The sequence below is a fragment of the Mytilus edulis genome, chromosome 12 (assembly GCF_963676685.1).
Source record: "Mytilus edulis chromosome 12, xbMytEdul2.2, whole genome shotgun sequence".
Lineage (NCBI taxonomy): Eukaryota > Metazoa > Mollusca > Bivalvia > Mytilida > Mytilidae > Mytilus > Mytilus edulis.
In genome coordinates this window covers 44,272,046-44,344,134 of record NC_092355.1, presented here as the reverse complement: position 1 = coordinate 44,344,134, position 72,089 = coordinate 44,272,046, and the positions used below count along the sequence as shown (strand labels likewise).

Genomic DNA, 72,089 nt, shown 5'->3' with positions numbered 1-72,089 from the left:
ATAAATTCTAGCTTAAAATCTATGATCTCGAAATTTGTCAATTTATCTCCTTTATGAAAATTTTTTATTTTTAAAAACGACAAGGATATTCCTCTTAAAAATATAAATGCTTTAAATAATTAATTTTGGTATCATATGAGGCATTCTTAACTTATGATTACGACATGCAAATGTTGATGGACGGAAAGACGTACAGGACACGATTGACTTAGTAAAACAAAGCATTGAACCAACACACTTGTTCGACATAACAAATAACAAAAGCCGAAGTGAATCCGGAAAAAGACATGGAAATCCATCATTTTGCTGTGCCAATTATGCAAAAATTTCAATATAATTTCAAAATGATTTGAATACTTTAAATAGTTGATGCAATGAAAAATAAGTGACATTGGATTGTTCACGATCTCAAAAATATGGAACCGAACTTATTCGATCATAAATAATATTTCAATGTTGACCCATTTTCTGGTTAAATTACTTCAAAAAAAAATTGAAGGGCCACTTAAAACATTAATATAGATCGACATTATTCAGAGAATAGTAATTAAATTAGTCATATAAGGAAAAAATTATGTTTGTTAACATTTTCTGGGTCAGTAAAATGTTGAAGAGCAATCTGGTTGTTTTTACTTTTTTGTTGACATTAGGTAAAAGTTCGCTATTAATTTTCATTAAACGCGATGTTGATAAACAAATGATGATTTTGCCGATACTGATAAGCTATAATTTTAATTACATATGCATTTTGCGTATTGACTTTCCAAATACTAAATAATTTGTTAAATATAAAAACACATTTCAATACATTAAATTAATTATGATTTCAGATTCATAAGGTAATTGTTAAAAAATAAATAAAAGAAGGATAGTTGAAATATAGGATTGCATGCAAACAACAATTATAAGTTACCTTAATATTTCAAACTCTCTGTTCAAATTAACTCCTTAATCGTTTCACAGGCTGATTATAAATGCACCGAAAACAATTGCACTATTAACTTATATACATATTACTGTGAGCCAATGGGATAACGTTGTCCTCAACATGACCATGAAATTTCCCAATAGTAAATGGAAAATTAAATTATATCGTGCTGTGATAAGATGCTGCGATACAATTGTGCTGTAAAATGTGTTGATATCAAGTTAGTTTGCAAATAAAGTTTTGTAGGTAAATTTCGTACTGTAATGTTGGATAACATTTATATCACAATAAATCAATGATATAATCTTTATTGTAATATAATCATAATAAGTAGTTACAAAAACAAAAACAAAATTTAGAAAAGAAATAACAATCTAAGATAAATGAAATTTTTAAACTTTAAGTTTGCCGTGGAATATTTTTTAAATGAAAGGCGGATGTTGTTCTCGGAATGTAATTCAAAATTTTGTATGGATGGGACTAGTAACAAGTTGTAAAAAGTGAACAAACATGATTATCTTTTGATTATATTGATTCAATTTTTTTCCTCTTGGTGCATATACAATCACAACATATTTACGACAGTGCAAATTACTAATTATATTGCAATGCAAACATCATAAATGTGGATGGTTTTCCGTAGTCAGGAGAGTAACTTCTAGTTTTATTTCTAGTTATAAAATGTGAAGTACGCACGTCTAATTGCATAAAAATTTGAAAACAGAAGTTTAATAAGTTTTTAGAAGGCGTTATCAGTGATTGGATGGAACAGGGATAGAGCTATGTTATTCAGCTAGATTTCCATCGCGGATAGATAAAGGCAACAGTAGTATACCGCTGTTCAAAACTCATAAATCCATGGACAAAAAACAAAATCGGGATAACAAACTAAAACCGAGGGAAACGCATTAAATATAAGAGGAGAACAACGACATAACACTAAAATGTAACACACATAGACAAAATCCAACGAGAATAACAAATATAACATATATATATAACATCAAAACCAAATACATGAATTTGGGATAGACAAGTACCGTGACACGTCTTATCGCAATGTGAATTTACTCTAAAAAAAATAAGAGAAAACAAACGACACAACGTTATAATGTAATACACACAGAAACGAACTATAATATAACAATGACCATATTCCTGACTTGGTACAGGGCATTTTTAAAGGAAAAAATGGTGGGTAGAACTATTAATCATTTTCATGTGGTCGTTGTCATTAACCTTTTCAAACTTTTTATTTGAACTAACAGGACCTTTTTGAACTAGCTTGGTTACATCCTTATAGTGTCTTGTTTAATACGGTGTCGTATAGGTTGACAATATCGATATATTGATTGGTTGTGTTTTTCGTAATGTTCATGTTCATACATTTCACCTTATATTCGGGTTGTGGACTAATTAAAAATGAAACCTATTCGAAATGTTCAGAAAAGTTTATTGACTGAAATAATGGCGGGAAAATTGTAGATCCGATGATTAATAAAAGGGGGCATGCTGGGTAGAGCAGCAGCAGGACGCGTTTTGCGACTTTTAATAGATAGGACGCATGACGCGTTCTTTACACAAGGCATTAGATCATAAAATTATTTCGATAAAAAAAAAACATAAATTGATTCTGATTAGTTTAAAATCAAATGCTGAGATGTGTTCGTAATACGGATCTCTTCCACCACTTCCTAAATCTTGCCATTGAAAATGATTCGACATAAGCAAAAATGCAAAATGAGATTTTTATTCTATTTACTCATGTTAGAAAACAAAAAGAACATGGAAAAATATCTCCAACTATAATGCCAATAAGTCGCTTTGAAAACTAATCCACATGACTGTTGCTAAGATTTTGTCCGCCAAAAACTTGTCAGATAGTTCAAATAACGTTAAATGGTACCATTTGTAATGCATATTTCGACAATAACCGATTATTCATACTAAATGAATTAACACAAGAAAACCTATCACAAACAATTAAGAGCGGATGGAATTTAAAACACAAAGTGAAGAACACATACTGATTACAACATCTGATTATCATTATTCGATTTACTCTTGACTTCTTGTGAGGCTGGATTGATCTAACCAAACATGATAAAAGTTTTTTAAGACATCTTATTTACATATTTAAAATTATGACTGTAACAGTCTCTGATTGATATACAAATGTACAATTTTCCTTTCATATTTGGTATGTCTTTCCAGCTGTTTTGATGCACTTGTGAATCTATGTAGACGTAACTCTGGAATCTGTGATGTGTTTTAAGCTTAATTCTATTTCTTCAAGTTTTAGTAATTGATAATGAATTCAACTTTAATTAATGTTTCAAATTAAAAAACAAAACTATTTTTTTAAATATTTAGCCGAAGAATAACACTATTTTTGGAGTAGTAGGCACATAATCGATTGATTTTCAGTTAATGTTAGCTTAGGGAACGGTTTTATTTCAGCATTTCCTATTTCCGTCCATGACATATAACGTCATGAAATCAAAATAGAGAAAAAAATAAAACAGAGAGGCGAAAGATACAAAGGGTCAATTAATTTCAAAAGTCACTTTAAAAATTGCATTACAATTGGTAGAGTATTTCAATAATTTTTTAATAAAAAAAAAATGTCTGAATAAGCCATAACGTCAGAATGTAGAACAAGATACTGTAAGAGTGTTATTCCATTGTGTTATAAATATCCTGAAGATCAATAGATTTTACCATGTTATCCAATGGCCAATTACACAATATGATCATGAACCACATGTTAATCATATTAGGGACTATCAAGTCTGTAATAATGTATTATTGCATTTCCTAGAAAATCTACTGATCAATGAATATTTTTCCAGGAAACGGCATGTTTCAGAGGAAATAACTTAACACTCAAATGATTCACAAGGTTAAACAAAATCACTTCATTCTCCACTTCAACAGCTATTGAAGTATCTGGCGAACTAAATTGTAATCCTGGTACCTTCAATAGCTATTAAATACATTTAATAATAGGCATAAACATTTTATAGACCTTTTTGAATATGGAATTTACATTGAATCATACCAGATTCGATTTCCAACACTTGTAAAATACGTCAAATATTTGATATTTGATTTATTTATTTTAAGTTCGATTAATAAACCCAAAATTAATGATCAATAAGAACCAACCAACGGAAACAATATTCAACGTGAATAGTCGACACACTGCGAATGCTGATTCTATATAAATAAACTCCTCATGGATACCAGGATTGAAATTTTATATTTACGCCAGACGCGCGTTTCGTCTACAAATAAACTCATCGTAGATACAAGGACTAAAATTGTACACTTACGTCAGACGCGCGTTTCGTCTACAAAAGATTCATCAGTGAAGCTCGAATGTCAAAAGGCCAAATAAAGTACGAAGTTGAAGAGCAATGAGGAACAAATTCCTAAATGTTTTGCCAAATTTCCTAAATCATTTATTTACGTTTTTCGGAGATGTATATGATTAAAAACTATGGTTTAAGCAGTGAGTGGGACATCCTCTTACACGAGGTATCTGATTTTATATATACAACTTAACTGAGCATGACTGGTTACATTTACATTCAACATAGCTTAACGAACGCCCCCATTTTTAGCAGGTTATTCTGCCGGTTTAGAAAAAAAGACCTAAAGTTATTTTCTTCTTTTTAATGAAATACATAAAATGAGTATACGTTACTGAAAAAGCAATAACCAAATTACCTACATACTTATAATATTAACACGAATGACATTTCTAGTAAAAACAAGAGTGCACACGCTGAAATGTCTCGCCTTCTTTACTAATTATTGATATTATGTTGATAGTCCTAAATATAAAGCTTTATTAGAACTCACATAAACTTTACATTAACCACGATAACTAAAAATTGACCAATAAACCATGAAAATGGGGTCAATGTCAGATGAACAATACCAGGCAGACATGTACAGCTAACAATTCTTCCATACAACAAATATAGTTGACCTATTGCTTAATAGTTTAAAAAAAACAGACCAAAATACAAAACCTTAATACTGAACAATGTACCTTAAAAATGAGGTCAAGGTCGAATAAAACCTGCGCAACTGACATAACGATCATAAAATATTTCCATACACCAAATTTAGTTGGCCTATGGAATATAGTAATAGATAAAACGATCAAAACTCAAAAACTTAACTTTGACTACTGAACCATGAAAATAAGGTCAAGGTCAAATGACATCTGCCGGTTACATGTACACCTTACAATCATTCCATACACCGAATATACTAGACCTATTGCTTATAGTATCCGAAATATGGACTTGACCACCATAACTTAGTCTTGCTCACTGATCCATGAAATGAGGTCGAGGTCCAGTGAAAACTGTCTGATAGGCATGAAGACCTTGCAAGGTACGCACATACCAAATATAGTTATCCTATTACTTATTATAAGAGAGAATTTAACATTACAAAAAATCTGAACTTTTTTTCAAGTGGTCCCTGAACAATGAAAATGAGGTCAAGGACATTGGACATGTGACTGACGGAAACTTCGTAACATGAGGCATCTATATACAAAGTATGAAGCATCCAGGTCTACCACCTTCTGAAATATAAAGCTTTTAAGAAGTGAGCTAACGCCGCCGCCGTCGGATCTCTATCACTATGTCAAGATTTCTGCAACAAAAGTTGGAGGATCGACAAAAACATATGGACACATTTGGGGGATTGAACACGTTTGGGTGTTTGTTAAGAAATATGACACGTTTGGGCATTTATACGAATGATACGCTTTGGCGCTGTTTTACAACTAGACATGTTTTGCATTTCAGTGACGTCGATGTGGACACGTTTTGGGGAATCGTACACGTTATGGGGGAAGTAGTTATCAAAAGTACCAGGATTATAATTTTATAGGGCACGTTTCTGAGTGTAACATATATGTTTGTGTTTCTTGGTTTTCCTTTTTTATAGCGAGATTTTCTTATTGTTTTATTAATCAACTATGCAACTCGAATATATTATTCTTAAGAATTCTGCTTTCAGATAATTGAACCAATGTTCCAGATATAAGGGGACGACTTTGTTGTTCCAAATTTTAATGTCTGGAAATGCACTGTCAAATTTTACCTCTATAGGTTGCATTTCTGTAAATATTGACAATGCAATTTCCCATAGGAACTACATATACGGCTAAAACTGTACCACTTTTACTATGAAGTTTTGAAAAAAATCTTACCCTAGAATTGAAAGTTCATATGCACCACAATTTTTTTCAAAGGTCAAAATATAGGGCTGTGCGCCATATTTTCAACGTGTATATGCCCTGAACTTATCAGAGTTTAAACTTACACTAATTTTCTTAACTACCCCTACCTCGAATGAAAGGTTACCACAGATTTCAATGTAAACAATATGCACGTGTTTATTTACTGGTAACATTCCCAAGTTCTGTCTCTGCGATAAGGAACACAGAGAGCATAACTGGGAACCAGTATGTAAACAAAATGAATTTTCTATGAATATTCAATTACTCCCCAAAAGAGGCGTGTTTTGAGAAACAGCTGTATTTACAAAGTGCAACCTATACAGACATTTATTCAAATAGAAAACTCTCTAAAATCAGTTTTTCTCACATTAATACTCATTTATCAGAATTAAAGTCTTAAAGAAATCACTGTGTACTCTCTAAGTTTTTCTTTACTATACATTTTATACCCTCTCCCCTGTTTCAATTTTTTAAAGAATTTGAAAACAAGACTTTAATTATTGCAAACTTACACTATTTGCATATTTTCTGATAAAAAATGCCTAGAACCTGTTAAAAACTGTTTTGATAACATATTGAAAGCATATCAGAATATCATAAATGTAATGTTTAGCAGTCAATCATTACAACATTCAAGATTATATAAAGTATCCAATCCAGCCTCTATCTCCAGTCCACATCTTACTGTATGCCTATTTGTCAATTAAAGAACACATTTTCTGCCTCAAATGATCAATTTAGAATTCTTGTCACAACAGTATCATCTTTAACCATATATCTGACACAATTTAGCTACTATATATACTAGAAGTGTTTAAACAAAGCCATATTTGCAATAGTTGTATGTATGCAGATACCAGTCTGAGATATAAATTCACTTAAAATGTTGTAGAGATGACTGCTAACATTTGATTTTTGCATAACTTTCAAGCATAGTTATTGTTTTCTATATCATTAACTTTAAAATCATAAAATCAAAGCATTTACAAGTTAAATTATTTGTTTTATGACCCAGGGGGTAGGCAATTTTCTATGTTTCTTGCCCCTGGGGCCTCAAATTTCCTAAATAATTCTGCTGTTTCTAGCAATTTGGAATATTTAGTACATATTCAGGATAGAACACACTATTGTAAGTTTTCTTGAGATATTTTTGTTTTTCTAGCTTGTATTTATTATGCCGTGGTGACAAATAAGCAGATTTAGGTGTTGCTGCTTACTTTTGGGTTATCGAAAGGACACAAATACCCCATAAATAATATTCAGGAAGGATCTATGAGTTTCAATGACTGCGAAGAGTAAATATAAGCACTTCTTAACAATTTAACTTTCAAATATGCAAATATTATGATTTAATTTTGTATCCAGGACTTTAAGTAAACTATGCATACTGTAAACTGTGAATTTATGCTGAGTCATCATATTTAAGGCCCAGAATTCTATCAATCTTCATTAAATATTTATAAAACTTCTTATTTGAGTTAATTTCTTTAAAATCTGTGAAATAAAGCAAATTTGGTTAAATTCTGAACGTTCCCTTTTTTCACCCTATATAAACACTGAAAACTTAATCGTTTATGGTTGTCTCGCTGTAGCAAAGACGCTATTAACTTTAAACTCACATGCCAAATGTACAATTTTTACAGAATATATTGAAAAATACAAAATTCTTCATATGATATTACCATTTAAAAAGTTCGTTTCTATATGTGTTGGCATTTGTGTTTGTTGCACTTCAATGTTTCTGTTGTTCATTTTTTTCCTCTTATAGCTCATCTGTTTCCTCGGTTATAGTTTGTTTTTTCTCAATCGACTTATGACTTTCGAACACCGGTATATTACTTTCATATCCTAAAATAAGGAACGACGAGAACAACGAACTATAAGACCTTTGGTTAACTTGGTTTAAAAGGTTGCTATTCGAATAAATTGCTTAAGTATTAATCAATTAATTTGTATTTTAGACGAGAGAAGTTCCGGAAATGTTACAAAAAAAATCGACTGATATAAAGCAACGATTATAATTTTTGGAATTCTGTTACTTACTCAAATTTGTAAAAGTTTATAGTTTTTTACACGCTTTGAATAAAATGGGACCGGATTATTTATTTTAACGTGTGATGAGGCACAATTATTCATTTCAACCAAATTGGGATTAGAATATTAATTTTCAAAATCTTTCCACACAACCAAAAGATCGCCTTTTAACAAGTAACTGATAATCTATATTTATATAACTTCATGTAAATAAAAAAAGTGAAGATAAGAATTTTTCTCTAATTCTTCAGCAATTTAACCCTTTTTAAACCCATTGTATAAAAAAAATAACCAACGTGTGCTTGCCGTTGATCTCAGAGATGATTGGCTGAGTGTTAGTGTCATAACCTTTATCAGCTCACTGGATGAATCAGAATACGCGAACAAGTGTTAATAAAATTGACAAATTTGTGGAATATAAAAGGCACTCGAATGAGGTTTGCTTATAACAAAAAATTATAATTTATTCTTTAATCAGAAGAGAAACAGATTATTAAAGAGTACTCGTTAATTATTAGATTTATCCAATCTCGATAGTTAAATTAATTTTGAAGTCATCGCCGAGGCTCGGACTGGACTTTGAAATTGATAATTTAACTATCTCGATTTGATAAATTTGATAATCCACTGTTATCAATGTTAGAATATATATATAACTTGAAATCAATTTTGATTAAGTATTTAAATCATTTCTTTTTATAATAAAGTAAACAAAAAACATTTTCTGATAAGAAATTCCGTCAGATTAAAAACTAGATACTATAATTATTTTATTCCAATGTGTTATAAACATCCTTTAGATCAATAGCATTAACCATTCTATCTCACGGTCAATTACACAAAATGATCATGAAATATATATAAATAATATCATGGATTAACATATAAAAACAATATAGAATGACATTCCCTTGAAATTGTGCTGATCAACTCAGATTTGTTTTCCTGGAAACTGAATGTTACACAAGGGAAAGTACAAACACTTCGTTTTCCAAACAAGAGGTTTAGAATATCACAGACGAAGTATAGTGATGTTGACATATTACAGACCTTTTGGAATATGAAGTTTACATTGCATTCATACCATGTTCGAAATCAGATAAATGTAAATTCCAGCAATAGGATGAATCAAAATTCCTAAATCATTAACTGAAAATAATCGGGCGACAAAATAAGGTGCACGTTAAAAAAATATAAAATATAAAAATAGTATGTATAAAAAGTAAAATAACAAAAAATACCGACTTCCGAGGAAAATTCAAAATGGAAAATCCATAATCAAATGGCAAAATCAAAAGCGGCAGTCGGTAATTCATTGTTTGATTGACACAAAATAGGAGGACCGATACACATAACAAGTTAAGTTATTGTTGAAGTCATACAGTTTGAATTCTGCAATAATATCATTATTAGGTTTATGAAAGGTAATTTTTAAAAACGCATCCAACCAATTATGTAAACTTTTCATCATGCTTTGACGCCTTTTTAACTGTATCCTCATAAGTATTTTCTGCATAACTTTCACCAGGAACATTTAAAGCATAAAAGTTGATTGTAATACAAATATTTTTTCTGTACTATATGCAGAATGATTAATCAAGAAGTTGCTGATAAATTCAACAGTTATCATAGTTTCAAAATTACAAATTACAAAAATATTGATAGCAGACGATGATATTTTAAGTAGGTGCATATTCTATTGACTTTGAGTTAATGTTTAGAAAATGGTTTCCTTTCAAGCCTTTTCAATTTTCGTCAGAGCTAGCAATCTATTTAACGTTTTATAATTTTAAAAATGAATATATACACTATAGATTACATTACATTTTGATAGGGTGTTTTGAAAAATTTAGAAATAAAATTTCAGCTGAATAAGCAAGAACTGCAGAATGAAGAACTGGATACTGCAATCGTGTTATTCCATTTCTTTGATCATTACATTGCATATGTGTTTCATTAGTATCCGTAAATTTGATTGACTGACAACAGTCGGCATGTAATCAATTGTCATATTTTATTTCTGTAAAAAAAAATTAAAAAATCAATAGCTATGACTGCACGTACGTGAAATTATTATTAAAAGAACGCATAGATGACTATGCGGTATGGGTTTTACTTATTGTCGAAGGAAGTACGATGACCCACGGTTGTTAATTGTAGTGACATTTTTTTGTTATCTCTTGTATTACGTACAAGGGGGACATATACTTGCCTCCCCATGCCGCTAAAGTTATATTTCCTTAAGAGCAATAAAAACACATCCATTTCCATAGCAAGTTTATTTCAAAAGAGACAGATAACATCACATGACAAATATGCATCATCATCATACAAAGGGACACAACTCTCACGACTTAACTACAAAACACATACGACCATACAATACAGATACATAACATGCCGCCCCAATAAAGAAAATTTCCCAAATTTTATCAAAATGGTGTATGTGTTTTATCCATATACAATTTCAAGAAGAAAAATTGCACTATAATAAATTCAAACTATATAATCACTTCCGTAGAATCAAATCAGTATCCAAATAACCTTTGTAAATACATTTATATTAACTGAAATATTCGTGGCTGACCAGTTCTCAATCCAGCATCCATACACACCAGTATCAACAATGCAGAAAAAAATCCGAACGTCTGGCATCTCGATCTCCCCAATAGGACATTATGCACGCATTACGTTCATTCAACATTAAAATAAATATGCATTTGATACATTTTCTCAATCTACTAAATGGAAAATACTAGAATACTGTTATAAATGTAGCTGTATACAAAACATTGATAGATAATCATCAGAGACCTTAAGAATAGTAAATATTACATCAATGAAACACTTCATAAGTTACATATGTCCGTAAAAACAATACGACTATTTCTCTCTCTCCAACATTTCCAATCTCTCATACTTCACACTTACAAAATAAACTAAAGATGTGACAAATGAAAAGCTCCAGAAATGTCAATATCAACCTATGTTTTATTTATGACTATTACCTCTCCGCTACTGACAATCCGCTATCAAATCAGTCCAACTGTTAACAGAAATTTATGTATTAATAATAAAAAAAATCCTACAGACAAAATTGAATTCATAATTTTAAAATGTTCGAAATAAGTCGGTGTGTTCCTTGTTACTGGTTATCGTACGACGAGATAAATCTCAAACGTATCATCTTGCGTCTTTGTAGTAGAATATAAATAGTTAAAAACTGTTACACATTACTCCTGCTAAATCATAAAATACACATATATAGGTCAAGCCGATTAGTTCTAAAGATAATGCCAATTACTAAGCAATTATTTTCGAAGTACTGTAAGATGAAAGGCTGGGACGTCACATGACACATGCTACAGTTTTCTGCACATATAAACATACACAGCTGTCTTTCTTCATGTCCATCTCGAACGCGGTTAAAAGTTTGTCTTAATGTGTATAGAAATTGCAATCGCGTTTAACAGTTTAAATGAAAATTAAAGTTCAGATGTCAATAAACAATTGCGAAATACTTTCAATATTAATATGCATGTACAATGTAATTTAAAAACAGTTCCTTGAATTTAACCGTTTTCTTTTGTCTTTTATCACCTTAATCTATTACTTATTTGACTGGCATTATATTTTGAATATCAAAACGCTGCATATATGCATTCGGAAGACAGATAAATGTACTCAGTACAATTAACAAATAATAACACTTTGAAACCCATACAAATTGAACAAATGCTTTGATATTATGGTCGACAATCTAATTTTTTGATTAACAAAACAACAAGAAATTTAATAGGGCTCGACAAACTTGTCATTTCCTAACTGAGAAGAACTAATAAATGAACAGGGCAATTAATTCGGATTACTGCAAACTAATTGTTATAAAAATACAACCAGAAAAAAAATTTGACGTAGTAAATACCAGTTTTATTCTGGTTTTATTTGTTTACGTGGTTGCGTTGCTCCCAAGCATAATAGTTTGTTCATCTAAGATCTAATACTAGAACTAGTATGCCAAACCATTCTAATATTATAATTTCCCTCGTACTCTGCAAGAGGCACATGCTGCGTGACTTTTTAGAATAAATGAAAAATAATTGAAAATTGAAAACAACACGTTTAATAATTTCTTGCGTCCGAAGCGCTTTTTTTTTGTATTTACCTTCATCAGGAACGCTGAACATTTGAATTCCGAAGATGTATAAGTACCGACAATCGTTTAAGAGCTTTTTGTTAAAAATTCCTAAAGTAAATAGCCAAATTCATCTAGAGCCAACTTTGCCTGAGGGAGTTGAAACCTTAATTTCATAATAATTTCAAAATTTATAAACGTACGGTATATAAAAATGTAATTTCCGTTATCTTACAGGTTATACTTTGTAAATACTATATCACACATCACGGCTTTTTTGGGAAGATATATAATATTCCTAGATATTTTTGTTTTTTTTTCACGTGCAGGTTCCTAGATATGATCTCTATTTTCATCTCAAAGAGACATAACTTGGGAATGTTTCCAGTATGAATACACATGATTTGCGGTGAAATTGGATTTGAGTAAAACCCTACGTGAAGGGATGGTAGTACAGCATTTTAGTATAGGTTTAAACTCTTGGAAGTTCGGGGTATATAAATGTTGGAAATATGACTACAAATTTCGCGTTAATCTCGTTAATTAGATTTTACAATAAATCAAGCAGCTATTTCAATTCTTGGTATATGTTAGAAAATGCGATGAAACATTACAACCACTTCTCAGAAACTGGTAAACTATATTTTGTACTATTAATAAAATGAATGTATATGTGTTACGGGAAACCATACAAAAATGTTGGTCAGCTGTAAAATCAAATTGAATTTTATCAGTTCATTGATTATGAAAAGGAAATTAATAGTTTGTAAGATGTAAACATATATGTCGCCTTAATCAATCACAAAAACTAAGTTATAGTTTCTCTTTCAATTACAAATAATTATTACTAAAAATAACTGTATCAGAGTACAAGATGGTGTTGTGTAAATGCTTGACTTAAGTTAGCTGACAATTTTGTAGTATGATGCGTAATCATTGCATTAAACATACACTTTCTACACTTGAAATAAATGGGGAAAAAATAAACAAATAAACTAATGTTTCGGTGTTGGCATGGACTTAATAATCGAATGACTTTCAGAAATGCCCAGCATATTTGTTTTAAGGTTTTTCCTAATATATGTTATAAATGTGTTGGGTTACGCTGTCACTAACATCGAATATCTGCAAGTTTTATTTACAATAAAAAGTAAATTCACAAAAATACTGAACTTAGAGGAAAATCTAATCGGAAAGTCCATAACCACATGGCAAATTCAAATGACAAACGCATCCAAAACGAATGGACAACAACTGTTATATTCCTGACTTGGTACAGGCATTTTCAAATGTAGAAAATGGTGGAATAAACTCAAGTGTAGAATATGCAATGAACATAATCTTCTGTATATGATACAACGTGTATTATTAGTTACATAGTATGCTAGTGACCTAATACGGTATATATGGGGTCGCTCTCACCCCATATGGAATTTACTGACCCCATATATACCGTATTACGTCACTAGCACACTATGTAACAAATTTAAGACTAATTAAGTGACCTATCAAAATGAGCAAGTCTTCAATACAGTAAGCATAAACATGATTAAGAAACTACTTTCTTTGATCCTACAAAAACAGATGTCAACAATGACAACTTGTTAGATTTAAATGTGTTTTATGATTTTATTTCACTTTATCATCACTTTCTTCGTCTGTTGAAACCTTTAAGAATTTTTCACAGTACTGTTTTGTTTTTCTAAAGGGACGTTATACCACTACTAACCGTGTATGAAATAAGCCCCGCCTCCTTATTACCTTATATGGAATATAAAGGGACGTAACTCGACTACTAACCGGCTATGACATAAGCCCCGCCTCCCAACTAACCTAATATTAAATATACACGGTTTCCACGAGGACGCTTTTAACCAATCATATTCCTAGAAATGTATAGGAGGTAAGATAAGAGTTTATACAGGGTTAAACAAAATGTCACCGTGTTGCTGCTAACACTACATACACTAACTTATAGTATCTACCCTAAACATATTTAAAAAGCTGTTTATTCTGTTAAAATGAGTCATACACATTTTCAAAAAAAAAATATTTACCTATCTTTTATATTCTAGGCTTGCTTAATATATTGGATTTTTTCTGCTTGTTATGGTTTGAAAGAGACAAAAATGTGTACTACAATCAAAATTTTATTTGCGAATTAGTTGTTTATTCATTTTTTATTTTTTTTTACAGTAGCTTTATGCACTTTATATACCATATAGACTTTTCCTTAAATGTGCCCATACATGCAAGCAAACAACGTACTATGTTAAAGTGAACCGTTGTCATAATTTTGCTTGTAGGCATCAACTGGCAATTTGGATCAGAGGTATAAGTTAGTGTATGCGTTTACTTAAAATAAATACAACCAATAATTATGTACAAAATCATTTGTATGATTTGTTTGTGACTGGATACCTACGCCATATCTGCTATAGTAACTTGTGAATGCCAAACGTTACTACAGAAGATATCATAAATGATATGCGGCGTAAGATTTTCATTTTTCTATTACAATATTAATAAAAGTTCTAACAACTCTCATTATCTCTCTCTCTAACAGTGCATCATTTGTACAAATTGTCCTTTGTTGAATGTAAAAATCGAAGAAAAAAGTAATTATTCTAAATTATGTTTTTGTATGCTTGATAAAAGCTTGTACTTTCATGACAAACTATGCTAAAGCCAACGAACTTTTGGAAGAATGATTCAACCCGTGGTATTTGATTGATTATCTATTATTGTTTCTTTTGGAAAACATATCATATAACTCCTTTTGATGATATTTTTTGCGAGGTTTTTTATTACCAAAGAATGAAAAGGCTTTATAGAATTTAGTCAGACGTCCTAACGACTATTGATTGACGGCTGTTATATGCATTCATTTCATTTTCCTTCACATAATGTTTCATTTTTGTTTTCTAAAAACTTAATGTCTTCTTTGGCATAAACATAAAGACACTTAGTTGCACTCTAGCCTTTTACTACACGGTTTTAGTTTCAATACTATGTAATATTCTACTTCTTCTTTTGAGATCCTTTTTTTTTAATTATTATTCGATATTGTTTTTCAACTTTTTGGGATTCGAGCGTCACTGATGAGTCTTTTGTAGACAAACACACGTCTGGCGTAAATACAAAATTTAATCCTGGTATCTTTGATGGGTTTATCCATTACTAACATTTGCGTATTGCGAAGAACATATAACAATCATTCGATACTCATAAAATAAATCAAATAGTCTGAGTATTTTCAAATAGTTTCTAAGCATTGTATTTGCTTTTGAACCTTCAACAGTAAGGAGATGTCGTATGTGAGGCTGCTGTATGGTGTGTCACTGTTTACTTTCCCTGATAAGCTTATACTGACAGATTAACCTTTAAATATTGTCAAACACACGAATTGCTGCTCCCAAGGTTAATTTGAACTAGTCATTAGAAAACACGTCGATGTTAAATATTTAACCTGCAAATATGACGTAATATTTCGAATATTGTTTGTTAATTGCTATTTTATCATTGAGCTTGATGGCAACCAATACAAATACTCATTTATAAATCCGTCTGACGCCACGAGTATGAAAATTTGTAAACAGGTGAAATTGTTCTGTAAATGTTGATGACATCTGTGTCCAGGACATGCTTTGTTTTGCATTTTATTGGAACTATGTGAGTCAATGTTAAGGGAATGTTTAAATTCTGTAGGCTCACCCACAGACTGAAAAAATCCACAATTCGACCGAGTCTAAACAGCAAATAACTCATTCAAATTAACCTTTACTACAATAATGCATGATTTTAATCCAAAAAAAAATTCAAATGAAGATTAAACATGTTAATATTCCCTTTTTCTTAATATGCATATACCACAAATAAAAGTGTTTCACGAAAAAGTCCATAAAGGAATGACTATTTGTATACAAGTCATAGATTAGATACGAGATAAGCCATAATTTTGAGAAAAAAGTCTGCAGGAAAATGCACGACCACCACCTTTTATATAAAACTCACTGAAATTAATTGTTCAATAAATCAAGTACCAAGCTATTTCTCAATAAAAGTTAGAAAAACGTAAATATATCTAAATGAAACAAAATTTGCATCCGTTTAACCGAATCATGCAAATGTTTATAATAATTAGTTAATTAATTTATATTTATTGACTCTTTATTGCTTCAAAACATACAAAAATGATGGTCAGATTCAGAACCAAATTCAAAGTTTCATAACACAGATCTCGAGTATATTGTTTATGAACAGATATTAATAGAAATATGCTGTTAACATAAATATCACCCTGTTCTGGCAATAGTTTTCCTTCGTTAATTAACAAAAATGTAAGATAAAGTAAGTATAAGATTATGTTGTCTCCTTGCTTGACTTAACTGACATTTTGTAAGTATACGCTTAATCGTGACATAAGCTAGAGGTAATATAACAGTAGAATCTCATATAAATTCCATTATGAAAATACAAATCAAGGGGGGGGGGGAATCAAACTATTAATTGCATGTGATTAACGAGATCAGGCATTGAAGTCATAAAACTTTCGAGTCAGTTTTTTTTGTACTCGGTCATACTCCAAAATCAATCAATCAAAATGCTGGATTTCATGTTTCGAGCATTATTTTGATACTCCGAGCAATGAGTAAAGTTTAATAACTTCAACCCCAGCAGGTGTTTGGACTATCTGTAATTTTGGTCAAATTCAAATTAAAAAGTCAGAGACAAAGATGAAGCTGTCACTTTTCATAAGGTTAAAATAGGGAGCTGTGTGTTATTCAATAATTCCATCATGTTGGTCAAACCATCAACATTAAACGATCTCTCAATAGTTAAACCAGTCGACTCAAACATGTTTTCCTAGCAGTTTCACAGATATAGTCAGCAGAATCTTCTGGTGGCCATTTTTTTTTCATTCGTTGAAAAAACAAAATCAACAGAAAAATGTAATGGTCATGAGATGTTATTTCCTGTAATGTTAAAATGATAAACCTGTGCCACCAAGACTATCATTTTTGTCACCCGATTTATATTAAAAACGGATTGTGTGTAAGTAATGTTTTCATCATGAAAAGTTAAAATTCATTTATATCTTATTTTCACGGACGAGTTCAAAAAATTGTCCAATTAGGATAAAGATTCCGTCCTATAGGAACCATACGAGAACTGTTTCTCATATGATCTGTACAATGTATAGTCGCCATTCGGATGTTCCAATACCATCTCGAAATAATCAATAATTAGAATATTTGTTATAACAGAAATGATAAGATGAAAAAAATGTTTATGTATTTTTGTTCTTTCAACAAGACAGTGTTACTATTAATAGACTCACCATTGTCTCATATACTGTTGATATTTACTTGTAATATTATAACTTATGGTTGGGTCACAATACATACTACTATCGGTCCGATAAAACCATGTGTTGACCGAAATGGACAGGCGACAATTGATTTATTGTAAGATTAAATTATTGTAAAGCTGTGACTAACCTTTCAATAATGATTTTATTCAAAATTTTAATCGAGTTCTATTTTCGTTTTGCTGGTATGTTGAAAAGGGCCATTATATTGTTGTTTTACATCGAGTTCTATTTTCGTGTTTCTGGTATGTTGAAAAGAGCCATTATATTGTTGTTTTACGCAACATTGATCTTCTATACAATCTAATAATTGGGAAATTCTGTATCTGATTAAAATATAGTTTGTATGTCCGATCTTTTCATACAAGAATCTGACAATAGTATTACTATATTCTTTATTTCTGACTAGTTATTACATTAGCCAATGACATTTCAGCCTTAAATTTTTTGAAAGTTTCTATAACTTGGGCAAAACAAGAGAATCACAAAAGGTCTTTAAAAAATAGAACTGGAATATATAAAAATATCTTTTTCATATGTACTTGTATATGTAGTCATATCCAATCAATACATGTTTCATACACAAAATAGTGCACCTTCAGAACTGTATCGCCTGCTTCACTTGAATTTGTTCAATATAACATAAACGTAACATTATCAATGGTTAATGTAAATGAAGTCAAGGTCAGATAGACCATACAAGATAGACTTGAAAACCTTTCATTCAAACCATACACCAAATGCATTTAGCCTAATGACTATAGTATCAGAGAACAAGACCTTATTACGAAAACTGAATATTGACCAATAAACAATGGCATATGAACCATTCCAGACAACAAACATTCGATGCAATTATTCCATACCATACACCATAAACAGTTGACATATTACTTAAAAAATCTGAGAAACAAATTTTAATATTCAACATTGACTAATGAACCATGAATTTGAGGTCAAAGTCAAAGGAATCCTTACAATCATAGCGTTCACTAAATATGGTGGCTTTATTGTTTGTAGGGTCCGAGAAATTGACCAAACCACAATAAATTATCTGCTATCAAAATTGCACAAACGATTTACTTCTACAGAACCTTATTTATTACAATCAGAGTACAATTTTTACTGTACCAGATGCATTTGTAGATATCTGTGCTATTTTCAATACTTTCATAATCCTGTTAATATCTGTCCTAGCTCGTTTTCAAATGAGTAATAATTGCACAACTAATGGTCTGATTGAGTACTTGTTAAGTTGAATTCCAATTTTTCTCTAGATAAGGGTCGAGTGCTTATTAAACTCCACCTGTTAATGTATGTGTCAGTGTGAAGAATCCAGGACTATGTTATTCTTTAATTTCATTTGCAGTTCAAATTGTGATTTGAGCCTCACAGATAAGTCTTTTGTAGACGAAATGCATGTCTGGCAAATAAATTTATAATTATTAAGACTGGACTATCTTTGATGATTTTTTGCCTTCCTTAAATATTTTTTTTTGTATTGGTTAACCTTCAATTTTAGGGGTCTGTTGACAAATATCATAAATTACTCTAATTGTGAATGGCTTACAACAGGAGTTTATACCAAATACAATGACCCCTCTGAGTGTGCCAAGGTTCCAACTCTTTTTACAACAACAAAAAAACAGGGTTTCCAGGATATCTAAAGACCATTCCTCTCTTATCAAGTTTTGAATTAGATGGCACAGAAATAACAGTTAACACCCAGTTTTTAATATAATTAGTGCTACACAACCTTCCACTTTCTGTTACTGTTTTGTTTTTAGTGTTGTCTTTTGGTCATATTTCTTTATGGCCATGTTTGACTGTTTTTGGGGTATTTTTACTTCATTTTTAGGTTTCTTTTCTCTAACATTCAAGTTAGGTCAACTGTTAGGAACATTTAGATACAAATCAATTTTCTGGTAAGTTTCTGTCTTAAAAAAAAGGTTTATTTTCCTTCAAATTTTTCAATGTGTAAGTAATTTTGAATCCAACACAAAAAGTGAGAAAGGGGATTGGAGTTTTCACCAGTAAATGTATTTCAAATCCAGTTTTGGATCTTAATTTGATGAAATATTCAGAACTATATGACATTAAGTTGCAATATGTTCTTCCTTATATCAGACTACTTATCAGTTTGGTTCTACAGTTATATCTTCGAAAACTTCTTCCATACACTGATAATAGTCTATTTAGTAACTATGTTATTGACCTTTCATGTAGTAATCTCAGACGCCATAGTATTTTTTAGACTAGACAAAAAACTACCTATCGATTTCAATGATTGCCTCAATTTATTGATTATCAGTGAAAAAATATTGTCAAGTGACCTAAAAAAAATAATGCAAAATGTATTACTGTCCATTTGTTGTGGATGTCTATCTATATTAATTAAGGCAAAAGATTTTTGTGCAAATTGTAAATTCAGAAATGTTTGTGAAGTTGTTTTTTTTTGCAGAATGTTATGAAATCACAATCATTATTCTCACATTCTTGTCCCTTTTCAACTACTGCCATATCCAAAAAATCTGAATTTACAATACTTTTATCTAATATTTTGAAATATTCTGCATACAAGCCTATAAAATGGTTGTATAATGATGAACAATAAATGGTTTATCAATGTTCAACAATCAATGAAAATTAGTACCCAATCTGAATTCAACAAGAGTGCACACGCTGAAATGTCTTGCCTTCTATACTAATCATTGATATTATGTTGATAGTTCTAAGTATAAAGCTAAGCTTTAATACAACTGTCACATAAACTTAAATTTAACCAAGATAACTAAACAAAGACCAATGAACCTTAAAAATGAGGTCAAGGTCAGATGAACCATGCTAGGCAGACATGTACAGCTAACAATGCTTCTATACAACATATATAGTTGACCTATTACTTATAGTTTAAGAAAAATAGACCAAAACACAGAAACTTAACACTGTGCAATGAACTGTGAAAATGAGGTCACGGTCAAATAAAACCTGCGCGACTGACATAAAGATCATAAAATATTTCCATTCACCAAATATAGATGACCTATGGCATATAGTATTAGATAAAAAGACCAAAACTCAAAAACTTAACTTTGACCACTGAACCATGAAAATGAGGTCAAGGTCACATGACATCTGCCTGCCAGATAGGTGCACCTTACAATTATTCCATACAACAAATATAGTAGACCTATTGCATATAGTATGAGAAAAACAGACCAAAACACAAAAATTTAACTATAACCACTGAACCATGAAAATGAGGTCAAGGTCAGATGACACCTGCCAGTTGGACATGTACACCTTACAGTCCTTCCATACACTGAATATACTAGCCCTATTGCTTGTAGTATCTGAGATATGGACTTGACCACCAAAACTTAACCTTGTTCACTGATCCATGAAATGAGGTCGAGGTCAAGTGAAAACTGTCTGACAGACATGAGGACCTTTCAAGGTAGGCACATATCAAATATAGTTATCCTATTACTTATAATAAGAGAGAATTCAACATTACAAAAAATTTTAACTTTTTTTTCAAGTGGTCACTGAACCATGAAAATGAGGTCAAGGACATTGGACATGTGACTGAAGGAAACTTCGTAACATGAGGTATCTATATACAAAGTATGAAGCATCCAGGTCTTCCACCTTCTAAAATATAAAGCTTTTAAGAAGTTAGCTAACACCGCCGCCACCGCCGTAGACGCCGCCGGATCACTATCCCTATGTCGAGCTTTCTGCAACAAAAGTTGCAGGCTCGACAAAAACTGAACATGATGAATTCAGAGTATATCATTTTATCTATTTCTAAAGTTTTGGCCAGTCCTGAGGTTCAGTGAATCTAATCATGTTTTTCAAGTACTTAAACGAGTCCACACTACAACTATTAAAACATAATTTAACTGGTAAAGATAATTACTATGTATTTTTATTGCATATCATGTATACTGTAAATTTAGATCTTATGGGGTGCAACTATTATTACAATTGTTATCTCACAGGCAAACATGGTTGTCTGCATTCCAGTGAAATACTGCATAAAAGTTCAAATTTAACTTATTGAAACTTGTATTGTCCTAATTTTTTTTCAATCATTGAAACATCACATTTTTTAGAATTTACAGTTTAAACAATTATTACTAAAATTTGTGACATGTACTGTGAATTCATTACTATTCCTTGGATACCAATGTTCCGTAGATTTCGTGGCTACAGGTGCACAACAAATTTAAATCTTTAACTCATTTCAAATTTTCTATAGGATTGTATGTATGAGGACTTTTGTAAAACCACGAGTTTAAATATCCACGAAAATACATCTCGTCCTTGATACATGAAAATTGGTACCAATGAAAATAAATGAATCCACAGTAAGTTATAAAACTAATAGCTACTCCATTCCTCCCCAGGTTATTAATGGTTACAAACATTTTTTTATGATTTATGTCCATTCCTCCCCAGGTTATAAATGGTTAAAAACATTTTTATGATTTATGTCCATTCGTCATATTTTTCTGTGGATTTTTCTGGGCGAGAAATTTTTCTGCTTTTGATAATGCAGTAGGAATATCATCATTTGTCTTTGAACTAAACTTAGTATCAGTGGAGAGAGTTTCACAATTATCAGTCTTTTCATGTATTAACTTGAGCAGATCATAATTTATCTCTTCAGACACCACAGAGTCTTGCTTGTAGTCAGGATGGTTGGTCACAAAGTTCCTGATACATTTTGCTATTGTTGGTTCAGCTCCTAAAATAAATGAAAAATATCTTTTAGCTCAGAAGAAGTTGTAATATCAACATTTACATCTCAACTGAATCTACAGAAAATTTGCCAGAGATGGCAGATATTGATACCAATTGATTTAAAGCTAAAAGTGCCTACTGTAGAAGATCATATGTTATAACTTCTAGCTGTATCACTATTTTGATCATTGGGTTGCTTCATCTTTAACATATATTCCCAATTTGTATTTTAAAACCTTAAAAAAAATTTAAAAAGCTACCAGGCCTTGGAGTTTATTATACTGTAAGGTTGATTTATAGTTGTGCTTAAATAGCATTAGCTGTAAAGTTCACGGTCAACAATATGACTAAAATTCTTATATTTAATTTATAACACACTAAAACCTATGTCCAAATTACAAACAAGGCAATTAACAATGCATGGACTCGTGTATATTTTTGACCAGACACCATCTAATTATCAATCCAGATGAAGACAGCCAAAGGTCATATAAACCTATATAATAATTGAACCTAGATGACTGTTAATAGCAAAATATCATATATAGTCTGTGTTTATAAATGTTTGTAATCTACAATAGATATAACTGGTACCTATATCTATGTTTTACTCACCTGAGGCCCTCTTGGATATCAGTTTGAGGTAGTTTTGTATTGTACAGCTAGTATCTATATCAATGTCAACACTGTTAAGGTACTGTTTAACCAGAGGTATCAAACCTGGAAAGTCATCCTGTAGAAATACAATACTTCTTAAATATTTTGTTTATCATCACTGTATATATTTGACTAAATTGTAAAGAAGTGTCATGTTTTACATTGTCTTTTCAGGGCCTTTTATATGCTGATTATGCGGTATGGGCTTTGCTCATTGTTGAAGGCCGTCATTGACCATAATTGTTAATTTCTGTGTCATTTGGTCTCTTGCGAAGAGTTGTACCGTTGGCAATCATACCACATCTTCTATTTTATATCATAAGTTAATTTTACAATTAAAAAGGCAAATAAAGTATTATTTTGCAGCTTTTGTTAACTGAAAATCTGATCTTTAAAAAAAAAGCTGTATCTGTGTAAGAAATATACACATTCTCATCCAATAAAAATCAATTTAGTAAAAAAGACCTCTACCTAAAATTATGACAATAGAAAAACAAGAAAGGTTTCATTATAGAACCTAAGCTTTGTCTTTAAATGAGAGAATCCTTACACTGCCATTAAATATCTCGTTCATTGTCATCTGTGTATATTCATCTTGAATGTTAGAACATTTAATCCTTTCACATTTCCCTGAGGCCATACACTTGGCTACGTCTGCTGGAGAACAATCTGGAAACAAAAATATCAATTTGAAACACAATGTTAAATGATGTATCATCATAACACACTATACATAACAAACAATTCACTTGACTTATAAATCAAAGTAAATTATACAATTTATGCCATGTATATGAACACATTAGGATTAACTTTCATTAGGAGAGGTCAGATTCAGAAAGATTGTCACATAAGTTGGCCTTAGTAAATTAGTAGGGATACATTGAATTCAGGTATTTTCTTTGGGACCAATTTTGTGGATTCTGGAAGACATATGCTGGTGGATGTTCGATTTCGTAGTTTTGCCAATGACTGCTTAAAGTCTTTAGAAAAATTGTAATTCGTTGAGCACACAAATTTGTGTTTAACCTGTATCCAAGATTCATATGGATTCATATTGATATAGTATAACCAAAACATGGCCTTGTTTTTTGTTAAATTAACACACTGATTCATGCATATAAACTTTAATCGTGACTAGTTTTCTTGACAGTACAGTTCTCAAGTTCCTTTTAAATCTTCTATCAATAACTAAACTCAAATGAAAGGGCTCATTAAGTAATATATTTTAAATTTTTAAACTGTGAACTGAATTAATATATCTTAAAAAAACCATTTAAAATGTAAATAAAGTTGATTGATAGAAATTAAGTGTTGAAATCATTGTTCAATTCATTACTTTCATGCATTTTTCATCATAGCCAAGGTTTATAAACTTTCACCTTACCAGTAAAAACATCCTTCCTAAAATAAAACATGTCTTTGTTTACAGCATCTCTCTTGTGAGCAGTTCTCATGTTCTCATCCACCTGGAAATATATAAACATATCAACTGTAGACAAAAATTAAAAGTATCTGCAAATAATGTTAGTTTAACAAAATTAAGTGGTTGCTTTTTCACATTTAGAGCAATCTTTTTGTCATTTTTGTGTGTGCCCTTATCATTGTACTTACTTATGATTTCTTTAACAGAGATATAGAAACATGTTTTAACTGCTGTAACATGTTATTGACTTATAAGGAGGATAAGTGAAGCACATGTATTGACTTTAAGATATGAATTTCTTTTTTCATACAACCCCCTCCCCTCCCCCAACAGTTCTTTATTACATCAAAATTATTAGACACATAGCAATAATCAATCAATGTGTATCATCTAATGTCACCAGCTTCTCTGATAATATAGTCCACACATATATTTGTATTAAGAATGTTCGCTTCTCTGTTTAAAATTAACAAGCTTTTTAAAATACTGTCATAAATTGAAAGTATATAAAGAAACTAAAAAAAGCAGAAAAAATGGGGGATCCGTGTGCTTGTTTTCGAGATATAAGCGGATGAAAATTTGGCGGGAAATAATTCTCACTAGAATTTTCTTTCACTTAACATTGGCACCTTTTTTGTTTAAAAAACTATGAAAAAATAACAAGGATTTTATAAAATTTTAAAATATGGCTTTTTAAATAATATGTAATAAAAATATGAAAAGAAAAGTAAGGGTTAGTGGGCAAATTCTTTTAATGTTGATACATAGATAAAACCAGAGGATTCCGAAAATCTGACAAAAATTCAAAAAGTAGAGGAGCAAACATCCTTAAATACAAACAAGCCTGTAAGTGCTACATAATTACACATGTGGTTAAAGGGAGATAAATCAATCCAAGACAGATAATAATTTACAGTAAGAATGAGAGATTTGACTATTGCAAATGATTGTCAATCATATTTTTCACAATAATTTTTAAATAAGAGTATATTGGCATGAGGTCTGCTTTTCCCTGGCATTAAAGTTCATTTCTATTCTATTAGACATACAGTTTTGGGAAGCTGTGTTACTGGCATAATCCAATCAGAAATTGGTAATATTCTATTAAAATTTGTTAAATATCATTCAGTTCACATTCTTTTTCATACAAGTTTATGTTATTTGAATTGTGATGATAAAAAAATTGTAATGTCATGAAATTGAAAGAAATGCAGAAACTCATGTTAAAAATAGAGAACTTCAATTCATTTTGAAATTTTATTGTGTTTGTGTGTAAAACTAAGACTTGCTAAGACTTACCTTAGAAATAGGAATCACAAAATTCAGTCCATACGACAGCACTGCTCGAGTTAACAACACTATAAAAGTTACATATGCAGCATTCTCAAAACTGGATAACTGGACCTAAAATAATTATAAATGTTTTTTTTATTAATTAACAATTTTCCAACTATTCCTTTCTTCTTTTATCCATTGCAGAGCATTCTGATTTGTTTGTACATTGAACATGATCTTCAAGAATGTGAGTTTTTTTTTATATGTGTGTTATTTTCTCTTGCTAAAGGTTGCAGATCCTACAAGCAAAGATGGTTTTGACAGAATACTCCCCTAGATCTGCCTACCACAACACCTTGTGTTCTTTTGTTGGGTTTGTGTTGCCTAGCCCTTAGTTTTCTGTTTAATGTTTTGTATATGCTTCAATGTTTTATGTATTTTGCTTTCCTAACTCTTCTTGATACATGCGACTGGAATAGATTTGGACTTCAGACAAATATATTTTGTGTACTTCAAGCAGAATCACACATTTATAAGATGTTGCCAATTAAATGAGATTATTCAAGTGGGAAAACAATAAAACTTGGATACAAAATTGAAGCTTCTGCTACAATTTTCTTTAAGACTGAATAAAAGAGTTTTTTTTTCACTAAATAGTAAAAGAAAAGAGGGAAGAAAGATACCAAAGGGACAGTCAAACTCATAAATCTAAAACAAACTGACAACGCCATGGCTAAAAATGAAAAAAACAAACAGAAAAACAATAGTACACATGACACAACATAGAAAACTAAAGAATAAACAACACGAACCCCACCAAAAACTAGGGGTGATATCAGGTGCTCTGGAAGGGTAAGCAGATCCTGCTCCACATGTGGCACCCATCGTGTTGCTTATGTGATTACAAATCCGGTAAATAGTCTAATTCGGTAGGTCACATTCATGAAAGGGAAGGGGATTGTAGTTACGACGTAAGGAATAAATCAGTTTGCAAATTTAAGTTCCTTTGCTTTTGCAATATAAATGTTAACAGTAATTTAGGAAACAGCAGAACTGCTTAAGGAAAAGGATCCAAATAACGCATACCTCCATGGGTCTGAACTCCACCCTCCAGCCTATACTACTGTTTGGTGGAGGAGGCTTGAACCTCATAGTCTGCCAGTTGGTTGACTGGATGTTCTAGAATGACAAAGAATAAAAACATTACAGATGTATCTGAATCTAAGTTAAGTTTCTTGGGAAGAGATCAAATTCATGATGAACTTTGCAGTACTGAAAATTCAGATAATATTACGAGGTTTTTATTTTTGCTAAAAGTGCGACAGAGTTGTAAACGTAATAGTTTAAACTCGCAGTTTGAAATATTTTATATGAATTAAACAGGATTTTTCTCAATATCGCAATAATTAAAATTGCATTGTAGTCTAAAATTAAAAAATTGCAATAATATATGCACGAAATAATTTCTGAAGTTACAGTATATCATTTTGATCTTTAAAAAGTATGTTGCAGAAAATGAATTTTGTAGTGTATTAAAGTGTCAATATATATTTGTTCTCCTAGCAGAAGTTTGGTGGAAACTTTGTTATAAACAATGCCACAATGTCTATTGATATTGTGTGAGAATTTTTTTACAATTTATAATGTTTGCGAGTTATATGAAACACTTCAGTATATCTTAAGATTTATTTCAATAAAAGTAAGATTTCTTGTGAAAAGAGTCATAAATTCTTGAACTTTAACTGACTATATGACCATTAAAAATGATTCAGATTTCGACAGAAACAAAGTCAATCAGTTTAACTGGATACAAACAATTGTTTCTTGTTTCTTGTTTTTTATATAGACTGTTTTTTCCTATTTGAATGGTTTTACACTATTCACTTTGGAGGCATTATAGATTGCTATTTGTATGAGCCAATGTTTGGTGTTGAAGGTGGACTTTGACCTGTAATTGTTCACGTTTTAAACATTGTGACTTGGATGGAGAGAGGTATAATTGGCACTCATACCACATCTGCATCTTCTTATTTATATTAAATGATTTGACATGTTCTAAAGCAGAAGTACCTCAAAATGGTCAGTATCTTCTTCATCATTCTGATTGAGCTTTTCACTAAATAATGATATAGGGTCTCGTATAAATAAATGTGCTATGTGTCTAGCCATTGTTTCGTCAATGCCTACAATATACATAAGTGTTAATGCATGAAATATTTCTTTATGTTTATTTAAGGAATGACTGTAATATTTTTTCTGTCTATGAAGAAATAACATAAAAAATTTAGTGCACACTGAATAACGCGCGAAGCGGGTTATTTAACAGTGTGCACCACATTTTTATGTTATTTCGAATAAACAGAAAAAATGTTACAGTCATTTCTTATAATGTAATTTTAAATTCCATTTTAAACCGTAAAACCATGAAAAAACGTTGATGATGTCACGGTCACATGACTAAATCATGTCTATGGGCTGATAACAAAATAACATAGACAATCAGAAGACGCATTACAGCCAAAATTAAATTATTATTGTTTATCATGTTTTTGTCTATGTTATATACATGTATTTATATCATATTACATATGTCAAATTCATCATCATATCACATTGATGCTTAACTAACGACAAATCAAAATCAAGCACACCTTTTTCTCAGCATGCTTTGTAGACAGGCAAATTAAACAGGCATAGAAAAACCCAAATGCAAAATTTGGCTTTCTATTTCTATTTATGTCTAAATCACTTATAGTTAATTAAATGTTGTCAAGACTAAAATACACACAAATGAAGCTACATATTATTCAGCCCAAGCCCTCTAAATTATTCATTTTAGACTTTTTATAATTTGCATAAATGTTTTACATGGTTATAAGTTTTAAAAGTTTGAGAATTTGCATAAAATCCATGAACAGGAATTTGACAGCAAGTGCCCCTTCAAGGTTTGGCTGTAATATTTTCGTTTATGGTATATTTAACAAATTTTAACTATCATTGCATATACTAAAAGAATAAATATGAGGGCACTTTCAAATTTGTATAGCCATATGGGGAAAATATCCTATTTGGAAACATTACATCTGTCCAATAATTTAAATGTTTATGATATGATTAAATAAATTTTTTTATTAACATTACATCGCCATTTTGATTGAGGAAGATAATTCAGGATATTTTATTTTTTAATCATTATTAACATTGCATTACAATTTAAATTAAGGGAGATAACTTATGGTATAATTTTAATCTAATCATTATTAACATAACACTGCTGTAATATGATATATTATACGAAAACGGTCCTTGTTAGTAAATAGTAATTTGCCATCTTATTAACGTTACAAATAAAACAGTACCAAGCTTATAAATAGAGCTGAAGAAAAAAAATCAAAACTCTGTTCTATTTTGACCTATCTTGTACTTATCAAAGCCTACTTACCTCCCTTTTGTAATTCATCATACAGATCTTGGTCCAATACAAGCTCTATATCATTGTAACATTTATAGATTGGTGATAAATAACTGTCTATAGAATCAAAGCCTACTTTCCTCCCTTTTGTAATTCATCTCACAGATCTTGGTCCAATACAAGCTCTATATCATTGTAACATTTATAGATTGGTGACAAGTAACTGTCTATAGAATCAAAGCTTACTTACCTCCCTTTTGTAATTCATCACACAGATCTTGGTTCAATACAAGCTCTATATCATTGTAACATTTATAGATTGGTGATAAATAACTGTCTATAGAATCAAAGCTTACTTACCTCCCTTTTGTAATTCGTCACACAGATCTTGGTCCAATACAAGCTCTATATCATTGTAACATTTATAGATTGGTGATAAGTAACTGTCTATAGAATCAAAGCTTACTTACCTCCCTTTTGTAATTCATTACACAGATCTTGGTCCAATACAAGCTCTATATCATTGTAAACTTTATAGATTGGTGATAAGTAACTGTCTATAGAATCAAAGCTTACTTACCTCCCTTTTGTAATTCATCACACAGATCTTGGTCCAATACAAGCTCTATATCATTGTAACATTTATAGATTGGTGATAAATAACTGTCTATAGAATCAAAGCCTACTTACCTCCCTTTTGTAATTCATCACACAGATCTTGGTCCAATACAAGCTCTATATCATTGTAACATTTATAGATTGGTGATAAATAACTGTCTATAGAATCAAAGCCTACTTACCTCCCTTTTGTAATTCATCACACAAATCTTGGTCCAATACAAGCTCTATATCATTGTAACATTTATAGATTGGTGATAAATAACTGTCTATAGAATCGTATCTGGACTTGTGAATTTGAAATCTATCATTCTTTAATTCCTGAAATCAGCGAAACAGTATTATACAATCTTTACACTCTATTTCTTTTTTTTAAACCTCTATTACTCTAACTGTAGCCTCTTTACAAAAAAAAAAAAGTTATTCTGTTATTCAAACAATAATAATAATAATAATGTTTATTCAGGTAAGAGCAATACATACAATTACATTATAAGATTTGGAGCTCAGCTAAATATAACCTATTTAAACAACACTTGAAAACTTTGCCACTGTATTAAAATATTTTTTTTTAGCTTTATCGATAACTTTCATAACTTTCAAAAAGAAAAAGACACTATAAAGAGCCGGAATTGCTTATCTAGAAAACAATTTGCCATGTTGTAATGTAAAACAACCAACAGGATAAGTTCTTTTTTTCAGAAAAGTTTCATCCAATCTTTGTTGGTCAGACACTTGACTCAAAGTATAAAGTTTATATAAATACTATATTTCTTCACTCGAGACATTTAAATTTTAATATGTTTTAAAGACATCAGTGATAATAAATGATTGAGATCCTTACTGTTTTGCCTCTCTCCTCATCTGTTCTATCGTCTACTGATTGTGAAATCACAGTCCATCGAGCATCTATGTCAGACAGGTATCCTCTATACACAGGCGAAGCTGCACTTAAAGCTAACTGTAAGTAGACAATACATAGTATAAAGTCAAAGAACATGAAAGAAGGTCATATGAAAATGCAGGCTCTCAATCATAAAACTTTACTTTTAATAGTACTCTGAGTACAAACATGTGTTCAAAACACCACTTCCAGTATTTCCATGTGTCTGATTACGATTATTGTATTCCAAATGATAATGACCTCAAGGCCAGAACTATATTTCTATAGACAAGATTTTATATGAAATATTAGTTACTGAAAATTCAGAAATGATAATTGATTGCCAGGTTTTTATTATTGCTAAAAATGCCACAGAGTTGAAAACGCAATAATTTAAACTCAAATTTTGAAATATTTTATATTAATAAAACAGGATTTTTCTCAAAATCGTAAAAATTTCAATTGCATTTCAGTCTAAAATGACAAAATCACAATAATAAATGCACGCAAAAATTTCTGAATTTACAGTAAATGATAGTGAAAAATGTAATTTTCATCATAGTTCATTTACAATCTGTGCAAAAGGTATTATTAATAAACAGGTAAACCTTGCTCATGGTTAGTAAGAATTCATCTATTATGGTAGATTATAAAAACAATTATTTACAGGGGTATTTGAATTTTTGGATTTGCAAAAGTTTGCATACATGTTTACTAACAACATATACCTTGGTGAACATTTCATTTTGCCATTTTTACTTTATTCACAAAATTCAAAAAAAAAAATGGTATTAATTATATTAATAAGTCCGCAGTACATGAAATTTAGGTTAACAATAGTCAAATGTTTACAAAGTTCATACCATAATTGGACAGAGGGGTGCCAATTGATCATATAAAAGCCTGGATTCATCTATATTACAAGCTTGGAATGTGACCTGCAGACAACTACACCCCATTCCAAAGCCCATACAATCCATGTATATATGGTCTGGTTTGGCTGTTCTAGCTGCCTCCCCATCATCACCAAGGGCACTGAAGTCCTCAATAAATGGGGATGGAGTCTTCTTATCTTTGAATACTGGAATTAAGAATAAATATCAATAATCATTTGCAGTAAGATATACTAGTTCAATCTTAAAATAGTTTACTTTTATTTATACTTATAACCCAAAACTTAATCCCAGCCTCCCCTTTGATATATGGTACATTGTGGTACAATTTAAGAGAGATCCATAAAATTACACACAAGTTATTGGCTGAAACTAGAAAAATGCTTGTTTTTGGCCCTTAATTTCTAAACTTTGGCCCCATAACCCCTAAAATGAATCCAAACCTTCTACTTGTGGTTTTAACCATTGTGGTATAGTTTCAGAGCAATTGAAATCTATAAGCTTTCTGAATTCTAAGCAATTTTTTGTAAAAATCATTCAACAATAAAGAATACTCACTCTATTATTTGGCCGTTTTAACCTTTTTTTTTTATTTGAGTTCACTGATGAGTCTTTTGTAGACAAAATGTGTGTGTGACACAAATACAAAATTTCAATCCTTGTATCTATAATAATGAGTTTATCTTTACCTCCTAATTCAGGTGACAGGAATATAATAATGTAAAATTTATTCTATTTGGTTTGACTTACTTGGTATTTGGATTTCTACTTTACCACCCTTTCTTTGTCTAATGTTTCTAGATAAAGTCCTGCAATATAAAACAAAACATTAGACAAAATAGTCCATGAACCTGGGGTTATGAAAACCTATTGACCAGTACAGCTTTAATGGTCCTTGGCTTACTTTTTGGTAATATCTGGACCAAAAATCATAAGTCCAAAAAGCTACCATTACTGCAGCTAAGATAAACAAACAAAAAATGTCTCCTCTTAATTCTTCTAAACTGATTTTGGTTCAATGTTTTCAATTTTCTGGCTGCGATATATGTCATGGTTCAGTTTTAGTTAAAAGCTTCTTAAATTAGCTGGAATTTTTCTTTGTTTCTGTCTTTCTGATAATTATAATCAATGAACTAATATACTCTGTCATTTAGTATGTACATATGCAATAGTTAAAAAAAAAATCTGAGATTCCTATGTATTTTTGACCTACTGACCTAAATCTAGGATGACCTTGAAAAATGACTTCATCAGGAAAAAAGATTGACTTTGAAGCTCCTGTTTCTGGTGTTGTCTTTGTCTCTGGGTCTGAAAAATTTCCTACACCCAACCTGAAAAATATTCATAAGAGTATGATTATTAATCTTATAACAAGAGAGCACACATTGAAATGTCTTGCTTGCTTTACTTTCATGATTTCTTGTTGTTGACATTAATAGAAAGCTGCAGACTAAATATAAGACCTGTTGGTGACCTTCTGCTGTTGTTTTTTTCTATGGTCGGGTTGTTGTCTCTTTGGCACATTCCCCATTTCCATTCTCAATTTTAAATATAAAGCCATTCTTCTACGCATTTCTAAGAATAGTGTGACAAAATATTGAAATTCATTCAACATATTGAAAAATGTATTCATTTATTATTGAAAAAGGAATTGGTAATCAGGAGTGTTAGTCTGACAAATCAGAAAAGTGCTCATACCTTACAACTATGTTTACAACCCTAAGGGTTCACACATTGATGGAATTAGCAAATTTTTAGGAAATATTTTGGCTTAAAATTCCTCAAATGAAAAGGTCCACCAAACTGTTGCATTGTCTTTGGCATCTCAACATGACTGTTATCTCATATGCATACTCCTCATGTCAAACATAAACTCTAAACATATTTACACTTTTCATACACTTTTGAGAGATTTAAATATTGAACAAAAAAAGAAAATTTTACAGGACAAAATGTGACTTTTTCATTTATTTTTTGAAGTATTACCAAAAATTATCATAATTCAAAAAGGTAGCTTTCACTAGTTAGAGACTGGTAAAACGCTTAATCATACCCTTAAGATATTTGTCAAGCATCAAATGACAAGAGGCTGTCACAACGACAGCAAACCGGATTTATTAATATTTATTTGTGTCCTGGCAATATCACAAGAACCATTACTGATGAATGGTGAAAGTGAAAATCGTCAATATCAAATTTGACCTCCATTTTGTCATCAGTATCAACATCTTAAAATTTGAAAAGCTTAGATTGAATGGTTCATGAGTAAATGCAACAACATGAATGGAAACGCCATTTCACAATCTTTCAAGAACCATAACTCCTGAACGGTAAAAGTCAAAATCGTCATTATTGAACTTGACCTCTAATTTGCCATCAGTAACAACATATAAAAATTTCAAAAGCTTTGGTTGAATGGTTCATGAGAAAATGCACGGACACGACTGGAAACACCATTTTTCAATCTTTCAAGAACCATAACTCCTGAACAGTAAAAGTCAAAATCGTCATTATTGAACTTGACCTCTATTTTGTCATCAGTAACAACATATTAAAATTTGGGAAGCTTTGGTAAAACAGTTCATGCGTAAATGCACGAACACGACTGGAAACACCATTTTTCAATCTTTCAAGAACCATAACTCCTGAACGGTAAAAGTCAAAATCGTCATTATTAAACTTGACCTCCATTTTGTCATCAGTAACAACATATTAAAATTTGGGAAGCTTAGGTAGAACAGTTCATGCGTAAATGCACAGACACGACTGGAAACTACATTTTTCAATCTTTCAAGAACCATAACTCCTGAACGGTAAAAGTCAAAATCGCCATTATTGGACTTGATCTCCATTTTGTCATCAGTAACAACATATTAAAATTTGGAAAGCTTAGGTAGAACAGTTCATGCAAAAATGCAGGGACACGACTGGAAACTCCATTTTTCAATCTTTCAAGAACCATAACTCCTGAACGGTAAAAGTCAAAATCGCCATTATTGAACTTGACCTTCATTTGGTTGTCAGTAACAACATATTAAAATTTTAAAAGCTTTGGTTGAACGGTTCATGAGTTAATGCACGGACAACATTTGATTCCCGCCCGCCCGACCGACCGACCGCCCGCCCGACCGCCCGCCCGCCGTACATCCCCAAATCAATAACCGACATTTTTGTCACAAAAATCCGGTTAAAAATTATTGTTTCAAACGAATTGCTTCAGAATTAAAAGATAAATCTCAAAATATTTTGGCACTTTACATTTCTAAAATATATAAGATATAAAATAGGTCTTATATGGGTTCGTCTCTATCTGTTTTCAAATATACCTTTACAACTTTTGAAATTACTATTATTTTTAAATTTTAAACTCTTATAAACATGATAAAAGAAAAACAAAACCAGCCCACATAAAATAATTACGTGTATTTACTGAAATAAAACTAATGTGTATCCATTATTAACAAATGTTACTTCATACAATTAAAAATGTTATATATATATATGACTGTAAATTTAGATCTTTAAAGCAAACATAAACATAATCATATTAGTACAATTTCATTTCCACCAGGATTAAAACTTTTACATTAGATAATACTAACAAAATGTTGTATAAAAATACAATGTACTATTAATCTCCTTTTAATGCATGTTGCCTTTGAAATAAATTTCTATTTTAATCTTTAAAAACATCAACATGAAAAATAATACCTCCCCAACAAATTTTACTATATCATTGTATATTGTACTCTAATAAACCAGGATCGACCTGCATCTTAAGTGCAAAAACACAAAGTTTAAAAAGAAGATTTTTTCTTTAACTTTTGCAGAGAAGTGGGAGAGAGATTAAGAGAAAAAATAAGATAGAGAGTATTAAAGATATATAATACTATATATCAGTTATCATACTAAATTTTCTCTCATTAAGAAATCACATGCATTTTAAGGAAACTACCGTATGTTGAAATAAAATAATAAACTAAGAAACATTATTTCAAGATAAAGAATGAGTTCTTCCTTTATTCATGTTTTCCAATCTTCAATGTGCAAGCATTTATAATTGGGATTTATAACCACAGATCTTTCAAATAGACAATGAAATGAATATTTCATTAAATTCGTGGAAATCAAGATGGAATATCAGGTAAAATTGAGAATGGAAATGGGGAATATGTCAAAGACAGAACAACTCTACCAAAAAGCAGATAGCAGCTGAAAGGCCACCAAAAGGGTCTTCAATGCAGCAAGAAATTCCCACACCCACTGCTGGGCCTCAGCTGGCCCCAAAAATAAAAATATGTACTAGTTCAGGGAAAATGGCCATAGTTATAAGTATTAAGGAGATATTATACCAGACAACTTGCCCACATATTGAACCAATAAAGAGATTGTAAACAGCTTCATGCTTTTTTCATTACCACTTTTAATTAAGGAATTTACAGTATAAAATACACAATCTTATCAACAATTTTTTTTAAATTCCTGTATGTGCACCAATATTTTTATGCCCCATACATTTATGGACATTATGTTTTCTGGTCTGTGGGTCCGTTTGTTCGTCTGTCTGTTCATCCTTCTGTCGGTTTGTCTGTCTGTCCCCCTTCAGGTTAAAGTTATTGGTCAAGGTAGTTTTTTATGAAGTTGAAGTCCAATCAACTTGAAACTTAGTAAACTTGTTCCCTATGATATGATATTTCTAATTTAAATGCCAAATTAAAGATTTTGACCCATTTTCATGGTCCACTGAACACAGAAAATCATAGTGCGGATGGGTCATCTGTGTACTTGGGACACATTCTTGTCTCCTGTGTTCTTACCTTGGGTATGATGTTAGACTAAGTGGCACTTCATTTGGTCCCAAAGCTTGTTGGATTTCTTTTCTCCTGTTAAAAAAATAAATAAATAAATTAAATAAACATTTTAGATTTTCACAAGGTCCTTGGTTTGAAATAGTTTTTTCTAATATTTGTGTTGATATGATCTTCAAATATTAAGAACAAAAGTAAATAAACTAAAACTTTAAAAGTGGGTCAATGACTTACATATGCATGGTACAATAATAAAATTACTCTAAAAATAAGGTAGGCTAAAGAACACTACAGTCCTATATGTATATATTAGCTAAAACAGACAATAAATGGGCATTCAAAATAATGGTGGATATTTACTTAGTCTAGAAAATCTGCAAAGTGTCTGCAAATAGGGAAAAAAAGTTCAGGTGATATTTTCATTTGATAAAGAAACATTCTAGTTTGAAGGTTCTGGGTTTAAAACTGTTGGTTGTTATATAGAAAAAAAGATGGTAAATCTATTCAGAATGTGTCTGAAAATTGTGTAAGTTTCACCATCTGAATGGTATGCAAACTTATTTAAGGAATGACTGTAATATTTTTTCTGTCTTTTCGAAATAACATAAAAAATTTGGTGCACACTGAATAACGCGTGTAGCAGGTTATTTAACAGTGTGCACCACATTTTTTATGTTATTTCGAATAGACAGAAAAAATATTACAGTCATTTCTCATAATTTAATTCTAAATTCCATTTTAAACCGTAGAAAACCATGTAAAAACGTTGATGACGTCACGGTTATATGACTAAATTATGTCTATGGGCTGATAACAAAATAACGTCAGCCAATCAGAAGACGCGTTACATCAAAAATTAAATTATCTCCAAATGTGTATCAAATGGTCAGGTGCACATCTTTAGTGTATATATGAAACATTTAAGAATGTCAGAAGGATTATTAGATTGAAAAATGCAAGTGGAATGGATTTCTCAATAAAGGAATACTTTTTTCCTAGCCCACTATCCCAAAATCATGCATTCCAGTCAAGATTTGCACGTTAGACTACAAATAGATTACTTTGCCCAATATTATTTATACCTGTATGTACCACCTTAAAAAAATATACATCTGTTGCAATATTTGGTCCCTTACCTGAGCCTCATATTTGATTCTACTACATTGAAGTGGGCCAACAAACCACCATAAGGTTTTCCTGGTGTCCCTTCCACCATGTACCCTGCATACTCTGGTCTCCATGTAGAAGGATGGTCCCTGAAAATAAACAATACCTTTAAACAAAGTAATGATTAAAAGATTTACTTGATCAAGTTACTGGTTATCCTGTTGCTAACTGTGAAAGCAAAGCAAAGTTACTGGTTATCCTGTTGCTAACTGTGAAAGCAGAGCAAACTAAGCAAAGTGAATAGAAAAATCAATCAGAGCTTTCCTAAATTTGGCACTGTAGCTTTCAAGTCATTTATGATATTTTTTTACTATGGACCTAAGAGCTACGGTTCTACAACTAGAGCTTCCCCAGCTATTGGCATATAAATGCATCATGGATGTTAGTATATTTGATAAATATGAAAGTGACCAATTTGTAATAAATTTAGTCTATTATCATTTCGAACCTATCTAAAAATTGCACTGTATATAAAATGCTAGGTTCTCATAAGTTTACTTCAAAAATTTATTTATAAAGAAACATATACATTTTATTGATATCCTTTTCAAATACCATGTATTATTATATTATGTAACTATTATATTTCAAAATTTTTATCATAGATATAAGAAGATGTGGTATGAGTGCCAATGAGAAAACTCTCCATCCAAGTCACAATTTGTAAAAGTAAACCATTATACATGTAGGCCATGTCTTTTTTCTAGTATAATTTTCTGTCAAAATTGGTATTGTTAATGTAGGGTTTTAAGATGCATTGTTATAAATGATCAAAGCCTACACCCAAAACCAAGACTGAAATCATTATTCAAAATTCTACATTATGTATAAAACTTTAAACTTATTCAGATAATATCAAAATTTTTAATGGACTTTTACAGATATATATCTATATGAAAAATTTTCTTCATTCACTTTTACAAATTATATCTAAAACCTACTCATCTTTTATCTGCTGAGTCAAATTTTATTTTTAATTGACCAATGAAATAGATCCATAGGTAAAATCAGTGTAATCAATTAATAGACAACTTTCGAGTTCGATGCATTTCCGTCAAAAACTCTGGTTTTAGTGAACGTCATCTGTGCGTTTAGGGGCGTCGTCACTTCCATTCCAATGTTGAGCGAGTGGTTGGAAAACTATAATTCTATATTGTACGAATTATACGACAAATTGAATTATCAAAATTGACAATCAGCATTGATGTCATTAGGGAATTGTCATTAAGTACCTACAGAACAACCATAATTTCTAGTTTATCCTGCACAATGACGATCACCAAGACGCTTGATGAACGTAAATAGTGCAGGGATACAGGCGACCCCCTCTATCTGGTAAATGACGTCATAAAGGCGCGTATAATTGACGAGTTTTTTCCGGTGACGGATGAACTCGAAAGTGGTCTATTATTTTAAAATCAGATACATTATTGTAAGTAGGTCATCTTCTCTAGACTCTACTATTTATACTGCATTATTGAATTAACTAAATAATGTATATGTGCACTACTTATATGTGAACCTAATGATTGCTAGTGAATGAAAGTGATCACACTTTGATTTACAAATCTGGCAATTATGGACCAACATGTACAGACTGAATCACCCTCTGAAGAAGGTCCATGATTACATGATTAAAGGACCGAAATTGGTTATGTTTTATCAACATCAGGCACTGTTATTAAAGCATATCACCTTGTCTATCTTGTTACTTGGTAACGCTTTATTCACAGAATATTTAAGCATTGACATGCAAGAAGGGGATCAAAAGGAAGTCTTGCGATTGAGGACTATTTTTCTTAATCAGATAATGATTTATTGTTTATTTTTCAGTTGTCATATAATACCTACTGAGGACATAACTTCTCACACTGCTGTAAATTGTCTAACACCTCTCCAGCATTTAGACTCAGCTTGGCAGTTTTCTTTTCATCATCAAACTTTACAAGCATGTATTCCACCTGAAAAAATAAAACAAAAATGTCATTTTATTTCAATTTAAAGTTTAAAAGCAGATGTAGGTTCATTGGTGTGTTTATAAATACATCAATAATTTTTTGATATATAATATTATAACATTAACAATACCCATTTTTCTGCACCAGATGCACATTTCAACAATACATGAAACACATGAACAATGACATAAATTTGTAACTTTTTCAATGCTGCATTTCATCTAGGAGAAATATTGGAATAAAGTGTAATTTTTATACTTTTTTATATCTAGATGTACATGTATAAGCTCCCATAAACCATGCTAGGGGTCAGTATTTAAGTGGTTCATTACCCTAGGTCTAAAGTGGTAAGCCTTGAAGCAATAATTAGCTCATGCAAAATACATACACATTTTAATGAAGTTATACAAATAATCACCCCTTTCTTTTCCCTGTGATAAAGCCTTTTTGTGCTGATGCAACATAAATCAATCACCAATCAATCCTCCTTTTTTCTCAATTTATTTATGAAGATTTTGTTAACTTTTAAAATGATAAAGGTGGCTCGCGGGTCTAAATAGATTTTTTTATTTAATATAGGATTTCCCTATATTTTTCTACAAATGTACTTTAGGCCAACTAAAATTAATTAGTAGATTTTCATCCAAATTTTTGAAAAAAATCGGACGGGTGGGAGGATTTTATTTTTAAAATTTTATTTCATATAAAACCTTCTTGTCACGTGTTATTCATATATGCAAGTGTAATAATAAGCTTATATCATGTAAATACATCCTAAGCTTATATCATGTAAATACATCCATAAGGTATCGTGTGTAAGACAATAACAATCAAAACCAATGAGTAACCAAAGACTCATGAAACCAAAAGACATTTACATCAACAGTTACAAATAATAAGTAGGAAACAACAACTCCACTAAAAACCAGGTTTGAAATCAGGTGCTCTGGAAGAGTAAGCATTTCCTGCACTGTATACGGCACCCGTCGTGTTATTTTTTTGTTCAGTTCAGTAATGACGGAAGGTTGTTATGACTGAGGAAAAATATCACCGAGATATGATTTCTGACACACTTTTGTAATGATGGCCAATCAGCTCATGATGGCGACCACAAAGTTGCTTGAGCGATGACCTTAATTTGATTGATTCTTAGTCCTGTCTTATCAACTTTTGAGAAAGCAGTATTCCTCGTTCAACAAAATCAATGTACATTGAGCTTAAGCTCTAAAGTAATGTATCAATTGAGACAAATATACTCCATATGCTGGTGCCGCTTTTTCAAATTTGTAAATATATATCTCTGATTTATAGCAACCACTATTCTACATGTAATTGCCGCTTTAGAAACATATTTTATAGTAAACATCAGAAATGTGGAGAAATGCTCTTTTTAGTTGGACTACCTACATCAAGTGTATTTTGCTTTCTAAGTAATGTTTTGTTGTCCTTATAAAATGAAGCAAGTGCATTGGTATGCAACACGAGTACGATAAGTACAGAATAAAATGAAAACTCAAACAGTGTTGAAATAATAGGGTTGGTCCTTTTAAATATGCAAGATGCAAATATAATTAATACAATGTAGAACATAAAGTTGTTTAATGACTCTATCGTGGGTATTGGCACAGAGGATGTTTGCTGTTTTTCTACAAAATAATCGAAAGGCATGGCTAAAGTTAAATCTAAGAGTTTGCTAGAAATTAATAACTTAAAAATGCGTATGTTTGTTGATTTTCTGAACTCAATATACGGTCTGACACCAATCTAAAAAGGTTCATGCTTCAAATTAGCAAATTAGTTCAAATTCTTTATTCCAGTCAAATGTGTTCCACGATTTATACGCTTTTGGGTTTCATTCACAGTCCAAATTTCTTGACACAAAGTCATTGTATAAATAAAACAAATCCAAGGTGTTTTACTCACAAACATTTGTGTCATTTCTGACATACGGCAATTTGCGTTCTTGGACACAGCATATTACTCGTAACCCGAATATTTCACGCCCTTCTCGAAATCAATCTCTATTCTCGGTAAATGATGTTGTCATTATAGATCAGCAGAATATATCGACTTAATCATTCAATAAGAATACTCTAAGAAATACGATAACCGAAATTTGAAACAGGAAGTTTTACATGAAACGAAATTATCGACAGTTACCGGTAACGGAAATGAACGAAATCCGGAAATCGTAATTTTTTCAAAAATAAAAAAAATCGGGGCGGGCGGGGATGAAAATCTATCAATTAATTTTAATTGGCCTTATCTTATACTTAATAGAAAAATGAAATAAAAAGATGGGGTCACCGTTCATTTACGCCCACAATCTGGCTTCGAAAGAAACATATATTTTTGTTGATGTCATTTTTTTCTGTTGAACTAATAGGAGAAATAGTGGTAATATCGAAATAAAAAAAGAACTAAATTACAGAAATCGCTAAAATTTCACCATTTTTTATTTTATGTACAGCTTATTTGAAAAAAAAACAATAAAAAATATAGGTTACCGATGATTCAAAAAAGATATTTCAATTTTAATGCTAAAAATTGGCATTTTTGCACCAAAGGGAGATAATTTGGAGCTTTTTCAATATTATCTACATTTTAAAAGTCACCTGGGGCTAACACAAATTGATTTTTTGGAATGATTTTTGTACCTATGATAAAGTAACCACTACTTAAGGCAAAAGATAAAATTTGTAATGAAATATAAGTGTTTCATTTTTTTCTGAAAATCTTATACCCGCGAGCCTCCTTAAACAGAATAATATAAAATCTAGAGGCTCACTAGAAAATCCTGATCATGACTAAGACAAATTTAAATTTAGTTTTTGCAACTTAAATTTTTCAAGATCTTGTTTACATTTTTGAATGATAAAGCACTTTCTATGAATTACTGTGATGTTCCAATTTAAACATTTAATTATATGTACCATACACATTTTAATCAATTAAATTCAGGTATTTAAATATATCACTCATATGACTTAACTACACAAATGTAATGCCATGGCCATCCAAAATCAGAGCAAAATAAAAATAGGTTTATTTAAAGTCTGCAGGTTTAACATTCCTCAAGACCTGGCTAAACAAAATTTAAATAGTAAAAGGTTTTAAAGAACAAAGTTTGCCTGTTTAAAAATAAGGAGACCTTTCTAAATTGCAAATGAAGCCCCTTCCCACCACAGAGTTGGAGAACTAATAAAGAGGATGTGAACAACTATAAATAATTGTGCAGCCTTCAACATAGAGCAAAACCAATACTTTATACATGTTATATTTATCCACCTCATTATGGGAAGTGCAGAGTTCACACTTGGAAATGAAATTTTTAAACAAATGCTGAGGCAGGAGGGTGATTCACTTAATATATTGATTATTTCATACATGTAGGTAATACATGTATATGACATGGTAACTAAATAAGAGAGCCAAGTCACAGTTTGGAACTTCTAAGGTATTAGACTTGTTTTCAAACACTAAAGCCAGGCTGGTGAAACCATAGACTCCGAAGTGCTATATCTGCTGAATAAGCAATTTGTGTATTGAGGAGTTAAACCAAATTTGTGGTTTTGGAGAAATGATCACAAGTGCAAGGGCCAGTTGTTGTTTATGTTCATTTAGTGACAGATTTAAACATGACAATACATTAGATGTGCTGTCAAGTCCATTTATTAATGAGCATGATAAATGAATGTACATGTATGACATACAGGCTAAACTTAAAACATTTACAATCAATGAATTTATTTGATATTTTGAGCGAAATGTAATAAATTTTAAATTTATTCAACATTTTTTTTTAATTTATTCAACATTTTTTTTAATTTATTCAACATTTTTAAATTAATTTAACATTTTAAATATATATCATGTATATGGTTGTGTAAAAATTCTTTTTGGCACCATTTTGCTCACGTTTATAGTTGTTTTTCTGAAATTGGTTAACATTAGTACTAAAATATGATTGGGTTTTTTTGGTAACTGTACATGTTTTCAACTTAAACTTGAACTAATTTTAAGGGTGTGATTATTTTTCAATGATTTATGACAAAGGGTATGAATTTCAGATATAAATGTGTCCATTATTAAATATAATTCATATGTTGGAACAATTAACCATGAATGAGGTTTAAATATTGCATGAATAATACTAAAATTGACACAAAAGTATAAGTTTTATTGCTCTAGTAAATTTGACAGAACTAAAAATAACTTAAAGAATATGTAACTTTAATATATATCATTATATAAACATTAGGCATTCTATTTGAAAAGGATTAACAGGAGCTTGCTCAAACTAAAACTAAATGAAAAAATAACCCGGATTTCCATTGGTTTCAGGGTGGTTGAAATTGAATTATTACATCAACAATTTGCCAGAGCTTTTTGTATTACATAAAAACAATGAAAAATTCCAATTTTCTACCAATAACGATAAAAATAAAATTATGAGTTAAATGAAACATACAATTTACATGTACATTTAGTGACAAAAAAAACTTATAAGATTATGTTGGGTAAAACAAATATTAATAACCTATCGCACTATATGTTTTGTTTGGCCTAAATGTTGAAAATACCAAGAAGATTGTGTCAATATTCACCAAAAGCTCCCATTATAGCATATTTTAGTTTAAATGGCCTGTATGGCACACATGTACAGTCCAACTCCTTTCATGACTCCTTCCATGGTTACTTACAAAATTGTTTTTTTTTCTCAAGAGATTCTAATTAGATATATATTCAAATATAAAGTAAAAGAGATTTTTTTTCCAATTCATTATACTTTCACATGTAAGTCATTGTAAGTATATGTTTTACATTATTTAAGGAGGTCATCAGGAAACAAACAAATCTATTAAGTTACATAAGAGATATAAGTGAGTACAATAAAGGCAATTTTTCTAATTTTCCATAAAAGTGAAATGATATATATATCCTGTTTTTGATTGTACCAACGTTTTTAAGCTGAGATGATAAAGAGGTAATTAAAGGTTTCATAAACAAAACATGATGTAACACAGTAATTCATTGCTAATCATAAGCATTGGTCAATGGTGAAAATAAATGTACAACTTGTACATGGATTTTTTTGTGGTACCCCTGATTCCTTCCTCCAAATAATGGGCACACCATAGAAAAATCCTTGTTTTGTCTGTGTATAAAAAACCTTTGAATAGACTTATTTAAAAAACCTTTGAATAGACTTATTAAGAAGGGATATAATTACGATACTGTTGTCAAGTCATTAAAGATTGCATATTTTGGCGTTAATATTGAGTCACTGATAAGGTCTTTGCGTCGGAACTAAACACATTTATTCTAAAAACAGTTGTTGGCATGACACGGGTTATGTTCTTCTCATATATGTTATGATGGTATGATACTAAACCCCTAACGGGAAGGATTGTGCCTGATGTACATATGATGAAATCATAATCTTTCAGTCAGTTTAATTGAAGTCTGGAGCTGGCATGTCAGTTAACTGCTAGTAGTCTGTTGTTATTTATGTATTATTGTCATTTTGTTTATTTTCTTTGGTTACATCTTCTGACATCAGACTCGGACTTCTCTTGAACTGAATTTTAATGTACGTATTGTTATGCGTTTACTTTTCTACATTGGTTAGAGGTATAGGGGGAGGGTTGAGATCTCACAAACATGTTTAACCCCGCCGCATTTTTGCGCCTGTCCCAAGTCAGGAGCCTCTGGCCTTTGTTAGTCTTGTATTATTTTAATTTTAGTTTCTTGTGTACAATTTGGAAATTAGTATGGTGTTCATTATCACTGAACTAGTATATATTTGTTTAGGGGCCAGCTGAAGGACGCCTCCGGGTGCGGGAATTTCTCGCTACATTGAAGACCTGTTGGTGACCTTCTGCTGTTGTTTTTTATTTGGTCGGGTTGTTGTCTCTTTGACACATTCCCCATTTCCATTCTCAATTTTATAGACCATTTTACCTGGGCTCTCTGACAGCAGTCGTAAAACTTTACTCATTACTCAAAGCACAAATTCTGACTCGAAACACCAAATCCAGTATTTTGATTGGTTGAATTCTGGGTAAGAGTAGGATAATCATACTTTAAATCTGTATGATAGCAAGGCCTGGCTTTTCTTTTTGGTTATCTAGTCTTTTTTAGTAGTCAGTTCATTATGCCTATTTTAGAATCCCCCCATGAAAATATAAAATGTACAAGAACACTAAATTATGGTAAAAAAAATGCAGTTAGCCCCAATTACATGATTGATTGAATTGTTGCATGTTTGACCTCCAGTTGCAAAAATTCTTAAATTACAATGTGATGTACATGTACAAATGTACATCATATGCATGTACATTTAAAAACATGATGCATACACATTTATGTATTCAGTGTTATATTTTTGTCATGCTTAACATGCATGCAGACATGTTCTGCTATACATGCTATACTTATATCATTGTAAATGACTTTACTTTATCATGTTTATTGACCTACTGTCATAATACAATGTTTCAATCAATTTGAAACATTTTTATGAAATGTGGCCCAACTTTTGTCATTGGGTTGTCTATTGGTTGATGTCTCACTAAACTGAGTACACTATCACCCTAAGCTACATTTGTACATCTCCTTTTATTTACTTGAGATTTTTTTTTTATGTCACTCCAAGTTTTACAGAAATTTATCAATTTTACAATCTGTCATGTGTCTGTGATGTTCTGTAATGGGGAACAAATACTAGTCACTTTTTAATTAGAAAAAAAAAACATGTTACTCTCACTAAGAACAAATATATTGGCGGGACTTGACACTACCTAATTGTAGTCGATTTTATCACCTACATGTAATTGTAGTCGATTTTATCGTCGGGTCATAGTTAATAAAGATACGATACAGAAACAGAGTTATACTGTTCCCATGCAGCTCTCACCTTCAACATGTTCAACCTTTTTCAAATGAATTGAAACATGCATTTTAATATGCTCCTGTTCAATACATGTTGATCATGAGATTGAAATTGTGTTGGAAGGAGAGCTTCTAAATTTTTAAGCAGAACCGTTCACGAGAAGGTACAATGTACATGGAAATACATGTACTTTCTCTTCTTCTAGCTATGCAATCCTGAATACAAATCATTCAACATACAATTAAAACTACTAGTATTGTAAATGACCTTATTTTTCAGTTTGTTTCAGAGCATGCCTTCAAGACTGCACAGTATCCATTAACTATCCATTAACTATGGTTGATGTTGTTAGTTGTGTGGGCAGTTGATTCTGATCCATAATGAGCCTTTGAAAGAATAAATATTTGACCATAAGCACTTCTGTACTTCTTCTTTCTTAGTAGAAGCAGTTTGTATGACTAAAGAAGATGTCATTTGGTATCTGGTTGAAAGAAATTATGTTTGTCTGGAGAAATTATCAAATCTTTTGCCCAAGTCTCTACACAAACACTATCTGACAAACAGTAGAAATCACCCCCCCCCCCCCCCCCCCTTTTTTTCCATTCCCATTAAAGCTTTTATACCTACACACATGCATGCAAATGAGAAAGAAACTTTGCTAATTACATTGAAAATGTCCATTTAGACCTATAATTTGCCTTTTAACTATTGAGATTGTTGGAATCTGTTAAACGGTTGAGTAACTGGAATGTCGACCTGCATAACATGTTCTGAATACATATACTTATTAACATTTATTTCAAACGAGTCTCATAAAAGTTTACCTCATCTCCCCAGTACAGTATATCACGGCTTCTGCTCTTTAACTTTTTGTACTGATTAATGAACTGTTGGATTCCATGTTTCCTAACGTGGTCCCCATGTTTTTTCGTTTCTTCCCAACTGAGAGGCGATCCTTCTGATAGTAATCCCATTTTTTAGTATGGAACCTAGTCCAATGGCTCGTCTTTTAAATGGAGAATTAACGCTTAAATGGTTTTGAGTTTTTTAAATGTCAAAATTGCAGAACATATATATTTTCGATTTACCAACACATTTCTTATGTTTACATTCAGAATGTCAATCACGCATGCGTACTTCGGCAAATGAGTGAATATTTAGGACGTTGTCAGAACAATCTGAAAATCGCAAGTCATTAGAAGTAGCTAGAAAATTCGAAAATGCAAAAATCTTTCTCTTAACCATCGTTGTTAGTCTACTTTAAGTGTGTCCTGAAGTAAAGTTTGAAATAGTCGCAAAATATCAGAAATTATGAGGCCTTATTGGTCTGGGGAAAGATACGGGTATATTGTCAACAATATCCGATAATAATGAATAGAGAAAACCTGGGAATATCATATCTAACCAGTTAATGTAGTCTATATGAGAAAACAGACAAAAAATAAAGAATCATCAATAGAGAATAATAGTCAATCAAATATTTAAGAGTCAAGTATCCTCCTTCTTTACAAAAAAAATCATAAAATGCTGGGATGAATTACCTGCCAAGGTTGCTGAAGCAGGATCAGTGATCATCAGTTGATGATTTCCGCTAAGGGCTACAGTCAGAGAACCTCAGAGACGAGAATAGAGGGGTGCTCAGGAGTGGGGACAGGGCCTTTTTCGGGACCGTTCGGGATCGGGTGTTTTAAGCTCGGGATTTTGGGATAGACCCTTTCGGGATCCGGGAATTCAGTCTTTTTTCGAATTTCGGGATGTCGATCGGGATTTAAATTTCTGTAAATTCGGGACCTCAGGATTTCATGTTTTTAAGCCCGGGATTTCAAGATCAGGACATTTTTTGTTTAGGGATCAGCTGAAGCACGCCTCCGGCAGTGGGATTTTCTCGCTGTAAGTTAAAGACCCATTGGTGGCCTTCGGCTGTTTTCTGCTCTTTGGTGGGGTTGCCGTCTCTTTGACACATTCCCCATTTCCATTCTTAAATTTGTATTTCTGGCATTTTTTCAATATCATAGCACGGTTTACAAACATTATACTTTAACAATATAGAAGGACTCTCGGTCTCTCTCCGAGTCTCCTTCCCCAGTCATCTCTTTTCTCTGACAGACTCTCTCAGACTCTGAAAACATCTATAATGTTTGTACCATTGTGTAAATAGTGGTTTAAACGGGGTTGATACTGTAGACGTATCAAGTAATATAGATTTTGAGCATAATAGTTATATACCAAACTTTAAAATCCGCGGTCGTATAAGTACTATTATACGATAATACGTGTCAATATGGATCCTTTTAGAAAATGAAATGTCAAATTTTGATATAATTTAAAAATTGATATAAAGTTACTTATATATGATACTAGTAAAAACACCCTCTTTATAAGCAAATTAAAACAAACACTGTTTTATGAAAAAAGCTAGATGAATGGTGCAATATTTTGTTATTCGGTTCACAGTAAAGAATTTCTGGACTATTTATAGAAAAATGCTTGATAACTGCATGTTAAGCTTGTTTTACAAAGCCAGTAAGTTAGTTTTCAAGAACAAAACTGCTGACGACGAGAGTATTTTTAACGGTCTTGACTGCCCACCTTGAAATATCTGCACGGTAGTCGGATATTTCCATCGCACATTGTTTTACTTTTGGTAACCAGGAACATATATATTGTTAGGTATACTGTTCCCTGTAGGTTTAACTGGTTACTATAAGGATAGACACAACAGGATGGGGAAGTAAAAAGGATCATTTCTATATTTAAGAATGCTGTTGTGAAATATAACTACTCCCTTCAAATGCAGTGATAATGTTTTTCTTGTGTGACATGGGTTTCTAACACGTTATCATGAAGTTCACGTTTTTACAGTAACACAATAAAATTGTTTTGTCAACAATATATTGTTAGGTAACATCCTAAACAGGATAACAGAATACCACTTTATTTTTCACTAAATGTAATGAATTTTCCTTTCTCTGCACTGTTTTACAAGAGACGTGCCGTTTTCAAATTTGAGGATGCTTTGAGCTTTTCCTTCATAGGGAGAATCAATTTGAAGATTGATCTAATATCGGTCCGTGACTGGATATAGACATACATTTCGTTTACACCTATTGGATTAAGTTTGATTTTTTTTATACGACCGCAAAAATTGAAAAGTTTTTGGTGTATTGGTATCACGTTTAACTTGGCGTCGTTGTCGTCCGTAGTCGTCGTCGTCCGAAGACATTTGGTTTTCGCACTCTAACTTTAGTAAACGTAAATAGAAATCTATGAAATTTAAACACAATTAAGGTTTATGACCATAAAAGGAAGGTTGGGATTGATTTTGGATGTTTTGGTCCCAACAGTTTAAGAATTAGGGGCCAAAAAGGGCCCAAATAAGCATTTTTCTTGGTTTTCGCACTATAACTTTAGAATAAGTAAACAGAAATCTATGAAATTTTAACATAAGGTTTATGACCACAAAAGGAAGGTTGGGATTGATTTTTGGAGTTTTGGTCCCAACGAATTTGGGTCCAAAAGGGTCCAAAATTAAACTTTGTTTGATTTCATCAAAAATTGAACTATTGGGGTTCTTTGATATTCCGAATCTAACCGTGTATTTAGATTCTTAATGTTTGGTCCCGTTTTCAAATTGGTCTACATTAAGTTCTAAAGGATCCAAAATTAAACTTTGTTTGATTTTAACAAAAATTGAATTTCTTGGGGTTCTTTGATATGCTGAATCTAAACATGTAGTTATTTTTTTTTAATATGGGCCCAGTTTTCAAGTTGGTCCAAATCGGGGTCCCAAATTAAACTTTGTTTGATTTCAACAAAAATTCAATATATGGGGTTCTTCAATATGCTGAATCTAACCATGTATTTAGATTTTTGATATTTAGGACCGGTTATCAAATTGGTCCACATTGAGGTCTAAAGGGTCAAAAATTGAACTTTATTTGATTTCATCAAAAATTGAATTCTTGGAGTTCTTTGATATGATAAATCTTACCATGTATTTAGATTTTGGATATTGGAATACCACAAAGGGATGGTAAGAATTGTCTTTGGGAGTTATGGCTCAAACGGTTAAGGAATAAGGTGCAAAAAAGGAGGGAAAAGGGTTTTCAGGTTAATGGACAATTACTTAAGTACAAAACATAATTTAAAAGCAGTGTAAGGTTGGTAATTGAAACTCATTTTAATAGCTCACCTAAACTGCTCTTAAATTATGTATATTGGAAATTTGTCAAAAACTTTAGTTTAATGAACTTCATTGAAAATTTGCCAATATAAAATGTTGCATTGGAGTTATCTTTCTTTGTCCAGAATAGTAGTCAAATCAACTTAAATCATGACTGTATGACATTTTATATTTTATGATGTATTTAAATGAGTAGTTATTGTTGAAAACTCCATTAGAAATTTGAATTGAGATCATTTTTGGAATAAGGGAAAGGGTGAGGTGAAAAAAAATTGGTGGGGTTCAATTTTTCTTATTTCAGATTTCAGAAATGAAAAAGAAAATTTCTTCAAATATCAAAGGATTAATATTCAACAGCATAGTGAATTGCTCAAAAGCAAAAACACATTTTAAGTTCATTAGACCACATTCATTCTGTGTCAGAAACCTATGCTGTGTCAACTATTTAATCACAATCCAAATTCAGAGCTGTATCCAGTATGAATGTTGTGTCCATACTAGCCCCAACCGTTCAGGGTTCTACCTCTGCGGTCGTATAAAGCTGCGCCCTGCGGAGCATCTTGTTATTACATAAAATATTAAAGAAACTGAAATTTATCGTTAGATTTATACCGTTAATATTCCATAACCGCATTTCATTTTGCAGATTTCAAGGCAATCATAAAACAGGGCAAATCGTTTGATATGTGTTACTCTGACACTATTCGCCGAAACACAAACATCCCGGCTTAAATATCTTTTAATCTTTTCGGAAAAGATCTAAATCCTGTCAAATAGATGTAAAGACTCCAAAAAACTCTAATTCAAACGCATACAACGATATTTTCCATTAAAAAATGAATCAAATGAATCAGTAATATATTAGGAATCGCTGAATGGAGACTCCATATTTACAACCGGCTTATTCTGATGGAAATCTTTGTAGCTTTAACATTTCCCGCGTCTTTACCTTAAATAACTGATATTTTAGTTTGGGGTTACAAGATTTATTTGTTAGTTGTAATTGGTTTTAAACTATACTAAGCTTTCCCGATCGCGAGTTATTGCGAGTACTCTCGGTTCTGTACTTTACGTCTTTTGTTATTGTCTTAGTGGAAATGATTGGTTTTGTGCTCTGTACCAAACTATTGACTTCCAGTTATCCATCTCCAACTTATTTTTACAGTTTGTTCGCATTTTTGCTGTTTCACCGCTGTCTCTTGTTATAGGTCGGGTTGAGTGCTCACAAACAAAAACCCGCCGCTTCAAAGTCTTTATATATATATGTGCCGGCTGTACCCCCTTCTTCGTCATTATCATTAGTGTATACTATATATTCCACTTTAGAAGGTAGCTTTTGAACAGAGGATTCTTAATGTTGTAGATTAGCTGACACCTTGGACAGTTTTACAAACGCCATCATGGAATTATTTGGTTAAAGTCATGAAATATCTAGATTAAAAAAGAGGGACGAAAGATACCAGAATGACAGTCAAACTCATAAATCGAAAATAAACTGACAACGCCATGGAGAAAAACGAAAAAGACAAACAGGCAAACAATAGTACACATGACACAACATAGAAAACTAAAGAATAAGCAACACGAACCCCACCAAAAACTAGGGATGATCGCAGGTGCTCCGAAAGATAACCTCGACATGTTCCACTTGTGTGATAGGTACAATCCTGTCCTCTGTACTCTGTGTGACATTATTAAATGAAACTGACCACTGGATTTGTTATCATCACCAATACGACAGCTGCCACTACTGGAACAAAAACTGCTGACCCTAACAGAGAAATGTTTCATTTATTTTTGTTCGTATTGCGCCGTCTTGTGCTTTCTTGTCTGGTTATTTGTTTTTTGTGTGTTCGTATTGCTCCGTCTGAAGCTATTGGTATGTCTCCTTTTAAAAGTGAGATGATGGAGAAATCCATAAGGGTGTCTTTTGAAATGGGACTAGATTACATGGAAATACTCGCGCGTTTATCAAAAAAGTCGTCACTGCATTGTTTCTTGTCCACACCTGAAACGAATGCTGAAGAAGCTATGCTTATGTCGTCTAAAACTGGGTTTACAAATATACCACTATTATTATGTCTGCAAATAACAAGACTTTGTTTATGTTGATTGACTCAAGATTGACATGCTGCTCAACTCACGACTTTGATGTTGTTATGCCCCGTCGACGATATACTATGGTCATGATATCTAAAAGTCTTTGTGGTCATCTCTTGTAGTGTCATCTACTTAAATAAAGTATGAGGTTTCTCTGAAGATATCACTGTAGAGGTGTAAAGTTAGTCGAATTGACTTAAAACTAGGAACACACGTGTACACATTCTTTATTAAAGATTACTATGTTTGATCAAGATTAAGTATAGTTTTTACTGTTCGTTAAGCCGCAGTCTCACTAGACCACGATCGCACCATGCTCATCTTAAATTAATTCAGATCGGGGTGAGGTCGCGGTATGAGCGGCAATTAAATGTTAATTTTCGTTGTTTTCGCGATGCTTGTACATCCTCATTACCGCATCTACATCGATCTTGCTACGATTATATCACGTTCTCATCGCGTTTTTTCTACGATTATCATGAACCTATAACGTTCATCACGTTCATACTACGTCCATACCACGAGTTCTCCGATTGCAACATAGAGAATAATACATGGCAAAATCCGTATCATATGTCGTATCATCCCGAGACATCAATATCAACCCAAGGGCCTTTAGGCCCGAGGGATGATTTTGGTCGAGGGTGATACGGCATGTGATACGGATTTTGCCATGTATTATACACTTTATCATATATTTCAACAGAAGAGTATTATATTATATGAACTGTTTTCTGATCCATAGCACTGGGTTACCTTCAGTTCTACTTTTGTTTTGTTTCAAAGGTCTTAAAAGAACTGCTCAATTACTTTCCCGAAGCACCTGGGTTACCTTAGGCAGCAACCATTTGATTTTCTGGGGGGGCTATGTTTTTTTTCTTCTGTGCAAACTTTTTTTTTCGCCTTCGGCGAAGAACAATCTATTTTTTTAGCGACAAACCGAAGACAATTTTTTTCTTTCAATTTTAGCATTACATATAGTGGCAGCTGAGGGTGAAACAAACATTTTTTTTTACTCAGGGTCCAAAACAAATTATTTTTTTCACCAAAACCTGGAAACAAACTTTTTTTTCCAAAAAAACCCATAGTTGCGCGATATGGATTAAACAGCAGGCTATTTATCACATATGCAAAACTACTGTAAACCACACCAACAAACGACAATCACTTGACAATAAACTACTGACATAGAACAGTATGCTTATAATGATGTGAACATTTTTATAGTTGTGTAAATGTTTCAGGTCAACTTTAAGTTTCATTCTGATTAATAGAAGAGAGGACAATAGGTTACAAGTATCTATTTTTGATCGATTTCATTATAAAATTTTACAGACTGTTGTTCGTATACACTAGGAAATTTACCTGTTACAAAGCAATTTATGAATAGTCAATGAAAATGTATACTAGTCATTGGCGGATCCAGGAGGGGTGGGTTCCGAGGGTAGGAACCCCCCTTTTTTGGACGATCAATGCATTTGAATGGGAGCATATAGCTGGACCCCCCTCTACTCTGGGTTGGAAACCCCCTTTTTAAAATGGCTGGATCCGCCCCTGCTAGTACATCAGTGGAGTATTTTGGGAAAAAACAAAACCATTGTGATTCATTTTTTCCAAATATGGTCCGTTTTGGTGCATCATTTATTCAAAAACTCATGGCTCGATTGATCGCGATCGGTGCGATTGTCAATGAGACAACTACATATCCACCATACCGTACATGTATACAAAGAAAAAATCAACGAAAACAAACTTGACAGACAGGTATCGATGTAGGCCTTAAATTACGGACTCTTGGCTTGAAACAGGCCAACATGAAATGTCATCGCTTACACATGTTTATGAACGAGCAATCATCTACAAAACGGTGACAAAGCTGAAACATTAGAAAACAAAAAGAATATAACTTCTTAAAATAATTGAAAATGGATGTATTCATCAAATAAAGAAAAGACACATGCAAAACTTATATTTAATTTTTTTTTATCGCTCTTTGAGTACTGGAAACTAGTTTAAATTCAATAACATAAAATTGAAATTATGTTTCATAGTCTAGGATGTTATCAATCAAACCACGGGCCTCAAACCACATCCAATTGACTTCTCATATATGAATCAGGAAAATAAGACCAAGGTCAGATGATTACTGCCAGATAGACAAGTCCACAATAAAATTCGTAAGGGTTCCGCGGAACCCAGTGTCTCGCCTACTTTTACTGTTAATCGCAGACTCAACAAAAATGAGAAAAAAGATCAATAAAAATATTCCTATCGATACTATCTTTTGATTTTATGAAGCTTCTGCACAAATTTGGTAAAAATCCAGGATATTTTATGAATCAAATAAATGTTTTAAAATCTTTAACTGAAGACTATATGTAATGTAAACTGAGAGAAAAACTAAAGTAAAATACAGATAAACAGGTAACAAAATTTAACAAAATTTCCTTCCAGATATTAGCTTTTGATCATGAACAATCTTCTTCAAGTTTGGTAAAAATCCAGGATAGTTTATGAATAAAATAAATGTTTTAAACTTTAACTGCAGACTGTATGTAATGTAAACTGAAAGAAAAACTAGGTCCATTTATAAGGGTGCAATCAACAGTTTTTTACGTGACGTCATTCTGTAACAGGGCATGTAATAGTGGACCCATCATGCAGAAGTCAGATATTCATAGTTATATAGATATCTATACATCAATGGAAAGATAATTCTATGAACTTTCTGAATAAATAAAAAAAAATCCAACATCTCTTGATTAAACATGCAAATTGGTACAAGTTATCAGCTGGAAATTAGGCATTTTCCCCCTAAAAAACCTTAAAAACAGACCACCTTTGGACACACGGATCAGTAACCTGTGCATATATTTGAGATTTCTTATAATATGCATTTCGAAGAGCTTATCCGGCTGATTTAAGAAAATGTAGTTTCAGCCTACGTTCGCCTGCTCCGAAAGGAGCTATCTTACCTGACAAATCAAAGTGCTTTTTGCAACAGGTGAAAATCAGCTGTTTATGGAGTTGCCTCCCATATAGTAGGAAGTCACAAAAACATTTTTTTTTTTTTAAATCTTGACAAAAGTGGCATTTTAATTGAACTTCAATATATGTTTTTCACATTGAACATAAAAAACAATCAACTTTTTCATTTAGTGGTATATAAATAGCAGGGAATTCCATCAGTATGTAAATCTCACTGGGGAAATACCCCTAGTTTTTAGTACGAAACTGTTTATAGCACCCTTAAGCAAAACCTTGTATGCGATATATAAAAAATTCTCAGCTTTTCTGAATCTGTACACTATACCGATTAAAATGATGTCTTACTTTAAGGATTGTGACCACAAATAGTGAAACTACAGCTCTTTTTTTATGTCGCGCGGTAGTGGCATATTGGCCAGTGGCAAACAGTTTAACTGGCAAATCCCAAACATTTCCTGTATCACATTTTCATCAGTTTTACAAAGAAAATAAATCATAAAATAGGGTTTCTTTTAAATAAATAGAATAAAAACTATGAAATAGGCATGAATAAAGTTACTTTAAATAGATTTTGTTCCTAGTACTATATGAACTAAGTTATAGCTGAGTTGAGAAAATATTGAAATAGTGTTTTTCTTAGGAATGGCATGTGTACCTTTTTTACTATAAAAAGTACCAAATATATATTATAATGAATAAAACTTTATGTAACACTGATCAGGAGTAAAGGTCAAAGTAGAAAAAATCTACACTTTTCATATGCAACTTTTGGTTCCAAATATATGAGAGATTGAATAAAAATATCATGACGTCGCAAAAAATTAAAAAACTTCAATATTCGCAGAGTCTGGTTTTCTTATATCTGGTTGCTATGTACAAATCTGTAATATTTGCATTAAATATACCAAACTGATGCTTTTAAATTAATGTATACATGCCGTACAATATTTTTCAGAATTATTTTACTCCATTCGCAAACACATTTCTATGCTAAAACATCACTAATATTTTGTATTTGTCCCTTAAGGGTGCAATCAACAGTTTTTTACGTGACGTCATTCTGTAACAGGGCATGTAATAGTGGACCCATCATGCAGAAGTCAGATATTCATAGTTATATAGATATCTATACATCAATGGAAAGATAATTCTATGAACTTTCTGAATAAATAAAAAAAAATCCAACATCTCTTGATTAAACATGCAAATTGGTACAAGTTATCAGCTGGAAATTAGGCATTTTCCCCCTAAAAAACCTTAAAAACAGACCACCTTTGGACACACGGATCAGTAACCTGTGCATATATTTGAGATTTCTTATAATATGCATTTCGAAGAGCTTATCCGGCTGATTTAAGAAAATGTAGTTTCAGCCTACGTTCGCCTGCTCCGAAAGGAGCTATCTTACCTGACAAATCAAAGTGCTTTTTGCAACAGGTGAAAATCAGCTGTTTATGGAGTTGCCTCCCATATAGTAGGAAGTCACAAAAACATTTTTTTTTTTTTAAATCTTGACAAAAGTGGCATTTTAATTGAACTTCAATATATGTTTTTCACATTGAACATAAAAAACAATCAACTTTTTCATTTAGTGGTATATAAATAGCAGGGAATTCCATCAGTATGTAAATCTCACTGGGGAAATACCCCTAGTTTTTAGTACGAAACTGTTTATAGCACCCTTAAGCAAAACCTTGTATGCGATATATAAAAAATTCTCAGCTTTTCTGAATCTGTACACTATACCGATTAAAATGATGTCTTACTTTAAGGATTGTGACCACAAATAGTGAAACTACAGCTCTTTTTTTATGTCGCGCGGTAGTGGCATATTGGCCAGTGGCAAACAGTTTAACTGGCAAATCCCAAACATTTCCTGTATCACATTTTCATCAGTTTTACAAAGAAAATAAATCATAAAATAGGGTTTCTTTTAAATAAATAGAATAAAAACTATGAAATAGGCATGAATAAAGTTACTTTAAATAGATTTTGTTCCTAGTACTATATGAACTAAGTTATAGCTGAGTTGAGAAAATATTGAAATAGTGTTTTTCTTAGGAATGGCATGTGTACCTTTTTTACTATAAAAAGTACCAAATATATATTATAATGAATAAAACTTTATGTAACACTGATCAGGAGTAAAGGTCAAAGTAGAAAAAATCTACACTTTTCATATGCAACTTTTGGTTCCAAATATATGAGAGATTGAATAAAAATATCATGACGTCGCAAAAAATTAAAAAACTTCAATATTCGCAGAGTCTGGTTTTCTTATATCTGGTTGCTATGTACAAATCTGTAATATTTGCATTAAATATACCAAACTGATGCTTTTAAATTAATGTATACATGCCGTACAATATTTTTCAGAATTATTTTACTCCATTCGCAAACACATTTCTATGCTAAAACATCACTAATATTTTGTATTTGTCCCTTAAGGGTGCAATCAACAGTTTTTTACGTGACGTCATTCTGTAACAGGGCATGTAATAGTGGACCCATCATGCAGAAGTCAGATATTCATAGTTATATAGATATCTATACATCAATGGAAAGATAATTCTATGAACTTTCTGAATAAATAAAAAAAAATCCAACATCTCTTGATTAAACATGCAAATTGGTACAAGTTATCAGCTGGAAATTAGGCATTTTCCCCCTAAAAAACCTTAAAAACAGACCACCTTTGGACACACGGATCAGTAACCTGTGCATATATTTGAGATTTCTTATAATATGCATTTCGAAGAGCTTATCCGGCTGATTTAAGAAAATGTAGTTTCAGCCTACGTTCGCCTGCTCCGAAAGGAGCTATCTTACCTGACAAATCAAAGTGCTTTTTGCAACAGGTGAAAATCAGCTGTTTATGGAGTTGCCTCCCATATAGTAGGAAGTCACAAAAACATTTTTTTTTTTTTAAATCTTGACAAAAGTGGCATTTTAATTGAACTTCAATATATGTTTTTCACATTGAACATAAAAAACAATCAACTTTTTCATTTAGTGGTATATAAATAGCAGGGAATTCCATCAGTATGTAAATCTCACTGGGGAAATACCCCTAGTTTTTAGTACGAAACTGTTTATAGCACCCTTAAGCAAAACCTTGTATGCGATATATAAAAAATTCTCAGCTTTTCTGAATCTGTACACTATACCGATTAAAATGATGTCTTACTTTAAGGATTGTGACCACAAATAGTGAAACTACAGCTCTTTTTTTATGTCGCGCGGTAGTGGCATATTGGCCAGTGGCAAACAGTTTAACTGGCAAATCCCAAACATTTCCTGTATCACATTTTCATCAGTTTTACAAAGAAAATAAATCATAAAATAGGGTTTCTTTTAAATAAATAGAATAAAAACTATGAAATAGGCATGAATAAAGTTACTTTAAATAGATTTTGTTCCTAGTACTATATGAACTAAGTTATAGCTGAGTTGAGAAAATATTGAAATAGTGTTTTTCTTAGGAATGGCATGTGTACCTTTTTTACTATAAAAAGTACCAAATATATATTATAATGAATAAAACTTTATGTAACACTGATCAGGAGTAAAGGTCAAAGTAGAAAAAATCTACACTTTTCATATGCAACTTTTGGTTCCAAATATATGAGAGATTGAATAAAAATATCATGACGTCGCAAAAAATTAAAAAACTTCAATATTCGCAGAGTCTGGTTTTCTTATATCTGGTTGCTATGTACAAATCTGTAATATTTGCATTAAATATACCAAACTGATGCTTTTAAATTAATGTATACATGCCGTACAATATTTTTCAGAATTATTTTACTCCATTCGCAAACACATTTCTATGCTAAAACATCACTAATATTTTGTATTTGTCCCTTAAGGGTGCAATCAACAGTTTTTTACGTGACGTCATTCTGTAACAGGGCATGTAATAGTGGACCCATCATGCAGAAGTCAGATATTCATAGTTATATAGATATCTATACATCAATGGAAAGATAATTCTATGAACTTTCTGAATAAATAAAAAAAAATCCAACATCTCTTGATTAAACATGCAAATTGGTACAAGTTATCAGCTGGAAATTAGGCATTTTCCCCCTAAAAAACCTTAAAAACAGACCACCTTTGGACACACGGATCAGTAACCTGTGCATATATTTGAGATTTCTTATAATATGCATTTCGAAGAGCTTATCCGGCTGATTTAAGAAAATGTAGTTTCAGCCTACGTTCGCCTGCTCCGAAAGGAGCTATCTTACCTGACAAATCAAAGTGCTTTTTGCAACAGGTGAAAATCAGCTGTTTATGGAGTTGCCTCCCATATAGTAGGAAGTCACAAAAACATTTTTTTTTTTTTAAATCTTGACAAAAGTGGCATTTTAATTGAACTTCAATATATGTTTTTCACATTGAACATAAAAAACAATCAACTTTTTCATTTAGTGGTATATAAATAGCAGGGAATTCCATCAGTATGTAAATCTCACTGGGGAAATACCCCTAGTTTTTAGTACGAAACTGTTTATAGCACCCTTAAGCAAAACCTTGTATGCGATATATAAAAAATTCTCAGCTTTTCTGAATCTGTACACTATACCGATTAAAATGATGTCTTACTTTAAGGATTGTGACCACAAATAGTGAAACTACAGCTCTTTTTTTATGTCGCGCGGTAGTGGCATATTGGCCAGTGGCAAACAGTTTAACTGGCAAATCCCAAACATTTCCTGTATCACATTTTCATCAGTTTTACAAAGAAAATAAATCATAAAATAGGGTTTCTTTTAAATAAATAGAATAAAAACTATGAAATAGGCATGAATAAAGTTACTTTAAATAGATTTTGTTCCTAGTACTATATGAACTAAGTTATAGCTGAGTTGAGAAAATATTGAAATAGTGTTTTTCTTAGGAATGGCATGTGTACCTTTTTTACTATAAAAAGTACCAAATATATATTATAATGAATAAAACTTTATGTAACACTGATCAGGAGTAAAGGTCAAAGTAGAAAAAATCTACACTTTTCATATGCAACTTTTGGTTCCAAATATATGAGAGATTGAATAAAAATATCATGACGTCGCAAAAAATTAAAAAACTTCAATATTCGCAGAGTCTGGTTTTCTTATATCTGGTTGCTATGTACAAATCTGTAATATTTGCATTAAATATACCAAACTGATGCTTTTAAATTAATGTATACATGCCGTACAATATTTTTCAGAATTATTTTACTCCATTCGCAAACACATTTCTATGCTAAAACATCACTAATATTTTGTATTTGTCCCTTAAGGGTGCAATCAACAGTTTTTTACGTGACGTCATTCTGTAACAGGGCATGTAATAGTGGACCCATCATGCAGAAGTCAGATATTCATAGTTATATAGATATCTATACATCAATGGAAAGATAATTCTATGAACTTTCTGAATAAATAAAAAAAAATCCAACATCTCTTGATTAAACATGCAAATTGGTACAAGTTATCAGCTGGAAATTAGGCATTTTCCCCCTAAAAAACCTTAAAAACAGACCACCTTTGGACACACGGATCAGTAACCTGTGCATATATTTGAGATTTCTTATAATATGCATTTCGAAGAGCTTATCCGGCTGATTTAAGAAAATGTAGTTTCAGCCTACGTTCGCCTGCTCCGAAAGGAGCTATCTTACCTGACAAATCAAAGTGCTTTTTGCAACAGGTGAAAATCAGCTGTTTATGGAGTTGCCTCCCATATAGTAGGAAGTCACAAAAACATTTTTTTTTTTTTAAATCTTGACAAAAGTGGCATTTTAATTGAACTTCAATATATGTTTTTCACATTGAACATAAAAAACAATCAACTTTTTCATTTAGTGGTATATAAATAGCAGGGAATTCCATCAGTATGTAAATCTCACTGGGGAAATACCCCTAGTTTTTAGTACGAAACTGTTTATAGCACCCTTAAGCAAAACCTTGTATGCGATATATAAAAAATTCTCAGCTTTTCTGAATCTGTACACTATACCGATTAAAATGATGTCTTACTTTAAGGATTGTGACCACAAATAGTGAAACTACAGCTCTTTTTTTATGTCGCGCGGTAGTGGCATATTGGCCAGTGGCAAACAGTTTAACTGGCAAATCCCAAACATTTCCTGTATCACATTTTCATCAGTTTTACAAAGAAAATAAATCATAAAATAGGGTTTCTTTTAAATAAATAGAATAAAAACTATGAAATAGGCATGAATAAAGTTACTTTAAATAGATTTTGTTCCTAGTACTATATGAACTAAGTTATAGCTGAGTTGAGAAAATATTGAAATAGTGTTTTTCTTAGGAATGGCATGTGTACCTTTTTTACTATAAAAAGTACCAAATATATATTATAATGAATAAAACTTTATGTAACACTGATCAGGAGTAAAGGTCAAAGTAGAAAAAATCTACACTTTTCATATGCAACTTTTGGTTCCAAATATATGAGAGATTGAATAAAAATATCATGACGTCGCAAAAAATTAAAAAACTTCAATATTCGCAGAGTCTGGTTTTCTTATATCTGGTTGCTATGTACAAATCTGTAATATTTGCATTAAATATACCAAACTGATGCTTTTAAATTAATGTATACATGCCGTACAATATTTTTCAGAATTATTTTACTCCATTCGCAAACACATTTCTATGCTAAAACATCACTAATATTTTGTATTTGTCCCTTAAGGGTGCAATCAACAGTTTTTTACGTGACGTCATTCTGTAACAGGGCATGTAATAGTGGACCCATCATGCAGAAGTCAGATATTCATAGTTATATAGATATCTATACATCAATGGAAAGATAATTCTATGAACTTTCTGAATAAATAAAAAAAAATCCAACATCTCTTGATTAAACATGCAAATTGGTACAAGTTATCAGCTGGAAATTAGGCATTTTCCCCCTAAAAAACCTTAAAAACAGACCACCTTTGGACACACGGATCAGTAACCTGTGCATATATTTGAGATTTCTTATAATATGCATTTCGAAGAGCTTATCCGGCTGATTTAAGAAAATGTAGTTTCAGCCTACGTTCGCCTGCTCCGAAAGGAGCTATCTTACCTGACAAATCAAAGTGCTTTTTGCAACAGGTGAAAATCAGCTGTTTATGGAGTTGCCTCCCATATAGTAGGAAGTCACAAAAACATTTTTTTTTTTTTAAATCTTGACAAAAGTGGCATTTTAATTGAACTTCAATATATGTTTTTCACATTGAACATAAAAAACAATCAACTTTTTCATTTAGTGGTATATAAATAGCAGGGAATTCCATCAGTATGTAAATCTCACTGGGGAAATACCCCTAGTTTTTAGTACGAAACTGTTTATAGCACCCTTAAGCAAAACCTTGTATGCGATATATAAAAAATTCTCAGCTTTTCTGAATCTGTACACTATACCGATTAAAATGATGTCTTACTTTAAGGATTGTGACCACAAATAGTGAAACTACAGCTCTTTTTTTATGTCGCGCGGTAGTGGCATATTGGCCAGTGGCAAACAGTTTAACTGGCAAATCCCAAACATTTCCTGTATCACATTTTCATCAGTTTTACAAAGAAAATAAATCATAAAATAGGGTTTCTTTTAAATAAATAGAATAAAAACTATGAAATAGGCATGAATAAAGTTACTTTAAATAGATTTTGTTCCTAGTACTATATGAACTAAGTTATAGCTGAGTTGAGAAAATATTGAAATAGTGTTTTTCTTAGGAATGGCATGTGTACCTTTTTTACTATAAAAAGTACCAAATATATATTATAATGAATAAAACTTTATGTAACACTGATCAGGAGTAAAGGTCAAAGTAGAAAAAATCTACACTTTTCATATGCAACTTTTGGTTCCAAATATATGAGAGATTGAATAAAAATATCATGACGTCGCAAAAAATTAAAAAACTTCAATATTCGCAGAGTCTGGTTTTCTTATATCTGGTTGCTATGTACAAATCTGTAATATTTGCATTAAATATACCAAACTGATGCTTTTAAATTAATGTATACATGCCGTACAATATTTTTCAGAATTATTTTACTCCATTCGCAAACACATTTCTATGCTAAAACATCACTAATATTTTGTATTTGTCCCTTAAGGGTGCAATCAACAGTTTTTTACGTGACGTCATTCTGTAACAGGGCATGTAATAGTGGACCCATCATGCAGAAGTCAGATATTCATAGTTATATAGATATCTATACATCAATGGAAAGATAATTCTATGAACTTTCTGAATAAATAAAAAAAAATCCAACATCTCTTGATTAAACATGCAAATTGGTACAAGTTATCAGCTGGAAATTAGGCATTTTCCCCCTAAAAAACCTTAAAAACAGACCACCTTTGGACACACGGATCAGTAACCTGTGCATATATTTGAGATTTCTTATAATATGCATTTCGAAGAGCTTATCCGGCTGATTTAAGAAAATGTAGTTTCAGCCTACGTTCGCCTGCTCCGAAAGGAGCTATCTTACCTGACAAATCAAAGTGCTTTTTGCAACAGGTGAAAATCAGCTGTTTATGGAGTTGCCTCCCATATAGTAGGAAGTCACAAAAACATTTTTTTTTTTTTAAATCTTGACAAAAGTGGCATTTTAATTGAACTTCAATATATGTTTTTCACATTGAACATAAAAAACAATCAACTTTTTCATTTAGTGGTATATAAATAGCAGGGAATTCCATCAGTATGTAAATCTCACTGGGGAAATACCCCTAGTTTTTAGTACGAAACTGTTTATAGCACCCTTAAGCAAAACCTTGTATGCGATATATAAAAAATTCTCAGCTTTTCTGAATCTGTACACTATACCGATTAAAATGATGTCTTACTTTAAGGATTGTGACCACAAATAGTGAAACTACAGCTCTTTTTTTATGTCGCGCGGTAGTGGCATATTGGCCAGTGGCAAACAGTTTAACTGGCAAATCCCAAACATTTCCTGTATCACATTTTCATCAGTTTTACAAAGAAAATAAATCATAAAATAGGGTTTCTTTTAAATAAATAGAATAAAAACTATGAAATAGGCATGAATAAAGTTACTTTAAATAGATTTTGTTCCTAGTACTATATGAACTAAGTTATAGCTGAGTTGAGAAAATATTGAAATAGTGTTTTTCTTAGGAATGGCATGTGTACCTTTTTTACTATAAAAAGTACCAAATATATATTATAATGAATAAAACTTTATGTAACACTGATCAGGAGTAAAGGTCAAAGTAGAAAAAATCTACACTTTTCATATGCAACTTTTGGTTCCAAATATATGAGAGATTGAATAAAAATATCATGACGTCGCAAAAAATTAAAAAACTTCAATATTCGCAGAGTCTGGTTTTCTTATATCTGGTTGCTATGTACAAATCTGTAATATTTGCATTAAATATACCAAACTGATGCTTTTAAATTAATGTATACATGCCGTACAATATTTTTCAGAATTATTTTACTCCATTCGCAAACACATTTCTATGCTAAAACATCACTAATATTTTGTATTTGTCCCTTAAGGGTGCAATCAACAGTTTTTTACGTGACGTCATTCTGTAACAGGGCATGTAATAGTGGACCCATCATGCAGAAGTCAGATATTCATAGTTATATAGATATCTATACATCAATGGAAAGATAATTCTATGAACTTTCTGAATAAATAAAAAAAAATCCAACATCTCTTGATTAAACATGCAAATTGGTACAAGTTATCAGCTGGAAATTAGGCATTTTCCCCCTAAAAAACCTTAAAAACAGACCACCTTTGGACACACGGATCAGTAACCTGTGCATATATTTGAGATTTCTTATAATATGCATTTCGAAGAGCTTATCCGGCTGATTTAAGAAAATGTAGTTTCAGCCTACGTTCGCCTGCTCCGAAAGGAGCTATCTTACCTGACAAATCAAAGTGCTTTTTGCAACAGGTGAAAATCAGCTGTTTATGGAGTTGCCTCCCATATAGTAGGAAGTCACAAAAACATTTTTTTTTTTTTAAATCTTGACAAAAGTGGCATTTTAATTGAACTTCAATATATGTTTTTCACATTGAACATAAAAAACAATCAACTTTTTCATTTAGTGGTATATAAATAGCAGGGAATTCCATCAGTATGTAAATCTCACTGGGGAAATACCCCTAGTTTTTAGTACGAAACTGTTTATAGCACCCTTAAGCAAAACCTTGTATGCGATATATAAAAAATTCTCAGCTTTTCTGAATCTGTACACTATACCGATTAAAATGATGTCTTACTTTAAGGATTGTGACCACAAATAGTGAAACTACAGCTCTTTTTTTATGTCGCGCGGTAGTGGCATATTGGCCAGTGGCAAACAGTTTAACTGGCAAATCCCAAACATTTCCTGTATCACATTTTCATCAGTTTTACAAAGAAAATAAATCATAAAATAGGGTTTCTTTTAAATAAATAGAATAAAAACTATGAAATAGGCATGAATAAAGTTACTTTAAATAGATTTTGTTCCTAGTACTATATGAACTAAGTTATAGCTGAGTTGAGAAAATATTGAAATAGTGTTTTTCTTAGGAATGGCATGTGTACCTTTTTTACTATAAAAAGTACCAAATATATATTATAATGAATAAAACTTTATGTAACACTGATCAGGAGTAAAGGTCAAAGTAGAAAAAATCTACACTTTTCATATGCAACTTTTGGTTCCAAATATATGAGAGATTGAATAAAAATATCATGACGTCGCAAAAAATTAAAAAACTTCAATATTCGCAGAGTCTGGTTTTCTTATATCTGGTTGCTATGTACAAATCTGTAATATTTGCATTAAATATACCAAACTGATGCTTTTAAATTAATGTATACATGCCGTACAATATTTTTCAGAATTATTTTACTCCATTCGCAAACACATTTCTATGCTAAAACATCACTAATATTTTGTATTTGTCCCTTAAGGGTGCAATCAACAGTTTTTTACGTGACGTCATTCTGTAACAGGGCATGTAATAGTGGACCCATCATGCAGAAGTCAGATATTCATAGTTATATAGATATCTATACATCAATGGAAAGATAATTCTATGAACTTTCTGAATAAATAAAAAAAAATCCAACATCTCTTGATTAAACATGCAAATTGGTACAAGTTATCAGCTGGAAATTAGGCATTTTCCCCCTAAAAAACCTTAAAAACAGACCACCTTTGGACACACGGATCAGTAACCTGTGCATATATTTGAGATTTCTTATAATATGCATTTCGAAGAGCTTATCCGGCTGATTTAAGAAAATGTAGTTTCAGCCTACGTTCGCCTGCTCCGAAAGGAGCTATCTTACCTGACAAATCAAAGTGCTTTTTGCAACAGGTGAAAATCAGCTGTTTATGGAGTTGCCTCCCATATAGTAGGAAGTCACAAAAACATTTTTTTTTTTTTAAATCTTGACAAAAGTGGCATTTTAATTGAACTTCAATATATGTTTTTCACATTGAACATAAAAAACAATCAACTTTTTCATTTAGTGGTATATAAATAGCAGGGAATTCCATCAGTATGTAAATCTCACTGGGGAAATACCCCTAGTTTTTAGTACGAAACTGTTTATAGCACCCTTAAGCAAAACCTTGTATGCGATATATAAAAAATTCTCAGCTTTTCTGAATCTGTACACTATACCGATTAAAATGATGTCTTACTTTAAGGATTGTGACCACAAATAGTGAAACTACAGCTCTTTTTTTATGTCGCGCGGTAGTGGCATATTGGCCAGTGGCAAACAGTTTAACTGGCAAATCCCAAACATTTCCTGTATCACATTTTCATCAGTTTTACAAAGAAAATAAATCATAAAATAGGGTTTCTTTTAAATAAATAGAATAAAAACTATGAAATAGGCATGAATAAAGTTACTTTAAATAGATTTTGTTCCTAGTACTATATGAACTAAGTTATAGCTGAGTTGAGAAAATATTGAAATAGTGTTTTTCTTAGGAATGGCATGTGTACCTTTTTTACTATAAAAAGTACCAAATATATATTATAATGAATAAAACTTTATGTAACACTGATCAGGAGTAAAGGTCAAAGTAGAAAAAATCTACACTTTTCATATGCAACTTTTGGTTCCAAATATATGAGAGATTGAATAAAAATATCATGACGTCGCAAAAAATTAAAAAACTTCAATATTCGCAGAGTCTGGTTTTCTTATATCTGGTTGCTATGTACAAATCTGTAATATTTGCATTAAATATACCAAACTGATGCTTTTAAATTAATGTATACATGCCGTACAATATTTTTCAGAATTATTTTACTCCATTCGCAAACACATTTCTATGCTAAAACATCACTAATATTTTGTATTTGTCCCTTAAGGGTGCAATCAACAGTTTTTTACGTGACGTCATTCTGTAACAGGGCATGTAATAGTGGACCCATCATGCAGAAGTCAGATATTCATAGTTATATAGATATCTATACATCAATGGAAAGATAATTCTATGAACTTTCTGAATAAATAAAAAAAAATCCAACATCTCTTGATTAAACATGCAAATTGGTACAAGTTATCAGCTGGAAATTAGGCATTTTCCCCCTAAAAAACCTTAAAAACAGACCACCTTTGGACACACGGATCAGTAACCTGTGCATATATTTGAGATTTCTTATAATATGCATTTCGAAGAGCTTATCCGGCTGATTTAAGAAAATGTAGTTTCAGCCTACGTTCGCCTGCTCCGAAAGGAGCTATCTTACCTGACAAATCAAAGTGCTTTTTGCAACAGGTGAAAATCAGCTGTTTATGGAGTTGCCTCCCATATAGTAGGAAGTCACAAAAACATTTTTTTTTTTTTAAATCTTGACAAAAGTGGCATTTTAATTGAACTTCAATATATGTTTTTCACATTGAACATAAAAAACAATCAACTTTTTCATTTAGTGGTATATAAATAGCAGGGAATTCCATCAGTATGTAAATCTCACTGGGGAAATACCCCTAGTTTTTAGTACGAAACTGTTTATAGCACCCTTAAGCAAAACCTTGTATGCGATATATAAAAAATTCTCAGCTTTTCTGAATCTGTACACTATACCGATTAAAATGATGTCTTACTTTAAGGATTGTGACCACAAATAGTGAAACTACAGCTCTTTTTTTATGTCGCGCGGTAGTGGCATATTGGCCAGTGGCAAACAGTTTAACTGGCAAATCCCAAACATTTCCTGTATCACATTTTCATCAGTTTTACAAAGAAAATAAATCATAAAATAGGGTTTCTTTTAAATAAATAGAATAAAAACTATGAAATAGGCATGAATAAAGTTACTTTAAATAGATTTTGTTCCTAGTACTATATGAACTAAGTTATAGCTGAGTTGAGAAAATATTGAAATAGTGTTTTTCTTAGGAATGGCATGTGTACCTTTTTTACTATAAAAAGTACCAAATATATATTATAATGAATAAAACTTTATGTAACACTGATCAGGAGTAAAGGTCAAAGTAGAAAAAATCTACACTTTTCATATGCAACTTTTGGTTCCAAATATATGAGAGATTGAATAAAAATATCATGACGTCGCAAAAAATTAAAAAACTTCAATATTCGCAGAGTCTGGTTTTCTTATATCTGGTTGCTATGTACAAATCTGTAATATTTGCATTAAATATACCAAACTGATGCTTTTAAATTAATGTATACATGCCGTACAATATTTTTCAGAATTATTTTACTCCATTCGCAAACACATTTCTATGCTAAAACATCACTAATATTTTGTATTTGTCCCTTAAGGGTGCAATCAACAGTTTTTTACGTGACGTCATTCTGTAACAGGGCATGTAATAGTGGACCCATCATGCAGAAGTCAGATATTCATAGTTATATAGATATCTATACATCAATGGAAAGATAATTCTATGAACTTTCTGAATAAATAAAAAAAAATCCAACATCTCTTGATTAAACATGCAAATTGGTACAAGTTATCAGCTGGAAATTAGGCATTTTCCCCCTAAAAAACCTTAAAAACAGACCACCTTTGGACACACGGATCAGTAACCTGTGCATATATTTGAGATTTCTTATAATATGCATTTCGAAGAGCTTATCCGGCTGATTTAAGAAAATGTAGTTTCAGCCTACGTTCGCCTGCTCCGAAAGGAGCTATCTTACCTGACAAATCAAAGTGCTTTTTGCAACAGGTGAAAATCAGCTGTTTATGGAGTTGCCTCCCATATAGTAGGAAGTCACAAAAACATTTTTTTTTTTTTAAATCTTGACAAAAGTGGCATTTTAATTGAACTTCAATATATGTTTTTCACATTGAACATAAAAAACAATCAACTTTTTCATTTAGTGGTATATAAATAGCAGGGAATTCCATCAGTATGTAAATCTCACTGGGGAAATACCCCTAGTTTTTAGTACGAAACTGTTTATAGCACCCTTAAGCAAAACCTTGTATGCGATATATAAAAAATTCTCAGCTTTTCTGAATCTGTACACTATACCGATTAAAATGATGTCTTACTTTAAGGATTGTGACCACAAATAGTGAAACTACAGCTCTTTTTTTATGTCGCGCGGTAGTGGCATATTGGCCAGTGGCAAACAGTTTAACTGGCAAATCCCAAACATTTCCTGTATCACATTTTCATCAGTTTTACAAAGAAAATAAATCATAAAATAGGGTTTCTTTTAAATAAATAGAATAAAAACTATGAAATAGGCATGAATAAAGTTACTTTAAATAGATTTTGTTCCTAGTACTATATGAACTAAGTTATAGCTGAGTTGAGAAAATATTGAAATAGTGTTTTTCTTAGGAATGGCATGTGTACCTTTTTTACTATAAAAAGTACCAAATATATATTATAATGAATAAAACTTTATGTAACACTGATCAGGAGTAAAGGTCAAAGTAGAAAAAATCTACACTTTTCATATGCAACTTTTGGTTCCAAATATATGAGAGATTGAATAAAAATATCATGACGTCGCAAAAAATTAAAAAACTTCAATATTCGCAGAGTCTGGTTTTCTTATATCTGGTTGCTATGTACAAATCTGTAATATTTGCATTAAATATACCAAACTGATGCTTTTAAATTAATGTATACATGCCGTACAATATTTTTCAGAATTATTTTACTCCATTCGCAAACACATTTCTATGCTAAAACATCACTAATATTTTGTATTTGTCCCTTAAGGGTGCAATCAACAGTTTTTTACGTGACGTCATTCTGTAACAGGGCATGTAATAGTGGACCCATCATGCAGAAGTCAGATATTCATAGTTATATAGATATCTATACATCAATGGAAAGATAATTCTATGAACTTTCTGAATAAATAAAAAAAAATCCAACATCTCTTGATTAAACATGCAAATTGGTACAAGTTATCAGCTGGAAATTAGGCATTTTCCCCCTAAAAAACCTTAAAAACAGACCACCTTTGGACACACGGATCAGTAACCTGTGCATATATTTGAGATTTCTTATAATATGCATTTCGAAGAGCTTATCCGGCTGATTTAAGAAAATGTAGTTTCAGCCTACGTTCGCCTGCTCCGAAAGGAGCTATCTTACCTGACAAATCAAAGTGCTTTTTGCAACAGGTGAAAATCAGCTGTTTATGGAGTTGCCTCCCATATAGTAGGAAGTCACAAAAACATTTTTTTTTTTTTAAATCTTGACAAAAGTGGCATTTTAATTGAACTTCAATATATGTTTTTCACATTGAACATAAAAAACAATCAACTTTTTCATTTAGTGGTATATAAATAGCAGGGAATTCCATCAGTATGTAAATCTCACTGGGGAAATACCCCTAGTTTTTAGTACGAAACTGTTTATAGCACCCTTAAGCAAAACCTTGTATGCGATATATAAAAAATTCTCAGCTTTTCTGAATCTGTACACTATACCGATTAAAATGATGTCTTACTTTAAGGATTGTGACCACAAATAGTGAAACTACAGCTCTTTTTTTATGTCGCGCGGTAGTGGCATATTGGCCAGTGGCAAACAGTTTAACTGGCAAATCCCAAACATTTCCTGTATCACATTTTCATCAGTTTTACAAAGAAAATAAATCATAAAATAGGGTTTCTTTTAAATAAATAGAATAAAAACTATGAAATAGGCATGAATAAAGTTACTTTAAATAGATTTTGTTCCTAGTACTATATGAACTAAGTTATAGCTGAGTTGAGAAAATATTGAAATAGTGTTTTTCTTAGGAATGGCATGTGTACCTTTTTTACTATAAAAAGTACCAAATATATATTATAATGAATAAAACTTTATGT

At 31.4% G+C, this 72,089-nt stretch overlaps 1 protein-coding gene across 1 annotated transcript; it reads right to left on the bottom strand.

The window, feature by feature from the left end:
• Positions 1-21,653: 21,653 nt before the first annotated feature.
• Positions 21,654-47,822, bottom strand: LOC139498548 (glutamate--cysteine ligase catalytic subunit-like). The gene is made up of 16 exons (XM_071286987.1): positions 47,303-47,822; positions 39,477-39,586; positions 37,595-37,714; positions 36,468-36,533; positions 32,868-32,981; positions 32,401-32,459; positions 31,621-31,838; positions 30,719-30,835; positions 30,057-30,195; positions 27,915-28,027; positions 26,931-27,023; positions 25,869-25,973; positions 24,531-24,612; positions 23,694-23,812; positions 23,102-23,219; positions 21,654-22,490 (listed from the first exon to the last, which is right to left on the bottom strand). The coding sequence occupies exons 1-16, from the start codon at positions 47,450-47,452 to the stop codon at positions 22,225-22,227; spliced, it is 1,989 nt and encodes a 662-aa protein (XP_071143088.1). The 5' UTR covers positions 47,453-47,822; the 3' UTR covers positions 21,654-22,224.
• Between the last annotated feature and the right edge of the window lie 24,267 nt (positions 47,823-72,089).

Excerpts from the sequence above, each read along its gene's own strand:
- LOC139498548 (XM_071286987.1), bottom strand. The coding sequence starts at position 47,452 with ATGGGATTACTATCAGAAGGATCGCCTCTCAGTTGGGAAGAAACGAAA. Across the intron at positions 32,460-32,867 it reads CAAGGTCATCCTAGATTTAG|GACTTTATCTAGAAACATTA; the intron begins GTCAGTAGGTCA and ends TTTATATTGCAG. Across the intron at positions 24,613-25,868 it reads TTGTGATTCCTATTTCTAAG|GTGGATGAGAACATGAGAAC; the intron begins GTAAGTCTTAGC and ends ATATATTTCCAG.